General features: G+C 36.8%; 1 protein-coding gene and 1 pseudogene across 1 annotated transcript; one reads left to right on the forward strand and one right to left on the reverse strand.

The window, feature by feature from the left end:
- Positions 1 to 19,964: 19,964 nt before the first annotated feature.
- Positions 19,965 to 31,062, reverse strand: LOC149254807 (thiol protease aleurain-like). Its single transcript, XM_089460228.1, has 8 exons — positions 30,779 to 31,062; positions 30,425 to 30,546; positions 22,272 to 22,384; positions 21,690 to 21,763; positions 21,296 to 21,560; positions 21,013 to 21,144; positions 20,516 to 20,654; positions 19,965 to 20,379 (listed from the first exon to the last, which is right to left on the reverse strand). Exons 1-8 carry the CDS (start codon positions 30,967 to 30,969, stop codon positions 20,342 to 20,344), a joined length of 1,074 nt encoding a protein of 357 aa, XP_089316354.1. The 5' UTR covers positions 30,970 to 31,062; the 3' UTR covers positions 19,965 to 20,341.
- Positions 31,063 to 36,420: 5,358 nt separating this feature from the next.
- Positions 36,421 to 39,650, forward strand: LOC149254808 (putative E3 ubiquitin-protein ligase BAH1-like 1; annotated as a pseudogene).
- The last annotated feature ends 32,439 nt before the right edge of the window (positions 39,651 to 72,089 follow it).

The following is a 72,089-nucleotide window of genomic DNA, read 5'->3' on the forward strand; positions in this document are numbered from 1 at the left end:
CGTCCGATGGACAGCCCCCGAGATCAACGATGGGCGGTTATTCCTGCGCCCCGATCTGTCGGAGGTTAACGTCCCGGGGATGGGCGGTTTCCCCGTCGTACCCCTGCCACGTGTCAGCCTCCTGGTGTGTTCGGAAGCCCCTCCCCCAATACCGCTTGTGCAGAAAGGTGGTGCGGGGAGAACCGGATACCGCCTTTCGCCCTCCTACGTCAGCACCACATCATCATGACGTCATCATCCTGCGTCAGCCTCCTGCCACCGTGTCCTTGCCACATCATTGCTACGTCGTTGCCACCGTACTGCCACGTCATCACCCCTACCGTACCACCACATCACCCAGTCGTACTGCTGACGTCACCCTGCCTCGTCACCGCCGTACTGGGACCCACCACTGACGTCATCGTCAAAAAGGGCGAAGCGCGAAATCTGCACAACGGATGCCCAGAATGAAAAACCGTGGCAGTTTTTGATACATCGCTAAGGGAAATAGGCCAAAATGGAATCCCTCTCATGGCGCGGATATTAGTGGGCCCGAAATTCGCAAATTCACAGGAATTTCTTCACATAGGTTCGGAAAAGGGGCAAAGAGAGTTCTAAAGGCAACAGAGGGCCGAACAGCAGCCATAAAATGTCGATGGGACAGTTTAAAGCATTCAGAAGACATTAAAGATCCCAGGTTCAGTGAAAGTGTATCAGAGGAAGCGGCGAATACTATCAGTTAGTGTTTTTGGTGGAAATCTGTATTTCCAAAGCAAGAGAACATTGAAGGCCCCAAGCAAAGTCAAAGAAAGCGGTGAAGCTATTTCAAAACTCTCAAATCACAGTTAATGCACCTCATAACCACTCAAGAGCAGGGGATCAAAACCCAAAGCACAGTTATGGCTAAGTGATCAACACAGAGCCATAAAGACAACACATTAACTCTTTTTTTTACAGCTGCCCCCAGCGCAACTCGAAGATATTTTCTTGCATTTATTTCAGGCATATGTTAGGTTAAAGACACTTATTATATCAGATCTATCTCAAATCTGATTCTTGTAGATATTTTACTTATAAAACCACCATAATTTACTGTTTAGGGGGTTGGTTGGTTAATGCACTCCAAGAGAGACTCGCTCTGTATATCTAATATGTTTTCTTTAATCAAAGACTGCTAAAAGCTGGGAGGACGGACTGTCTACTGTGTTATTAATATTTTGAAGAATGAATATGGCATCCTTGTGCTGCAACATGACTCAATAAGTGTTTCTTATCTCTGTTTTAAATTCATATATGTTTACATCATACATATATCACCGTCTAAATAGCAGAAAGAAAGATTAGCTTAGAACTTGCTTGGCTGCACTCTATGCTCAATTTCTGTTGTTTCTTTATGTTTTCATCTGAATTGGTAATGAATATGAATTCCCTTTGGCTCATATTCCCCCTAATTCACTCATGTTTGACAGTTATCTAGGGATTCTTGATTGCTCCTAGATAGAGCTCATTCACCTTCCCTCTGTTAAGCTGAATGAGAAATTCTTAATTGCTTCTCATTCCTTAGCCCTCATTCCATCCTTTTAGCTTGAATCATTGTTTCATGTGCAGCTAGCTTGCTCCATATTCTTCTTGTGACCAAGAAAACGCACCAGCAGTCCTAATCCTTGACTCCATGCCCAATGGTTTGAAACTCTCACACTATACTTACCTCTCTACTTGGAAGCCTCATCCATCCCACCAAACTCAAACAAAACCCCTTGAACTCAATAACTAGCCTAAAATCATCATCAACAAAGTTAAATCATAAAGAGAGAGCCCTCTCTGATTGCAGGTGGGCTAGAACCTGCAGTCCAAAGATTGGTTTGTGGTTACCTCGGCCGTATTCCCTTGGGAGTCAAAGGGAACAACCTGAGTGATAACACTCTCTAAAATTTGATGATGTAATATAATCTTATTTTACTATTTCCACTATTATTTTATAATTTCCCTAGGAGGCTCATTTTAGACCTAAAAATACCCCTAATGTTGTAGTATACACAAATGCTCGCAAGAAGGGACTTGGTGGAGTCCTTATGCAGGATGGACAAGCGGTATGTTATGAGTCATGGAAACTGAATGAGCATGAGCAAAACTACCCCACACATGATCTTGAGTTGGTAGTGATTATATATGCATTGAAGATGTGGAGACACTATCTTCTGGGTAGGAGGTTCACATTGATGAGTGATCAAAGTGGTTTGCGATATCTATTTGACCAACCGAATCTGAATGGTAGGCAGGCTTGGTGGTTGGCTACGATCAGTGAGTTTGATTTTGAGATCAAGTATATCAAAGGTAAAGAGAAACAAAGTGGCAGATGCTCTTAATAGGTAGATACAGGTAAATCACTTAGCAGTTATGATCTCCTATGGAATAGATCTACAAGATAGGATATTGCAAGTAGGTCAGCAAGATGTCAGATATATGGATATTGTGCACAGGTTACAACAGAGTACTAGTACAGGTGCAGGTGATGGTACAGGTGATGGTACATGTGCAGGTATATGTAGTGGTACAAGTACATGTATAGGTAGTGGTACAAGTGTAGGTTCACATGATGTGGACTATTTCCTTACAGCATATGGATTGGTTAGATTCAGAGATAGGATATATGTGTCACACAGCAATGAGCTTAAGAAGGTGATATTGAAAGAGTTTCATGTGAAACCATATTCATGTCACCCAAGTTATCAAAAGACACTGACAGCAATGAAGAGATTTTACTATTGACCGAATTTGAATAGGGATGCAGCAATGTTCGTGGCTAGATGTTTTGATTTTCAACGTGTGAAGGCAGAATGTAAGCATCCAGGTGGACTTTTACAGCTAATTGTGATTCCAAAGTGGAAATGGAAAGTCATTTCCATGGACTTCATCCCAAGGTTGTCAAGGATAGTGAAACAACATGATTCCATCATGGTTATTGTGAATAGGTTGACAAAGGTTGCACACTTCATTCTAGTGAAGTTTGCATTCTCAGCTAGCGATGTAGCACAAGTATTCATCAGAGATGTGGTCAAATTGCATGGAGTTCCAAAGAAGATTTTGTCAAGCAAGGATGTGAAATTGACTTCCAAGTTTTGGAAGGAGTTGTTTGCAGGTTTGGGCACAGAGTTGGCCTTCAGTTCAGCCTATCGTCCACTGACAAATGGACAGACAAAGAGGGTCAACAGGATATTGGAAGACATGTTGAGGATGTATGTGATGCATTAGTAGCAGAAGTGGGAAGAGTATCTCCCCTTGGTAGAGTTCACATACAACAATGGTTATCAGGAGTCATTGAGGATGAGTCCTTTTGAGGCATTGTATGGGCGGAGTTGCAATACTCCTATCAATTGGCATGATCCGGTTAACAAGGTATTGATTGGACCAGACATGTTGACAGACATGGAACAAGAAATGAAAGTTATAAAGAAAAATCTAAAGGCAACACAGGATAGGCAAAAAAGCTATGTAGATCAGAACATGTTGTTCAAGGAGTTCCAGGTTGGGGAACAAGTGTACTTGCGCATCAAACTGAATAAAAGCTCCTTGTGGATTGGATCATGTGCCAAGATGGCACCACGGTTTTGTAGACCTTTCAACACTGTTGAGAGGATTGGGCCAGTAGCCTATTGACTTGCACTTTATCTGATAGTGAAATTCCTTGATGTTTTACATGTGTCATTACTTAAGAAGTATGTTAGAGATGTTGATCATGTGATTAACTGGTCTGTATTGCAGGTGGAACTAGATGGAGAATTTCAATCGGAGCTTCAATGTATATTGCAGAAAAAGGTGCTCATGCTCCAGAAACGAGCAATTGAGCAAGTGTGCAGTGGAAGCACTTTGGGCCCGATGAAGCTACATTGGAGATGGAGGATTAGATGTGGACTATGTATCCTTCCTTGTTTGTCGATTGAGGCAAAACAATTTTGGTATGGTGTTTTGGTATATGTCTTGGTATATGTTTTGGAGATGTTTCTATATGTACATATGTATATGGATATAAATACTGCCATGAGCTATGTTATAAAGCTCCAATAAGTGGTATGGGTGTCATATCATGATGATGTTGTGTTGTTATGTTTCATGTTGGTTTGCTTCTCAATAGGTTGATAATTGTAAATACTGCATCAAGCTAAGTTATAAAGCTCCATTAACAGTATATTTTTCTTACAATAGTTTTGTGGTTATACGTGTTATTGAACACCGAGGATGGTGTTCCCCCAATGGGGAGGGTTTTGTAACAACCCTGGTGAAAATTCCATGTAATAAAAGTAAATAAAAGCAAAATAATAACCATAGACAATGGGACATTTATTCCAGGTTGAATGTTGGGAAAAATCCTAGTGATGGGGATCACTTGTGATTGGTTATGGCTAAGGAAATTGGCAAAGGCAATGGATAAGGCTTTGGAAAGGCAAAATGGCATTTTTGGCACAATTATTTATGAAAATAATGGAAATTAAAATAAAAATGAGGTGAAAGGTCACAGGTTGCATGTGAGGAGGAAAATGAAGGAAAATAATGGAAAATAAAGAAAATAGAGGCCTCATTCATAAAAAGGCTTCTGAAGATCAGTTGGTAACCTTTTTGTCAATTCAGTTTTGGAGCTCTCTCATTATTCTCTCTCCCTCTCTCTCATACTTTTGGAGACTTAGAGTTTTCTTAGGGCACTCTTGATGGGTGTGGCATACTTGGATTCTTGGAGAAAGAAGGAAAAGAAAGAGCAGGGAAGCACAAGAGGGCATCGGGATCAACAACTACATCAGATTTGCTTGCAGCTATCGAGTTGTATAGATGATTTCTTCACTAGTTTTAGCATGCATGGCATATGCATGTGGATTCTTAGTCATGGTCTGTCATTGGCATGGAGGATTGTCTGGATTGATAGTGGATTGTCTAGCCTTGCCATTTCCTGGATAGCCATGGTGATTGTGGGTTTACTTTCATTATTTGTTTTTGGCTGGTTCTCATGTTTCCTTAGTTTGGGTTGAGTTATTAGTTCCTGGAAGCCCTGGTTGGACAAACACTCTGGAAGCCCTGTAACATCTTGGGTTGAGTTACTAGTCCTGGAAGCCTTGGTTAGACAAATGCTCTAGAATCCCAACGACATTTGTGGGTTGAGTTACTAGTCCTGGAAGCCTTGGTTGGAACAAACACTCTGGAAGCCCTGGAAGGCTTGGATGGAGAGCACCCTGATGATGGTTTTGTGATGTCTGACTGTGAGGTGGAATCATTGTTTGATGGGTTGAGGTGGATGGCCTTTGGAAGCCCTGGATGAGTTTTGATTGATGTGTTCTATGAGATCCCACATTCATGCTTCGAATATGGCACGGGGGTGAATGGCTGAAGAGAGATTTGACTCAGCCATTCTACGATCGAGTGGAATGTAGAAGTCCTATCCCGGGTTTGGATTTTGCATCATTAATGAAAGGTTAATTCTCCTTGTATTTCTATGAGTATTTTGATGGATTATATGTGATCTATATGGTTGTACTTTCATGAGTATTTCTATTGCTATTATGTTGGTTATGTATGTGTTTTATGACAGCAATCATGTATGGCTTTCATCATGTTTTTACTTGTAATTGAATGATCAATGTATTTATGACCTAATGGATGGAATGGCAGTTAATGTATTGAGGCATCAATGATTCTTAGCAATTCTTAGCAAAGTATGAGACCCCTATGCTCAGCACTATTATTTACACCTGTAGTTTTACAAATTCGTGATATGTTTGACGAAATGTCTGTCATGGCTAGTAAGGGTCCAGTCAAGGTCTTAAACAAGTATTTGCTTTAGCACTGTCATTTCCAAGTTATTTAATTGTTTTTAAGAGATGGTTCAATTCTGGGCATTGACCTGGGCGTTGGGCCTGAAAAAGTTGGCTCAAATCCCGGGGACACTGGCATAACACTGACTAAATGATGTTGGAAATACTGAGAGGGGGCTGAATCAATATTTCTTCATTTTTTTTTTTATTCTAGTGATTGTCAAAGCATATATAGATATGTATATGTATACACAGAACACAGAAACCAGCAGCTGGAATAAATGCTTTTATTAAAATTCAAGACAGTATAATGAAATAAATAGAATGTAAGTATATATCTGACTGTGAATAGTTGCCAAGCTCCAACTTGGACTTCAGTGAGGCTCCAACCTCCAAAGCACCAACTCTGTTTAGCAGTGGTTCTGCACTTAGGAGCACCTACCCCTAATGACTTTAGTCCTGTTCAGTTCTGAGGCTCCAACCTCTTGGGCTCCAACCCAATCTTAGTATCAACTATTTTGCTGCAGTTTTCTGCACCCAACCCTGTTGAGCTTTTGCCTTTCTCCAGTTCTCCTGTTTCTCTGGTCTCTCCTGCCTCTTGCCTGTTCTTCGGCTTCCTCTCTTACATATTATGCATGCCTTCACGTTACTTCACCTTGTGTTTCTGTTTTTATGTGTTTCAAGCACCTCTCACTGATCGTTTCCACTTTCCACCGCCTTTTTGGTTTCCTCCTTGGTCGTTGTAGATTCCTCTGCCTTGCTTGATCCTTCAGTTTCCCTCCACAGTCATTGTGGCTTCCTCTTAGCTATTCGAGTTCACTGATACTCCATGGATACGTAAATTCATAAGAGAAGTCCAAAGGGAAAAAACTCAGAGAAATCATTGTTACACGTTACACCGTAACAGCGTTCATTTTTCCAATCATTATTCACAAACTTATTACTTCACGGAAACCATATAAACGAGGCTATAGCCATATAGAGGTCCCACATGCCACGTCAGATCAGTCAAAAAAAACGTGAAGTTAAACCTGTCGTCTGATCATTCATCAGGCGATCCGACGATGTTAAACTACTCTGCCATTCTCCTGTCACATCAAACGGAAACCCGTGAGATTGAACCTGCACCGTTCGATCATCGCATCGCAATTCGACGGTCTCTGTTGCTTTCTTCACACACGTTAAACGTCGTTCTCTTTCCCACTGTTGATCGCGTCCATCACGAAATCTAACGGTAGTTGCAAGCCCTGATCGCGTGACTTGTGCGTGCGTTAACCCGCGGGGGTGGTGGTTTTTTTCCGCCACGTGCCGCGAAACAACTGGATCGCGTAGTCATATACGGATACCGTCGTTGCTCTGTAGGCGGTGCGGGGAATACCGCCCGCCCGCAAAACTACCTATCCCTCAGTCATTAACCTCCGCACGACTTTCGCTCCTGATCACCGTTGGATCCACCACGCCCTGATCCGACGGCCCGCATCCCTCTCGTTAACCTGCGTGCATCTTTATCGTCTGGTAGTCGTCGGATCTTTTCACTGGAAATCTGACGGCTCATGTTTGTTTGTTGTTAAACGCGTCCACTGCTCCTCCGATAGCTCCTGATAACTCTGTCTGCTTCCTCCATGGCTCTGATGGCTCTGTGTGCTCCTCTTCTTTGGCTCTATGTGGTGCTAATTCTTTCCCTTTTTATTATCTACCCAACCAGCATTCTGTGCCCCGTGGAGTCATTGTTGGGAAACCTATGGATCCCGCTATTTATATGCAACAGCCACGGTCTCCTGTGGCCTATATGCACAATATGTTGCAGCGTGGATACATGCACACAGGCGAATCAAAATCACCCAACTCTGGATAGCTAAGGCATGATGACCTGATCATGATTTGGTTGAGGGCTGCATCTTCATTTTTATCTTCCTTTTGGGCTTTCTCTTCTCTGTCTGCTCCTCTCGTCTCCATCTGCTCCTCTGGTGGCTCTGTCTACTCCTTGAATATTGCCATATTGACATCAATGACAATGCGTGTCCAACAATCTCCCCCTTTGTTATTGATGGCAATATTCTTCTGCTCTCTCCCCCTTTGACATCAATGGAAAAGGAATGCATACGGACTCCCCCTGTCAAACTGCTCCCCCTGTCCTGCTGCATCTTTATGAATGAACTTGAGTGATGATAAAGAAATAACCCCCATCTTTTGACGCACATGTTTGAATGCTTCTCGAGGAAGAGGTTTTGTGAAAATATCAGCTATCTGCTCATTTGTACTGATATATTCCAGGACGATGTTTTGTTCAGCTACTTGCTCATGGAGGAAATGATACTTGATTGGTATGTGTTTGGTTCTTGATTGCATCACTGGATTTTCACTGATAGCACTTATGTTGTCACAATAAACGGTAATTGGTTGATCTATGCATATGTCGAGATCTTTTAGAGCTTCCTTCATCCATAGTATCTGAGTACAACAGTCTGCTGCAACAATATACTCGGCTTCGGCTGTGGATAATGATATGGATGATTGTTTTTTGCTGAGCCAGGATACCAAACAGTCTCCTAGGAAGAATGCATTTCCACTAGTACTTTTCCGATCATCTATACTTCCAGCCCAATCAGCGTCGGTGTATGCAGTTACAGTCAGTGTTGAGTTCTTTGGGTACCAAAGACCGAAATCAGAAGTTCCCTTCAGATATCTGAGAATTCTTTTTACAGCTAATAAATGGGATTGTTTGGGAACATATTGAAATCTTCCCACCATTCCTATTGCTTGCATTATGTCTGGTCGTGTAGCTGTTAAGTATAGAAGGGCTCCAATCATTGACCTGTAATGAGTTGCATCTACTAGAGGGGAGTCATCATCTTTGCTCAGTTTGCAGTTTGTGGTCATAGGTGTGCTCATGGGTGCACAATCCTCCATTCCATATTTTTGAGCATGTATTTTAGATATTTGGTTTGAGATATACACAATCCTGCTCTACTTTGAGATATTTGAAGTCCAAGGAAGTGGGACAGCTCTCCTATCATTGACATCTCAAACTCTTTTGACATGTTTTGAGAAAATTCATGGCTCATTTCATCATTATTACTAGCAAAAATTAGATCATCGACATAAACAAGAGCAACTAGTAACTTACCTTGATCTGTCTTTATGTATAGATTACTTCCAGCCACTCCCTTTTTGAAGCCTTGTTGTAAATAGTGATCCAATCTTGCATACCAAGCTCTAGGAGCTTGTTTCAACCCATATAAGGCCTTTTTCAACTTACAAACTAAGTCCTTCCCTGCTGTTAGATCAAAACCTTCTGGCTGCTCCATGTAGACTTCCTCCTTGAGTTCCCCATTTAGAAATGTTGATTTCACGTCCATTTGATAGATTTTGAATCCTCTTGAGCAAGCAAATGCCAAGAACATCCTAATAGCTTCCATACGGGCCACTGGTGCAAATGTCTCTTCAAAGTCAACTCCTTCAATTTGTGAATAGCCTTTGCAGACAAGTCTTGCCTTGTTTCTGATAACCTGTCCTTCCTCATTCATTTTATTTTTGAACACCCATTTGGTTCCTATTATGTTTTTGTCCTTTGGACGAGGTACCAGCTCCCATGTCTTGTTCTTCTCAATTTGGGACATTTCTTCTTCCATGGCTTTTACCCAATGAGGATCCTTACTTGCTTCTGCAAATGTTTTTGGTTCTATCATAGATAGGAGGGCAATGACTTTTCTCTTGGGTGTGATTGATATCCTTCTTCGGGTCTGCACACCTTCATCTCTATCGCCAATGATCTGCTCTTCTGGATGATGTCTTTGGACATACTTCATCTTTGAAGGGGTATTAGGTGGTTCTCTTTCCTCCTCTTATTCTTCTTCTTCTTCTTCTTCATCTATTACTTCTTCTTTAGGTTCTTCTTCTTCAATGAGAGAGTCATCTTCATGTTCTTCAATTTCCCTTTCTGGAAGATCTTCATCAACCTTTACATCAATGCTTTCCATTATTTTCTTCAGTCGATAATTGTAGCACTTGTAAGCCTTGCTCCGTGTAGAGTATCCAAGAAATATTCCTTCATCAACCTGAGAATCAAACTTTCCAGGTGAGCCATCATTTATTTTTATGAAGCACTTGCTTCCAAATATCTTGAAGTGCTTCACCGAAGCAAGTCTTCCTTTCCATAGCTCATAAGGAGTTTTTTCACACTTTGGTCTTAATTGAGTTCAATTCAATGTATAGACAGTTGTCCCTACTGCTTCTCTCCAGAATCTAGGCTGTAAGTCTGCTACTAATAGCATAGTTCTTGCCATTTCTTGGACTGTTCGGTTTCTTCTTTCAACTACCCCATTTTGCCAAGGTGTTCTAGCAGCCGAGAATTCCCTTTTGATTCCATGAACATTACAAATCTCACTAAACTCGTTTGATGTGAATTCTCCTCCTTTCTCTGTTTTGAGGCACTTAATTTTTGAATCTTTTTCATTTTCTACAAGGGCTTTTAGATTCTTGAAACACTCAAAAGTTTCAGATTTATACTTTATGAAATATATCCACATCATTCTAGTATAATCATCAACAAATAACACAAAGTACCTTTCTCCTTGGAGTGCTTGATTTCTAGTTGGCCCACATAAATCAGCATGGATGATCTCTAAGGGCTTTGATGTAGAGTGTTCCTTTGTCTTGTGGCTGATTCTGGTCGGCTTTCCATGTTGTCATGGACCATATACTGCTTGATTTGGTTTGAACAGTCATGGGATGTCTCGTACAGCTTTGATCTTGCTGATATTGATCAGATTTTCGAAGCTTGTATGTCTAAGTCGCTTGTGCCACAGCGAACTCTCATCTGTCTGACTCAGGTAGCATTTATTTTCTTGAATCTTGTTCAGAATGTAAATGTTGTCTGGTGTCCTCACCCCTTTTGCCACAGGTTTCCCTGAGGCAGAGTTCCTTATTTCACAGTCTTTGGTGCTAAAAACAACCTTATGTCCTTGATCATAGATTTGGCTGACACTCAAGAGGTTGTGTTTGAGTCCATCAACCAGCAGAGCATCTTGAGCTTTTCTTTTTCCATTGATCAAAGTAACTGTTCATTTTCCTGCAATTCTGCCAGATCCGCTTCCAAAGGACACATTCCCTTCCTTTTTGCTCAGTGAGACAAACTTCCTTCTGTCTCCTGTCATGTGTCTGGAGCACCCACTATCTATAAACCATTGGTTTCCATTATTTTGAGCATATAGAGCCAGGCCGCATTTTTCCATGCTGGAGTTCTTGCTACTTGTCTTTCTTCCTTTGAGTGGGCAGTCTTGTTCATAGTGTCCATTATTGTAGCAGAAAGAGCAAATCAGATCAAATTTGGTCAAGGGATCAAATGAATTAAAGGTTTTGATTTGTCCCTGCCTTTTGGGGGCATATGAGTTGATTATTCTATCCTTTAGCTTTGTCTTTTCACTTCTACGAGCCATACAATGTCTGGCTTGATGACTGAAGTTTTTACAGTGAAAGCAGTGTCCAAGAAAGATGGTTTTGTACTCGTTGAAGCAACCACGATTTGAGTCGATTTCCATCCTGGGAATTACTCCTCCCTTGTTCTTCGGATTTGCGATGGGCCTTTGGTGGAGTACAAGTTTGTACTTGCTGTAGTGTCCATGATTCAACTCCACATTCTTCTTTGGAGCAACTCTCTTTTCATTCTTGGGATCTGGGATGCACTTTTGATAACATACTTTTTCATCTTTTGGATTGCAAGAAAGTGCATCATCATAGCTTTTTGCATTATTATTAGTGCTTGAGGATTCTCCTTTGAAACCTATTCCAGACTTGTCATGTTGAGGTTTTTGATTTTTCAGAATAGTCTCAAGTATTTGAGAGCTTTTACAGCCCTTTTTAATTTGCTCCAACTCCTTTCTCAGAGACACTATTTCGGTCTCGCGTTCTTCACAAGTCTCTTCCTTTTCTTTAAGCTTTGCTTCCAAGAGATCTTCTCTCCTTCTTATTTCCTCGTTTTCCACTTTGAGAGAAATGATTTTGTTCCGTAGTTTCTCATTTTCTTCAATGGCACTTATTAACAGTTCATCTACATTTCCTTCCAGCCCTGAGTCATCATCATCTACGAGTGCCATGAATAATGCTTCTTGGCTTCCATCATGATTGCTTTCCTCATCTGATTTCCTTTTGATGACCATAAACTCATCCTCATTAGACTCATCTTGCTTGGAGAAGAAGTTTTTCTTATTGAACCCTTTCTTTTTATGTGCCATTCTTTTAAAATTTCCTTCATCATCACTGTCATGTTTATGAGGACATTTTGTTGCATAATGACCTATTTTACCACATTTAAAACAGATAAGAGGATACTTGCCTTTAAGCTTAGATCCTCTCTTCAGCTTTCGTACAAATTGAGCCAATTCGGATTCCACATCTGACTCATCACTACAGTCATTCCTTTCTTTCCCCTTCTTTGACTTTGAGGCCTTGAATGCTGCATCTTTGGAGCTTGGGCCACCTTTCCTCATTTCATAGGCAGTGAGAATTCCATGGAGTTCATCCATTTTGAGGGTATCTAGATCCTTTGCTTCTTCTATAGCGCTTATTTTGGAGTCAAACTTGTCTGGAAGAGACCTTAATACCTTTTGAACAATGGTACTTTCTTCAACTTTTTCGTCTAATCCTTTCAGGGAATTTACCACTTCAGCTACTCGGAGGAGGTACGTTGCAATATCTTCTTCATCTTCCTTCCTCAAACTTTCAAATTGTCTTCTGTGGGTTTGAAGCTTTGCCTTTTTTACTTTTGAGTCTCCATCGTACAGGCCAACTAGCTTTTCCCACATTTCTTTGGCAGAGGTACAGTGCATGATTTTTGTAAACTCGGAATCAGTGATTCCACTAGTGATGGAGTTCATGGGCTTTGCATTTGCGATGTAAGCTTTCCTCTCGTCTTGGTCTGTTGGAAGAGTGGAAGTAGTTTTGTATTCATTTTGAACAAAATGCCAGACTTTAGGTCCAAGGGACATTAAGTAGTAGGTCATTCTTTTCTTCCAGAAACCAAAGTTAGTGCCATCGAACAAAGGAGGTCTTCCTTATGCTTCATGATTTCTCATCATGGTTGTGGATCCTTCTTCAAGCTGTTAGGCTAGTATGAAGAAGCCAGCTCTGATACCAATTGTTGGAAATACTAAGAGGGAGGTGAATCAGTATTTCTTATTTTTTTTTATTCTAGTGATTGTCAAAGCATATATAGATATGTATATGTATACACAGAACACAAAAACCAGCAGCTGAAATAAATTCTTTTATTAAAACTCAAGACAGTATAATGAAATAAATACAATATAAGTATATATCTGATTGTGAATAGTTGTCAAGCTCCAACTTGGACTTCAGTGAGGCTCCAACCTCCAGAGCACCAACTCTATTTAGCAGTGGTTCTGCACTTAGGAGCACCTACCCCTAATGACTTTAGTCCTGTTCAATTCTGAGGCTCCAACCTCTTGGGCTCCAACCCAATCTTAGTATCAACTGTTTTGCTGCAGTTTTTTGCACCCAACCCTGCTGAGCTTCTGCCTTTCTCCGGTTCTCCTGCTTCTCTGGTCTCTCCTGCCTCTTGCCTATTCTTCGGCTTCCTCTCTTACAGATTATGCATACCTTCACGTTACTTCACCTTGTGTTTCTGTTTTTATGTGTTTCAGGCACCTCTGACTGATCGTTTCCACTTTCCACCGCCTTTTTGGTTTCCTCCTTGGTCGCTGTAGATTCCTCTGCCTCGCTTGATCCTTCGGTTTCCCTCCACAGTCGTTGTGGCTTCCTCTGAGCTGTTTGAGTTCACTGATACTCCATGGATACGTAAATTCATAAGAGAAGTCCAAAGGGAAAAAACTCAGAGAAATCATTGTTACACGTTACACCGTAACAGCGTTCATTTTTCCAATCATTATTCACAGACTTATTACTTCACGGAAACCATATAAATGAGGCTATAGCCATATAGAGGTCCCACATGCCACGTCAGATCAGTGAAAAAAAACGTGAAGTTAAACCTGTTGTCCGATCATTCATTAGGCGATCTGACAACGTTAAACTACTCCACCGTTCTCCTGTCACATCAAACGGAAACCCGTGCGATTGAACCCGCACCGTTCGATCATCGCATCGCGATCCGACGGTCTCTATTGCTTTCTTCACGCGCATTAAACGTCGTTCTCTTTCCCACCGTTGATCGCGTCCATCGCGAAATCTAACGGTAGTCGCAAGCCCTGATCGCGTGACTTGCGCGCGCGTTAACCCGCGGGGGCGGTGGTTTTTGTCCGCCATGTGTCGCGAAACAACTGGATCGCGCAGTCATATACGAATACCGCCGTTGCTCCGTAGGCGGTGCAGGGAATACCGCCCGCCCACGAAACCGCCTGTCCCCCGGCCGTTAACCTCTGCGCGACTTCCGCTCCCGATCACCGTTGTATCCACCGCGCCTTGATCCGACGGCCCGCATCCCTCTCGTTAACCTGCGTGCATCTTTATCGTCCGGTAGCCGTCGAATCTTTTCGCTGGAAATCTGACAGCTCATGTTTGTTTTCTGTTAAACGCGTCCACTGCTCCTCCGATAGCTCCTGATAACTCTGTCTGCTTCCTCCATGGCTCCGATGGCTCTGTGTGCTCCTCTTCTTTGGCTCTGTGTGGTGCTAATTCTTTCCCTTTTTATTATCTACCCAACCAGCATTCTGCGCCCCGTGGAGTCATTGTTGGGAAACCTATGGATCCACTATTTATATGCAACAACCACGATCTCCTGTGGCCTATATACACAACATGTTGCAGCGTGGATACATGCACACAGGCGAATCAAAATCACCCAACTCTGGATAGCTAAGGCATGATGACCTGATCATGATTTGGTTGAGGGTTGCATCTTCATTTTTATCTTCCTTTTGTGCTTTCTCTTCTCTGTCTGCTCCTCTCGTCTCCATCTGCTCCTCTGGTGGCTCTGTCTACTCCTTGAATATTGCCATATTGACATCAATGACAATGCGTGTCCAACAAATGAGTCTCTGGACACTAGCAGGCAACCTTGTGAGAGAAACTTTGGCTTTCTGAACTTTGTCATGCCTATAGCATGAGAGCCACTGATGCTTAAGTTGTCCAAAAGTTCAGTGGGACCCATGGGCAAGTTGTCTAAAGTGTTGGGTTGGTTCTTGAAAGTCCTAAAGCTGATGTTGAATGTTTGTATGGTGTGTTTCCATCAGTTCCGCTTCCTTAACATGACTTAGGAGGTCAAATAATATCATAGTGGTCTCTCGTCGCATGTTTACCCTGGCAGGCCGGTTACTTGGGTAGATGTGGGAGGAAGGTGTTACATCTGGGAGAATGATCAGGATTTCGGAAGCTTCCTCTTCTAGGAGTTTCCAGAAGTTGTTTCAACTACTTACCTTGGATAAAACATTCGGATCATGTCCTTCTCTACTTTGGAGTTTTCACCACTTATCCTTTGATCTTATCCCTCCATCAAAGGTGGATCTCTTACCTTAGATTGGTAATTGGATAAGAACACCCAACTTACCCTACTTCTCTAAATATTCCCAACCTTCTATGTGGTTGGGGGTTGGCTTCTAGAGAGTAATTTTGCCCTTATGCTGTTGTAGTGAGTGGTCATCATCTCATGCATTTAAGGTGATTGGAGGTGCATATTGTGACAAGGAAATGACGAGTCAACAACTTGGAGGAGCTCTTCTACAAGATCAGCTGCTACTTATGGTTGTAATCTCATTCCATTTATATTAATGTAAAGAATTCATTGTTTTCCTATATGTGATATTGTTATTTCACTTATTTCAATACCGTGTTGATCTATTGAATAAGTACTTAGATGATATTGCATAGATCTCATAGTTTCTTCGCTTGTGTTATCTAACTGTGAAAGTTCTAATTTTGGCATTCAGAGTTGGAATTGGAGCTTCCAAGCTAAAGGAGTGAAGTGTGCGAAAGATTCTAAGTAGGCCTCACTCCGTCATCTATTTACTTTAAGGAAAAGCATTGTGTTCCTTGTCTCTCTATTGTTCTAGGTTAGCCACCGACCTAGGGGAGATACTTTTGTCTGCAATCGTAAATCCCATAACAAGCACTATAGGTACCCTCCCAAGCTAGTCAGCCTCCTCTTGATTGAGGTTGCACCAAGAGGTCACCTAGCTTAGGAGGGGTCCAATGATAGATCGTTCAATCAAACAAGGTTTCCCTCTATACCTAGCAAACCATGTCATAGAAGCAAAAGCCTTAGGTTGTCTCTTATAGTGAAAAGCTAGAAGGAGGCCATCTACAAAATTCTTGAACCTAGACAAAAAGATTTGCAATTGATTAATGGGATTTCATTGATGACTTCTTCACTATTAAAGAAGATGAAGTCTCATATGTGAATACCATTGAATGCTTCTAGATACTTTCTAGCCTGCCTTCAGTTCCACGTTTTAGCTAAAAGAAACACCACCAATAAATTGTGACCTACTCACTAGATAGTGAGGGAACATTACTTGAGTTTGGATCTAGCGGGGTAAGACCTTCACGTTTTGAGATATTCCTTCTGCTTTTGAAGCCTCTCTTAAAGAACTATAGTAGTTTGTAGTGCAAAGAGTAGAACAACATGTGGCTAAATGGATTACCAAAACTCTCTGCATACCAACCTATTACCATATATACCCCAAGGTACTAGCAATCACCCAAGTTTATTATTCCACCTATTTAGCATTGTACATTAAAATCAAAGAAAGATAAATCCTTGATTTGAGTGAACTTTGAGGGGAAAATCAGTTTCATTGTGAAAAACGAAACCTTTGTCATCAACCAAATAACCAAGGAGGTTTGAGAATCATTAAGGTGCATATGCAATCCTTAGCACTTTGTATGAAATGGATTTACTTGATCATCACATACACCATATGTGACCCCATTTTAAAATTGAAGGTTCACAATGTATGTGGAAACCTTGGGAAGCCAATAAGCCTTTCATTCGTTGGCAAGGAGATTTTTTCATGAATGACCATTCACTTTGGCGGTCTCAAGTCCTCCTTCACAAGTGAACCGTTGTTGGATCCCTCCCAAGGTAGGTGACTTTCTCTTATGAGAGGATGCACCAAGAGGTGACCTATCTTGGACCGTAGTACTTTGAACAAGGAGGAGCACCTTGGACAAGTCAACCAACCTTTTATTGTATCAATATGGAAATTTCTACAGTAAATAGTCAATAGCCACTAACGTTCTATTGTATTGGTAAAACAAATATGATATGTAGCATAGGTCGCTTCATCTATCTGCTATATATTCTCAAGAAAGAATAGATATGTGAAGACAACCAGAATAGGCTTGAACGATTTGTACTTGATGCTTACCTGGAAATTACTTTGGAATTAAGATCTCTGCAACCTTAATGGTGAGATTCATTATGCATAGAAAGGGAGCTATCCTCATAAATGTGCAAAAATTGAAACATTAATTCAAACGTGTAGAATAAGGCCAAGACTACTTAAGTTTTTGTAAAACAAAAGAAAACGGTATATTGCAAGAACTAGCTTATCTTGAAAAAGAACGTTACATGCCTACAACAATAAGGTGGTCAAGCACTTTTACACAATTCAAATGAAAGTGTTCAGGAGAAATTCACGTTTGTCTATTTTTATTTTGAGTCGTGAAGCAAATGTCTCAAACATAACTTTATGTTAATACAGGCATTTTCACCACGGCTAGGGAAGTTTCTGCTGGTCAGATACAAATTTTGGACTGTTCCAGTTAGCTCACTCCCGATTTCATTTATCGTAGTGCCAATGGCCCAGGCTACTGTCCAAATCACCTCTCCTGTGAAATGATGAGAATGGTAAAAGCCATTTAAATCATCTCTATGTGCCCTAAAAGAAGCCAGGCCTTACCTCTATGGTCCTCACTTATTAAGTGTCCAAAATCCTTAGGGCTATTAAGAAAACCATTGAGGAAACACATGGAAATGTATTGGGAAGTTTCAACAAACTTCAAATAAATTATTGCAAATATTAAAATAGTGCAACTCCATTGGAATTCCCTTGAAATTTATGTGAATAAATATATCAATAGCCAAGTTCCTACCGGACAGATCCATAAGGGATCTGCAACAAGCATTTCCATTAAGATATTGAAGCTAAATTGTATATCAAGATAATCCCAACCTTGAATTATTGCAAGAATATATTCTAGAGGAAATGAATTCTCTTGCACATACCTAAGCACAAGTTCCCTAATCCCTAATTCAAGAAGTGGGAAACTTCAATCAAATTCTCTTAATTGTGAACATAGTGCAATTCCACTAGATTTCCCATGAATTTTTTTAATAATATATCACCAGCCTAGTTCCTACTGGACAGATCCATATGGAACCTGAAACGAGCCTTCCCATTGAGGAATTGAAGTTAAATTGTATAGCAAGATAATCGAAAACTCGAGATGGTTGCAAGGATATATTCTAGAGGAAATGAAATCTCTTTCACACCAATTCATGAATTGTCCATCAAGGTCAGGCAGTGTAGGGTAGGTTTTATGAAAGTGGGATACATGCCAATATGTGTCTGCTATGGGACAATTGATAGATTGAAATGTCTTTTGTAGATTGCCCTTCTACAAGGAATTTGGGATGTATATATACGCATACATTTCAAACGGTTTTAATAACAAAGTCAAGATCTAAAGCAATAGTTCTTTGGTTCCAAAGCAGCATACTGGAAAGAAACCTACGGGATCTGAAACAAGCCTTCCCATTGAGGAATTGAAGCAAATTATGGCAAGATAACCCAACTCTAGAGATGGTTGCAAGGATATACTGTACAGATTTCAATCAATTCATGAATTGTCCATCAAGGTCAGGCAGTGAAAGGTAGGCTTTATGAAAGTGGGATACTTGCCAATGTGTGCCTGCTGTGGGACTGTCGATAGATTGAAATTTGAAACATCTTTTGTAGATTGCCCTGCCACAAGGAATCTGGGATGTATATACTATATATAAGCATATATTTAAAATGGTTTTAATAACAAAGTTGATATCTGAAGCAATAGTTCCTTGGTTCTAAAGGAGAATACACCATTCAAGTAATAATATTGTGACATATGCAGAGGACAACTTATAGATATTCGGCAGACAAAGTTGCATGAAACATCTGAGCTTGAGCAATATTGGTACCTTCTTCTAAAACTGATTTTCAATTTATTGTTTGGGATATGTTGTTCATTTAATCAAAATGATGATTATTTTGTGAAAGCAGGGCGCTGTTCATGCTCCACCAGGGGTCAAGACTTCCCAACAACATGTTTCTCTTTATGCTTGTGCTTGCGAGTGTTTTCCTATGGAAATAAATTAGTATTTAAAAAGTACAACGATTGTTTAAACATTAGGCTTAAACAACAACCCAACATGGAAGGCTCATAATCGTGGACACTCAACATGCACACAATTAAACATAAGACTTGTCATTTTTAGTGTAACTATTTCAGATGTGCATGCTTGTCCATATGTATACATTATGAAGATTATTTTCATGAAGAAACTGTTACTATACTCAGGTATGTTTTGAAAATATTACTCTGCTGTTCTTAAGACAAAAGGATTAACAATGTAATTATCAAATTTTCTAACTAATATATTTAGTAATTTTAAATAAAAGATTGAATCTTTTCACAGCCAATAAAGATCCTCATAAATTAAAATGCTTTAAACCTCAGGTGATCATTATTTTTTACAATTAAAGCTCAGAATCTATAGCTTTCCTTCCAATTTAGTTTTATAATAACAAATCTATCAATCAATAAAAGAATCCAATATACAGATGTTCTAAAGAATGGAATACAAATATAAATATTCAAACTGTGACAAGCTAATAGAAAAATAACTTAACACCTATTTTTTCTGCCATATATCATAAAATGTTTCAGTAACACCAAATTTTTCTGCCATGAAGCATAAAATGTTTCATGCACCTGTGGTATCATGTCTATAGAAACAGAATAAATGGCTATGTGAAGACCCCATGTTAACCTTAAAACCCTCTTATTAATATTGTTATGTAGGCTAGAACTTTTTATTGTACTCATTCATTACAATTACACACTTTGTCTCCTACACAGACACCAAGGAGACCTACTATTGGAATCATCATGTCTAGTATTGTATTGTATTCATTGTAAAAGAAGGTCCACCCTCGAATTGGATTGTATTCCTTGACTTCTTATCATTTCTAAAGTGCATGGTTCATAACAGACTGATTGACAGCTAGTCCTCCATCACTTAGAATATCTTAAATTTAATTAAAATACAGTGTTCCAATCCAATACATGTACTCTTTGTATTGTCATCAACATACACAAATACACAAGGCAACATCCAATAGTATCAAACTTAATCATATGATTACTAGCAACTAAACAGTCTTGGTATAAAAATTACAAAAGCACTCATGGCTCTAAACGACTGAAACTTCCATACATTACTTATATAATGCACCTGTTCTGCATTACATCGTGTCCATCTTGTTTTTGTACATCCTAATTGACGAAGCTCTCAAACCTTGAATAGTACATATTTACTACGTGAGGCTCTAAGAAACAATAGGGTACGAAGCACAAGTTGCAACACCTGCAGAAACACAATCCAAAATATTGTTATCACATTTCCTTTTCGTGTGCAAAGCCTCGCATGAAAAGCCTCTAAGATGCAGATTCATGAGCAAAAGAATACAATATATAAACAAAAAGAACATAAAATAACTCACCACACATATTCTTCCCTAACTCCATCTTGAAGTATCCATCAACACCCCAGCTCTTTCCCCAGGAATTCTTGATGATCCAGTGTGGAGTCCCCTCCTCACTAACACCATACCCAACGGCCAAAACAGCATGGTTGACATCCTGCAAATAATGTTCACACCCACTTTAATTCTTTCACAGACAGTGGCCTCACAAACATTTCCTGAAAGCCTCACGAGGCATAAAGTTGGGATGTTTTAGACAGGAGACAGTCCACAATGGGACATCCTTTATTTAGATCGAGGATTTCGCAACGATGATTATAAATATAACTAGCCTGGTAAAACTGACCATCCTTTGCCTAGTTTGCTATACTTTGGATGTTTCAGTAAAAATAAAGCAATGGACAATCAGCGAATTCAGATTTCTCTAGATTTGAATCTAGAACTATATTTTTGTATAGAATGTTCTTTTGAATAAAAAAAATATTTTTAATCATTAGTGATGAATTTCCCCGTACCATTGGGCCTTGACCACAAGTTGTGCTTGTAAAGACTCCTTCCTTGTAAAATCGAAATTCCTGATTAACTTGGAATGCCACACTGACAGGGCGAACTAGACCCACAGCAGCTTTGAGCTCATCTTCTGCCCCCTGTACATCATTTGTCCAGCATAAAATTCATTTACTTCACCATTGTATTAATTGAAATAGTTGCATATATCAACAAATAGTCGAACAAAATATAAAGCAAAGCTACATTCTCAGCAATGAAGGCAAATCTGATGAGGGTGACAGAAGTTACCAAACTGATGTTGACACTATCAGCAACCTTTACACCGACATTGTTTACATCATATTTACAAACACCATCTTTAGCCAGGTAAGGATAGGCTTCCTCAGTGTCAAGCCCTCCGTTGTACTTGATATACTCAAATGCTTGGGATGGCAGTCCACCACTGCAACCAAAGTTGTTAAATGCTCCAGCACAGTCAACCAGCTGCTGTTCAGACAGGATAACAGTCTTTCCTGTAGCCTGAGTATAGGCAGCCTCTAGTGCTCCAGTAGTGCTGCAATATTCAATCAAGTTGTCATCTTGATTTTGGTCTACCAGAATTCTCAGTGGATCATAAAATTTAGCTGTTTCTGAATCATTAACTTCATTTATAAAAAGGATTAAAATAGAGTTGAGCATCTACCTGAATGTCCAGCAGGAACCACAATGGGCTTGGTTTTTTACAGGACTCACAATGCCTTCTTGTCTCCAGTCTTTCTGTTAGCGCAGCAGTCCAATCAAGCAACAACATATTTTAAAATATTAAAAAAACACTTGAACATTCTTACGATTCCTCACATTACAATCGCCAAAGAAGGAAGAGAGAAGATTAATCCAATCATCTAATACACAGTTGAAAGGGTTTATCTTGGCACGACCTTCTGGTGCAAAAAAATATGATATTTTATATTTACAATGTCTTTAACATTCCCTTGTGTACCTATATGATTGCCCCATAGAGTGAAATATTTCCTAAAGAGATAGGTTGCCCATATGGTGAAATTATCTCTGAAAGAAATAGGTTGCCTAAAAATAGGCACGAAATTCATGGAAGACGAGACCACTCTATAGATTATATCCACTATAAAAGTCTCCAAACAGAATGTATACTTTTATATGTCTAGACAAAGTCAGTAAGACTGAGATATACACATAAAAAGGCTTTGAAAACTTTCATTACTTGCAATGAGTTTATTCAGTATCATCAAGAGGATCATTGTATTACCTCCGCAGGAAGCTGGGCATACGTCAACTTATGGTTACTGTTGGTAGCCGAACAGTTCTGTGAAGCACCCAAATATTGTCCATGGAATTCCTCCCATGTTATGTCAGCAAACTCTGCACAAGATTGTTCAATATACTTTATCAGTTCCAACTTCATTTCAGTTTTAGTATGATCAAGCCTTCAAGGTATACCCTGATGAACCCAAGAAACAAACATCATGACACGAGTGCATTGTAAAATCATATGTTGTTCCATAATATCTTTTTATGAGGTTCCCTGATTTCTGTAGTGTCTTTTCTAATGACCTACTCAGTATTCTTGCTTTGTCAAATCATATGTTGTTCCACAATATGTTTTTATGAGGTTCCCTGATTTTTGTAGTGTCTTTTCTAATGACCTACTCAGTATTCTTGCTTTGGTTGTCTTTTGTTACTTCTATCAAGCGTGTTCAACTCATTTCATTCCATCTTTGGCTGAAATAGGTTCACAGATTTTAGTACTTCCCCCACTTACATCTACTAAATGTTGGGGCCAGCTTGGAAATAATATCATGGTATCCTAGCACTCGAGTGGACTGATATTCTACTTATATATATCCTAGCACTCTTTGTATATATTTCCTGGTCTGCTGGCCATGGTGTATGGGTTTTTCCATTTCTGACCAGATTGTGGAATGTGGTTAGCAGGAATATCTGATATGGGTAGTTTTACGATAGAATTCCACTATCGATGAAACAAAACACATGGCACTATTATTGATCTGTATTGGGATCTAAAAATAAATAATGAATTAGTTATTAAAAGAAAAGATGAAACCACGTGAACGTAACTGTCGAGCCCTTGAGTCGTCATTCTCAATGTATTAACCTGTCATTTTCTCCAGCAGCGAAAGGGGAGCAAAGAGGGACAGAAATAGGGAAAAGGAAGCAAAGGCTGCTGTGACAACATGACGCAGTCCAGAACATAATATGAAATCCTTGCTTCCAACACTAGGGTGCAACTTTGCAATACGACTGTATTTCTCTGTACCTAAAAACTATGTAAATTGTTCTCCAGATGAATAAAGCACTTTCTGTTTTCTAAAATATAGTTTCCTTGTGATGGATCGGTGTTTATGGAAAGAGTCTGCCCTGTTTTCTACTGTTCAACACAAAAAAATGCTCCGTTCTTTAGAATCTTTTTAACTCTCTGTTGAGTAGGGCAGTTCCGTGCTTTGTTGCAAACACTCTACTAGTGTACCTTCCTATTTGAAAATTCCATTGGCAGGTGTGGTTAGCAGTATGAATTCCATGGTACAGTCACTGTATTGAAAGGTGTCAAGAAACGGATCAGTTTGGGGATCGGAGCATTTGCGTCCTAGAAGTGTAAGCCCGAATCAGAGACCCATATCCCACAGAAAGTACCAGATTAAGCATGTGGATAGTATTGACAATAAGTTAGCACTAAGCCAGTGGAGAGGAGGTGTATATGGGTATAGAATGAAGCCGGTCGAGGAGAATGGACTATGACTTTGAAGAAAGATCCTCCAACATGAAGACAAACATTGAGTCCCTACAGGAAACAATGTCCCATGGTGGACCTTTCAGAAGAAAGGTATGGCTGCAGGGAAAGAGCCAAAGCATGAAGAAGGAGAACCCTTTACTGAAGAAGAGAATGTACGTAATCCCCTTTCTAGTTATTTTAAGGTAGAAGCTAAGATTGATATCTTACCCTTTGACCGTGCTATTGATGCCGAGAGATTGGATGACTGATTAAGGCAGATAGAAGTATATTTCACTTGCCGAGGCCTTCAAACAATCAGAAAATCCATTTTCCTGACTACAGATAAATGATCGAGGCTTGCTCTGGTGAGAAAAATTTTGTGAGCACCAACTAAGGCAAGACAAAGGTCAGTAGTAGATTGAGAAGATTTCAAAACAGTGTTAAGCAAAATGTTCTACCCAGTGTGTATTGAAGGCAACTTCAAGTTAATTGGCAGCACCTATGACGGAAATTAGGGCAGGAAGTGAATGAAGACACTATCGAGTTTCACAAATATTCTACCTTGCTAGAAGTTTTCGAGGAAGTTTCCCGTCGTGCTTAAGTATTTAGAAGGATAGCATCTCTCTACATTGAACAAGAACTTGAGTTATTTCATGTTCGGTGCCTAGATGAAGTTTGCACGAAGCCCTGCGTGTGGAGATGAAAGGGAAGAATATGCAGACATCCAAGGAGTAGAAAAAGTCCCTTCATATGCCACAGGGAAAGCATGATGCAGATGAAGAAAAGACTTTTAAACATTGCAATAATTGTAACAAGAATCACCACACTGACTAAGAATGTTGGGCATTGCATCTGAAGCTCCTTGCAAAGAACTGTGCAAATAGAAAACTTATGATGGCACAACCTGCACCATACAAGGAAAAGCAGAAAGAGCAACTGAAGTTGACGGCTCGGAAGACGTGAATGAAGAACTAGAGAAATTGCTAGCAGACGTCTAACATTCCCTTAAAAAAAAATCAGAACAGTTCAAGACAGAACTAGTAAAGCACAATCTCATAGTCAGTGACACCTATGGAAGTGTTGATGGAGACCATCTATAACTAAAATGGAGGTCGGATCAGTAATAAGTTAATAAATATATGCTTCCACCGTCCATAATCATATAGGGTGGTGTATTTCTGGATATTGTTAATACTGTGAGTTGGTGAAGATATTTGTCCAGCGTTTCAGTTTCAGCTAGACACTTCCACTCAAAAATACCACCAACATATAAAAACTAAAACAAAGATTCGTATTAAAAGAAAGATGAAACCACGTGGGTGTAACGTGTAACATGTAACAGTCCAGCAGTTACAAACCCGTGAAGGATGCTGTCACAACAAGACACAGTCAACAACTGAATATGACATCCTTGCTACCAGCTCCCTGTGCAAGACGACTGTTTATGTCTGTAACCAAAATTCTGTATATTGTTCTCTAGTTGAATTAACTTTAAAGCAACGTTCTTTTTGTTTTCTGAAATATGCCTTTCCTTGCGATGAATCTTCTTGCTAAACTTCTGATTTACACAGTTTTACTGGTTTCTCTGGCATAATCTGTGTTTGCAGAAAGGTCTGTCCTGTTTGCTGGTAATCAATCCTGTTCAACACATAAAATGCTCTATTTTTTGGGGAAATTTTAAGCTCTGTTCAGTACGGCAGTTCAGTTCTGTGCTGCAAAGAATGTATTAGCAGTGTGACTTCTTACTGCAAATACCTTTGACGGGTGTTGTTAGCAGTTTCAATTTCATGGTACTGTCAGTGTGTTGAAAACGTATGAGTCATTTTCTTCTAAGTTGCTTCGTGCACTAAATTCAAAATTCATCCAGAGAGGTGTCAGTGTGTTGAAAACGTATGAGTCATTTTCTTCTAAGTTGCTTCGTGCACTAAATTCAAAATTCATCCAGAGAGGTTTCAAAGAGGACCCAGGAAAGGTTCGACGCATTAGATAGCAAGGAAAGCTTCATAATATGGATATATCATAAGACCAAGGTGTAGAAAACCCAAAGACCAGAAATTCAAACGGCTGGTGAGGTGAATTCCTTGAGGTTTGATTTTTCATTTATTCCTTGTAAGATGGCTAAGAGTGTAAGACATCGATTAATAAATTGAAATACAACCGTTATGTGAAATTATGTTTTTATAAATGCTTTTTATCTGGTCTTGATGATGAATTAAAATTTGTTGGTTCAAAAAGATAGGCTAAAAATTTCTCATATGTGATTTTTACCGAAATACTTTACTTAATTCATTATGGATCACAAAAACATGAATACAAGAATTACTACCCTATATAAAAAAAACCATTGCTATTAAAATTCAGCCTAAAACCTATAATAACAATAATGATTTTCCTTCCATTATTTCTTTATTTAAAAAAAAAAATGCTAATAAACTCATCCTCAATAAGTTATATAAATAATAAAATTATATATTTAAAAATTATATATTTTTATTTAAAAATAAATTTATTTTAAAATTGTGATTTAATTAAATATTAGATTAATATATAAAATCCCAAGTTCAAAAGATAAAGTATTTCTTATTTTCAAAAAAATTAATTTAAGCAAAAAAATAAAAGCTTACCGATGCCGATGAAGCTATAAGGAAAATAATATTATTTTATTTCTCTGTCTTATTTATTTTTGGAATTATTAAATTTAAAAAAATATTATTTTAGAATTTTTTTAAATGTGTTTTTTTGGATTTTCTGGTATTGGAATCTGGCAGAGAATTTTGAAGTGAAATCTTGATTTGTGTTATTTAAACTGGTCTTTTGACTGTATGTATGGATTCAGCAACCTATAAAACCTTTAAGGTACTTCGATTGTGCAGGGGTTAAGGTACTTCGATTGTGCAGGGGTTACTCATCAAGCTTGTGATTTCAATAAATTCCTACAATATTTTAAACCAAAAAACCAGTCAAAAACACTTTCAAAAAATCTCAATAAAAACAATTAATATTATTTTATTTCACTATGTTATTTATTTATTGTATTATCAAATTTCTTCGAAATTCAAAAATTTGTTTGTTTTAAAATGTCCTTTATGGGTGTAGATTGGAAAAACTTTACTTATCCAATATTTATTGGTTTTACTTATCCAATATTTATTGGTTTTTAAGAAAGATTTGTTTAAATTTATAAAATAAAATTAATTTATTTTAAATATTTTTAAAAAAATTATAATATGAAAGTTTTAAAAATATAATATTTTTAAGAAATATAATTAACTATTTTAGAATTAAACTAAAATTTAATAATATTTAATATTAAGTATAGATTTTTAAATTTCTTTAATTATAATTGTATGGTAAAAACAATCTCATATTAAATTTAATTTTCATAAAAATATAAATAAACAATTAAAACCCAATACAACATACAGATTTTATATTATTTTGATTAAAAATATATAGCTTATCACAATAATTTAATGGCAGAGTCTAATTTATAGAAAAAATAGATTTTTTCACAGGTAAAATAAGTTCAAAAAATAATGTGATTTTTTGTTTTTTAAAATGTATTTTTTAATGCATAAATGGATTCAGCATCTTGAAAAACTCCCAGGCACTCGAATTCTACAGATTAAACAACTTAAATTCAAACTTTTAAAAATCCCTACAAAATTTTGGTTAAAATTAACCAGAAAAAATGTGAAAAAAAGAAGTCATTTTCTCTATTAGTAAGACTACGCCTAATTATATATAATCCCCTTAACCATATGGAATGTCTTTAACAACAAATACAACACCCATAATTCAAGGATACATATTAAAGAAAAAGAAACTTGGACCCTAGTCTAAATAGGTGAGGATGTCGCTTGGAAAAGAGAGTGATTTTTTCAGCAAGAGCTTTAAGGAAATATTTAGAAATCTAGGTTACAGCTCTTAAGTTTTAAAATTTTAGGTGTTCTAGCGGTTGAGGCTGCTGAATCTATTTTCACCATTAAAAAAAAAACAATTCAAACACTCTCAATTTCAATTTTTTTTTTAAATCACTAAATTCCAATAAAAAAATTATCATCCAAATGAAATCTTCACCTCTTAAACAAATCCTAATTAATATACCCTCAATAATTAACACCTACCACATTTAAAATCCTGAATCATTAGCACCCAACCACGTTTATAGTTCAAATGAAATCATCACCGACTTAAACAAATCCTAATTAATATACCCTCAATAATTAACACCTAAGACATTTAAAATCCTGAATCATTAGCACCCAACCACGTTTATAATTCATGGAGCCATGAATGGCTGACAATGTTACTAAATTTTTTTACAGACTTCTCGTCTTTAAAAAAGACTTTAAAAAAACAAAAATTAGAATTTAATTAAAAAGCCAATTGTATATTAAAAAATAAAAAATTCTAAATTTATTTAAAAATACAAAATTTAGAATCTAATTAAAAAGCCAATTGTATCTTAAAATTTATTACAATAAAAAAATAATAAATTTCTAAATTTATTAAAAATAACAAATATTTTTTTTGGGTTGATAACACCACACAACCAAGTTGATGATCTCATAAACAGTGAAAATTTTGAAAATAGGTTAAAAGTAAACAGTTAAATATGTGTAACAAGTGTTAGAGACTGCAAGTCAATTACAGGAAATGATGCCGGATTCGAAAATACCTAAATTAGAGTTGCTGAGACTAGATTTGTACAGTGAATCTGCCCTCCATTCAAGGCAGGCAAAGGCAGTCTATAAAACTTTTACCACTCATCCCGTCTCTTTCAAAAGAAAATCCTAAATGATAGTTGCTAAAACTAGGCTGCTAGAGTCGATCTGTCCTCTATTCAGGGTAGGCAGAGTTAGCATATAAACCTCTTGTTAACCATTCCTTTCTTATTATCTTTTCTGGGTCAATTTTGCTGGATTTGGAAGTTAATTCTATATTGTTGGATTTTCTAAATTATATTAAAAATAGATTTAGTTTAATTATTTTATGTTTTGGTTTATTTGGTTGAGTCTGTGATTTTGAAAATTCAACATTATATTGAAAATAAATTTAGTTTAGCTGTTTTATTTTTTATTAGAATTTAGTGATATAATTTTTTATTGTATTTATAGTTTTTTTAATGTATAAATAGATTTAGGTTTTCTAAAAACTTCTTAATCATTTGGATTATGCATATTTTACAATTCAAATTTGTCATTTCAACAAATTTCTATAAAATTTTAGAAAAAATTCATAAAAAAATATCCCAAAAACCTAAAATATGAAAGAATTAGACTAACCCATAAAACTTTGAATAGATGACGAATAGATGCACTATTAAAAGGCATAGTCAAAGTTGAAATAGCTTTTTTCACCAGAATTCATCAAAATCTGACCATACAATTTCAAGATTTTTTGTTGTTTAAAATACATTTTTGAATGCATAAATGGATTCAGCACCTTAAAAAACCCCAAGGCACTTGGACACTCGAATTATGCAGATTAAACAATTTAAACTCAAGTTTTTAAAAATCTGTCAAATTTTGATTAAAATTAATCAGAAAAATGATCATGAAAAAGACCATTTCTTCTATAAATTAAACTACGCCCTACTAAAATACTCCATAATATGCCGTAAGAACAAAAAACAAATTAGGACTTCAAAAATATTGAATAAACAAAAATAAATATAAAAAAATTAGACTACAGCATTAAAAAAAAATTGAATGTTTAATAATCTCAATTTATTTGATGTTTTAAAAAGCCAAAAAGCCTGGCAGCTTTCCCCATGAGGATAGATGCTTGTTCAATCACCTTCTAACTAGATCCTTGCAAGCTTACATATCTATTCCCCGTATGATTATTAAATGAAACTTAAGTGGTTAACAAAAGATCCAAGTTATGTTTAGAGTTGGCAGCCTCCCCCATGAGGATAGATGCTTGTTCAATTACCTTCTAACTAGATCCTTGCAAGCTCACATATCTATTCCCCGTATGATTATTAAATGAAACTTAAGTGCCTAACAAAAGATCCAAGTTAGGTTTAGAGTACACAGCTAAGGTTGAATCTCTTTGGGGGTTCTGGTGCATATACCCTTGCAAGCTCACACCCAAGTTTAGTTCGATTCGTAGGGCCTCGGGCGTGTCTCCGCCTTGCAATCTCAATTCTACAGGCAGGATGCATGCTTATTAATCGCCTCACCCCAAACCCCGGTTCAGGCATGCAGATCAAAAAAATTCCCCCCTTTCTGCCCTAGTTTTCTGGCCGGCACAGATTGTCTCTCGCGTGAAAAAGGAAGGGCTGAGCTGAGTTTTAGGAAAGCAGGAATTAACCATTCATTTAGATACAACCAAAATTAGTTATCCAAGTGTCAGCTGGTCCATATAGGCAGCTGTGAGAATATACAGGCCCCTCTTCCCTGTCCAGTGGAAGAGAGAAATGCCCAAAAATATTCTTTTCTACTACTCCTGACGCTTCAATTGATTAAGCGCCACGTAAAGCCCCTACTCTCCTAACGACCGGGGCTTTAAAAACCCCCATAGTCATTCTGCGTTTTTCTATGAATAATATCCTACTGCGACGGGATTCAGCAACGCCTATGTGATTAAGTGTCGCCAATTTTAAGACTATTATCCAGATTTTCAGTACAGATGCAAACAATTGTAAAAGAGGGCGAAATTACCATTTATTGCCAAAGTATAAGGAAGCTTCATTCTGTTTCTTGACTCGATCAGCTCCACGTTCTTCACAAAAACATTGAATCTCTGCACAAGCTGATGGACAGAATCGTACCTCTTGCCATATCTGCACAAGTTTGAAAGAAAAGCATTACAAACTTTCACTGAATGCAATTTTTAACCGACCTCTTCAATACCCCCATACATAACTATCTATTCCCATTCATATTGCAACAGTACATGCTACAAGGCGGCCATGAATGCGATTCTAACACCAAACAAGAAAACCCAATCAGACACAGATAAGATAAGATGAGATCTCAGCTATCAGAACCATTTGAATAAATCACATCACAGACCTGGCAGCGAACTCCGCAAACTGTAGAGACTTGGGATTGGTTCCCAAGATTTTAACGAAATTGGACTCCAGGTTCTGGATCTTGTCAGTGACCATATCAATATACCCCGTTTCTTCAAACGACCTGGCAGCAGATACAGATACGGCCAGCAAAAACAAAGTGCTCAGAACAATGGCGAGGACGCGAGCCATGGCGGGCAAGACTGTTGAAACCTCTGAACAGAGCAAAGGCGAGATCGGTGGTGAAGAAAGAATGAGGTGGGTTGGTTGGAGAGCTGGTAGATCCCTCGTATCTGTTAATATAGCGAAGGGTTCATAAGGAATCTGTAGGTATAACGATCACCAAGTCGGGAAGTCTTTTCAAGTGGGCCATCCGATCATCCACGCTAGTGCTTTTGTTTTTCTGGTAATATTGGCTGTATTTTCCCTTTAATATGGGATCCTCTCATTTTTAAACTAATCAGTGTTAGGTAATTTCGTAGAAAATTTGCAGCGGGTGTTATAAAGTCTTTCCAGGTGGGGCCCTGTTTTTAAAATAATCACTCTGTGAGAGCATTACGGAGAAAAATCAGTGTGTCATTTGTTATTTTATTGTTGCACCAAAAGAGGAGATTTCCAACAGATTTTTAATATTAAAAAAAAAAAGTAAAAGAGAATATATAATTATCATTGGTTTAATTATTCATATTATCTATATAAATATAAATATTATTCGCATAGGCTTATAGTGGTTACATGAAAATGACAAAAGATTTACCTATTATGATTGATGTGATTTTCAAGAAGCAAATACATATTAGTAATCATAAAATTTATTTAGATATTCTTATTAGAGTTATTTTATTTGAGAATTTGTTTATTATTTTAGAAATTCTCAATTTTTTATTTAAAAACTTTATATATTTGGGAAAAAATATTATACATTAAAAAAACCTTTCATACATAAATTAAAAAAATTAAATTATGGATTTTTTATGTCATGTTGTGGTTTAAAATAAATATTTATTTGTTTTAATAATTTTATGTTAATGGTAAAATATAATAAGATGTTTTAAATATTAGAAATATTGGACATCATTCAAAATATTATAAAAAATAAAAGGAGTTCATGATATTTGGTGTGTATTTATATAGTCTATATAATTCATAGTTATGGAGTGCATTCACATATGGAATATGTAATTATGGAAAAGATATATGGAACAAGTTTATTGATCTCAAAAGAGGTCAACTGTGTTTTAATAATTTTATGCTAGTGACATAAAATATAATAAAATATAATAACATGTTTTAAATATATTAGGAAATGAATTATAAAGGGACATCATTAGAAGCATTATAAAAACCAAAAGGAGTCCATAACATTTGGTGTGTATTTATATGTTCTACATAGTACATAGTCATGGAGTGCATTCATATATGGAATATGTAATTATGGAAAAGATACATTGAAGAAGTTTATTGATTTCAGCAGAGGTCAACTGTGTTAATTTCACAAAGTATCGAAATGTGATTTTTTTTTCCTTTCTTAATGCTTTGCATTCATTGGTTTCATGTTTGCTAAATGCTCGGGTGATATCTACAATCCTAGGTCAAATGTGTTAATTTCACAAAATATCTAAATGTGATTTTTTTTTCTTTCTTAATGCTTTGCGTTCATTGGTTTTCATGTTTGCTAAATGTTCGGGTGATATCTACAATCCTACTTAATATTCGGTGAATAATATTGTTGTGAAGGGTAAAGTTTGTCATTCAACCTTTCCAATGTCTATGGTTGCATTCGATAGGGACAAGCCTCGAGATTTATGCATAGTCAAGAAACATGCCATCTTGAGCAGAATTTGTTTCTTGTTTCCAGGCTTTATTGATGGGAATGGTGTATATGGTTGCATTCGATAGGGACAAGCCTCGAGATTTATGCATAGTCAAGAAACATGCCATCTTGAGCAGAATTTGTTTCTTGTTTCCATGCTTTATTGGTGGGATTGGTTGTTTGATTTGGTTCAATGGTAGATTAATGGCAATAACATAGGGCTAAATCCCCGTGAGTGGGCAATTTAGGTGACCTTCCATAGTGCTTTGTTAGCGAATACTTTTTGGATCCAAAATTGCATGTCAACATAACTTATTGGCCAATACATAAAATTATGTTTTGGTCTAATCAGTTTTTAACATCTTCCTTAGAGGCGCCAAAACTAAGATATTCTATGATGTTGCGTGCTCTACTTATTCAGCGTTTGAAGCACTTACTTACCATATTGCAAGACCATAATATTTGTTCCAAAATGGTGTATGTATCCATGAAAGCGTTTACATTCTTTTGTAGAGATTGATGTATTTGTCCACAATTTAAGGATCTCGTAAACTTGTTGCATTAGAGTTGCATTCATATTGTTTATCAGTAGGTGGTGGAATCAAAGATGGGTTGCACCTCTTAGCGGGATACAATTTACAAGGTTACAACAATGGTGAAGGAAGTCCACAAATACCTGCTACATAATTGTTTCATGCTATTACATATATCTCCAAACGCTCTAACTAGTCAACCTCCTTATGAGGCATTCTCTTGGCAATGTCAACCATCATTGCCACAAGCATAAGGTACATATAAACTTCACTTCAATTGAAATAACAATTGCCATTTTTATTAATGATGATCAAATTTGGCATGTCAAGTTCCTGAGCTAAATCTAAGTATCCTACCACCATGACTAATTGAAATCCCTTTATATTTAAGGATGAAGAGGCCTTTCTACAATGGTAATGCTTTTACTTTATTATTTGACGAAGTTCCAAATTCCCTAAGTAAATTTTGATTCTACATTTCCCTCCAAATTTAGGATGACCCATTGCACCTACGACCCCTTTTGGATAAATAGTTTATATGGCTTGAAGTAATAGACAATTTATACACTAGGGTATGATCATTATTGCAAAGGTGATATGACAACCCATGTATGAGCATTATAACATTAACGCATCATTGCCACTAACATAAATGTGTCACATTATCATTATATCCAATTCTACATTTCCCTCCAAATTTAGGATGACCCATTGCACCTATGACCCCTTTTGGATAAATAGTTTATATGGTTTGAAGTAATAGACAATTTATACACTAGGGTATGATCATTATTGCAAAGGTGATATGACAACCCATGTATGAGCATTATAACATTAATGCATCATTGTCACTAACATAAATGTGTCACATTATCATTATATCCAACAAAGTATGTGGCATTATGCACCCACTAAATATAGTAAGTATGTCATAGTTATTTCCTTATTAAAATATTATATATATATTTTTTCCAAGGTGGTAGAACCTAGCATAACTCAATTATCAATGGGCAATGAGTACAACCATCATTGCGTGCTATCTAGATGGTTCATTACCATTATTCAAGGGAAACCATGGCACTTGAAATAACATGATGGCTCATTACCATTATTCAAGAAAAACCATGTCACTTGAAATAACACATTGGTGGTCAATAAAAAGATAGATTTTCACTCCTACCATATGCTTTTGGATATGTGTCATTACCCTATTTCTTTACATTTGAGTATAACAAATTCTTAGTAAATCAAAAACGATTTTACTTCTTAACTCAACCCCAGAAAATAATTCAACTAAAATAAATGAAAAAAAATATTTTTGTGATTTAAGTTTGACTAGTAATGTACGATCTATGTTTCTTTTTGTTTAGTATTTGACAATACTTTCTAAATGTGCTCGAATTATGATTAAAACATCTAAACCAATGGGCCGATTCGCATGTGTCGTCCTCAAGGTCAAGCGTGCTTTTGCAGTCGGGATGATGAGTGGCCCAAAACTTAAAGCTTACCGTTATAAACCACAGCAAAACGCAGAGATTTATACGGATCATAATTGGTGGATGATGTGTTATTCACTAATAACCAAAAAGTAAATTGACGGACAGCTGGATGTCACGCTGATGATGTGTCAGTAAAAATTTATTTATTAATTTTATTTAAAGGAAAAAAATTATTAATAATATTTAGTTATAATTTTATTTTTAAAAAGTATGGGATATAATTAGTATAAATATATAAATTAAATAGATGATAAACATATTATTAATCTTAATAAACATCAAAACACTAATTAAATTTTATATCTCAAATTACTAAAATTAAAAAAATTATAAGAATTAAATAAATTATAATTTTATTTAAAATAATATGACAGTGATTAATGATAAAAATAATTAATATATATAGATTGAAAAAAAAACATGTAACAAGATTATTAATTATTGAGATTCATCTCAATTTTATCGTGGAGATTTTTAATTATAAATATGCTTTGTTACAATATTATGGTCAAATACTCAATACCACATCTTTGAAACCATAACTCATTTCATATAATATTTTTTTAATTAATGAATTTAAATAAAAGAGTAAAAATGGCATAACTATTTTGAAAATAAATCTTAGTGTTTGATTTATGTAAACTACTAATAATATTCTAGAATATTCTATTGAGGTTAAATCCCTACTATCTATCTAATAATTATTAATAATTAAATTAAAATTATGGAAGTCGAATTCCAAAATAAACATATATCAATATAATTATGTCATAAACGTGTTTATTTTAGAATTAGATTTCTGAAATTTTATTTATTTATGTGAAAAAAATAGGTTAATCATAGAGATTTAAACTCTAAAAAATATTCATAATTGTATGCACACATGAAAGTTTCATATTGATTTCAGGATGCGTATAGTATCCAGTTTTGTCTTTCTTTAGTTTCTGAGAGGCTTCAGTTTTAATAAGCTTTTGATGTAATACTGTCTTCGTTATATTGCCTCAATATAATACTATTATGCTTTTTCGATCTGAAAAAAAAAAATGATAAAAAAAAATTCATATTGATTTCAGAACCAGCTATGAGCTTCTTGAAAAAATATTTTGAAAATTTTAATTAAAATAAATTAGTTGAGGTTCAATGAACATAATTAGGCCGATAGGCCTTCCTTTGGAACAGACTTTCGTCGTTCCTTTTGCTCTTGGGCTGACAGGTGGCATCGAATTCTGAATGGTTTTTTTGTTCCACACAATGACACGTGGCATCGGATTATGTTTTTCAGTCTCGGGCAGGAGCGGAACAGTTCTGCGAGGGAGTGGTTCTGCGAGGGAATGGCGGGTCGTGTTAACTTCCTGGAGTTATCTTCCACCTTATGCATTAACTGTTCTGCGGTTAGAGTAGGGTAGTAATGGCGCATTCTCCAAACCTCTCGCCAACAGAGCCTTTGCTGCCCTTTCTCATTCGCAATTCCACCAGGTACACAATGCAGGGCCGAATAAAGCACTCGTTCATCGAGCTGCAAACGCAGGACATATCGCTGGACAACGAGGCAGAGATCAAGAAGTCTGTCAATGGGGTTACCTCAAAGGCATTGCTTTCGGAAGACAGTGATGCTTTACCCCTATTGTCAACAGAAAAATCAGGGATAGCAGAACTGGCGTCTGGATCTGGTATCCCTAGTGCAGTTTTCAATCTGGCGACGACTGTAATTGGTGCAGGAATTATGGCACTGCCTGCAACAATGAAAGTTTTGGGTCTGCCATTATGCTTTGCAGTGATAATCCTGATGGGTATTCTCTCTGAACACAGCATCCTCCTTATTTCTTTATATTTAACACGGAAGAAAATGTATCAGTTTCGTATGTTGTAAGACCACCTTCATTTCCAGTTAAATGACAGGGTTTTTATACAATTTCCGCTGATGGATCGTGTTTCACTCTTGTTTTAAAGGTTTTGACCATGAAGTTTGGGGAGAGATTTGCCGAGTATCTACACGGAGAGGATGAGCATTTTCTGGACAAATGTTCACACCTCGAATACAAACGGCTGAAGAAGGTACTGAAAAAGTGTCGCGATGGATACTTGCATGACGGCATGGGATCGGACTTTGAAGCAGGGCTTTACAGTTCACAAACGACGGAAAACGAAGACGTAATCTGCGGGGAAACAGCCAAAGGCATTTCCAACTCATGTGATTCATTCAGCACATGTTCATCGGAAACTTGTGCAGGTGTTTAAATCTAATTAATGCCGTCCATTTTTTGTTTATTATGGATACGGAATAGCATTTTGTGTTCTCGGATTCAAATATTTGAAGTTCATTTTCAGTACGGAGGAGGTTTGAAGTCAATATACATCTTTATCTTGTGGAAGGCATTGTGCAAACCTTCTGTAATTTCAGAAGATTACAAGCGTTTTGTCAAAATACTAATCAAAATGGCCAGCTGTTTCGGGCTGAACGTTTCTAACTTTTCTTTTTCGTATGTGTCCTCTTGCAGTCTGTGATAGAATTTTCTTCTACGAGCTTACAAAAGAAGTATCTGCTATAGTGGGTTGCTTCAGTTCCCGTGCCAGACGTTTGTTGCATCTGCATCTTGCGTCTGGTTTTCAAAGGTACCTGTGGCGAGTTAAACACTTCTTTGCTGATGATCATGAAGCAATGATTCGAGAAGGCCGGCATTTAGTCAGCTATGTGGCGATGAATGCCATTGCGATCCGAAAGATTCTGAAAAAGTATGACAAAGTAAGTTCAGAAACGACGTCGTTTATGTTACAATTGTTTGTTTTCTTGGATTGGAAAAAATTGCTATGTTTCACCACACCCACATTCATAGTCAAGGTCCACTACTTTTTCTAGCAGTATCAACCGCGCGGTCGCATTTAGCCCGTTGGGGCAGGTGGTCCCATGGAAGGCATAGGAGAACTCGGGAAATTGAGAGGAATAAAACCCAGACGCTCAGCGTCTAAAATACCATTTAACTGCTTTTTACCCCAGAACTTAGTTCAACCCGATTGCTGATTTTTAACCTTTAAAAACATTCGGCTATGAAATTTGTGGAGACACCTATCGTCTATTCGCTCCCACAAATTTCTAATTTCATTTCGAGTTCCTGATTGCCAAAATCTCACTCCTCTGTGCTTACTTTCAACCGTCAGAAGGGATCCTTCCAAGGAAAATATGACCTTGGAAGGGATCTCCTTTACATCTGAATGTATTACTCAACTATTTTCGGTTTGAGAATGTTAATAATGTGGTATTGTCATTTTTGAATGCAGGTTCATAGCTCAGTCAATGGCCGGAATTTCAAGACAAAGTTACAGGCTAAACATATAGAGTTATTGAAGTCACCTTGGTTAATTGAATTGATTGCGTTTCAGATCAACACAAGAGATTCGGAGCATGGACATATTAGTGATATTTTTCCTGAATGCTCATGCGACTTTACTGCCAGTGATCCTGTTCTTACATGCACATTGCCTGATTCTATGAAATTGGAGTTTAGCCTCACATGCCCTATCTGTTTGGTAAGTTCAAACTCTGTTGGCATTTTTAGTTGTTGTTCTTCTCCAGTAACAAGTACCTAGAGTACCGAGGCTCTGAGCCCCGTGCAAATATAATATTTTTTTTTTTCTTCTGTTACTGGATTAGCGTTAGGGACATACATGGTGTTTTGTGTAATTTCATATTCCATGCATTGAGGTGTCAGCTACCATGGTTTTATGTATCCATTCCATTAGAGATCTGCACAGTTATTGGGGAGAGATTGTGTCCTAGTGCAGCATGTTTAGAAGTCAGGTTTGCCACTATGAAGATATGAGACTATCGGCAAAAAACAAAAATACAAGGTAGGAATGTTTGATACTAAAGTCAATTTGATTGTATGGATTTCTCACCATGGCCTGTATGGAGTTCCCAAATTAATGTTAATGCCTTTGCCCAATAAAAGTTATGTTTGAGCCCTAAGACTCTTTAGCTCAAAACCTGTAAAACTCTAATTCTTAAATTGATTTATCGTTCTGCGGTTTGACCTATGGAGCATCTTGGGTTTTCCCTGCATGTGTAAAAATGTGGGTGTGCATACTGAGCATTGAGCAACCTAGCAACCATGTTTATCTGTTACATGCTAGAAAGGAGAGCTTCAACATAAAAAACAGTATTAGTTGACTTCGCTATTTAATGCGTAGAGACGTTTCTTCCCTTGTTAGTAAGTGTTCACGATGTTCCGAATTTTATTATCTTGCAGGATATAGTGTTTTTCCCCTATGACGTGTCTCACAGATTTGCTCTAAGTTTTAATTATGTCTTTACTCCGTATGCTGTGTGGTCAGCTTTTCATCAAAGATTGGCTCATTTTATATTTTTATTTGGTTGGTAAATATTAACTCTTCACCTTTGCTCATCAAGTCCCTTCGGATGGACACTACGTTTTCAAGTTTGTCACTTTCAGGTGTATTTGCATAGTATTGATATGCCTTGTGTGGAATTTTAGCTGTCTGGTTGCTTTGACCGCTTAACCATGAACTGCTGTCCCTTTATTTTGACCATTTTCTATACCAACCAGAGGCACTGAATTTTTGGTGACAAATGAGTAACTGGATATTGTTTGGCCTGATGGTATGTCTAATTTCAGGCAAGTAAACTTGTTTGCCTTAATGAGTCTACTGCTTTATGTTTGCAGAAGTTAAAATGATGACACAAAGATTTTCAAAGTTGTTGCTGGGTGAAGACATGTCAGGTGGTGGTAAAGGAGTATGTACAGCCCTGGCAATATCTAATGCTTTTACAAACCTCTCAGGTATAACATTTTTAATTCTGTTCTGGAATCACACAGGATTTTATGCAAGTCTTAAGCAAAATATTTTACTTAATCTTAAGACATAAATTTTCACTTAATTTCAAGATACTAACTCCTAACATGTGGATCTCTTGTGGCAGCTACTGTTTTTGGACAGCTTTGGAGATTGGAACCTCTGGTGCAGGAGAAGAAATCAATGTGGCGAAGAGATGGAGTGGCTACTATCCGTTAGTGATTACATTGTTGAACTCATCCCAGCTTTCCAGAACTTTCCAGATGGTAGTAGCTTAGAGGTAGGAGCTTGATAACTCTACTATTTAAATATTTTTTACTTGCACATAAATGGTGTCATGGTATTCAAACTTTAAAATTTAACCTACGCAATTCTCTACAGAGAATGCACTTGTTTCTTACGAACAAGTAGAAATTGTTTTTGTTCTTGTTTCAGGTTATGGTAAGCAATTCTCTACAGATAATGTACTCGTTTCTTACAAACAAGTAGATATTGGTCTTGTTTCACGGTTAGTAAAGGGTTATTGTTGCATTTCTTTTCCTTTAAAGGTGGTTGTGTCCCTTAATATGCATATCTATTCTTGTGTCAAACTTGATTACGAATAACATCTTTGTTTTGAATTCTTTTCATTTCTTGCTAGCCAAATAGCTTAAGTCACTATACAAGGACAGTCTGATGCCCACATGTAGACAGGTATTGCTGGAGCTGTTTGCCTTTAGATTTTAAAAGAGTGCACTCCCGATGACTGCTGAGTTTGGTTTATCATTTTAAACAATACTTGATCCATCTCTTGGAAGTTGAATTATGGACATACAAAATAGAGAAAAGCCATTGAATTCTGTAAGTGTGAATGCAGATGGGGGTTTATGCTGATTCTGTTCATTTGCCCGAGTTAGGCTTGTTGGTGAAGAAAAGGTGTGAATACTTGTCCTGTTCTAATGGTTGTTATTTGTTTTGACATTGGAACATTGTCCTGTTCTAATGGTTGTTATTTGTTTTGACATTGGAACATTGTCCTGTTCTAATGGTTGTTATTTGTTTTGACATTGGAACATTGTATGACTTCAAATAATGAAATAGTTTACATATGACTCATATATCCTTTTGTGATGGTTTAAACCAGCAGATGCAGGGGCTATTGGAAGGAAAGATTGCATACAGAACGGGCAGAGAGAATAAAACAAGCAAAGGAACATTGGGATCTACAAACACGATTTGTATTAGGCTATTTATGACTTGTGCCACAGGTTTTTGCATGGTCTTCAAGGGATCGAAGCCCCTCTCTGAGAGCAACAGGAGGTTTGTCATCTTGACTATCACTGTTTTGGTTTTTCTTTACATGGGATCTACTTTGATTCCCAATATTTGGGTAGCTTTTCAGTTCACAGGAGCAACCACAGGTCTATCTTTAGGTTTCATATTTCCTGCTTTGATAGCCCTGAGGTCTCACCCCAACCAACGAGAGGAAAGCTTAGGATTAAGGAAGAAGATTCCCATGTTTTTAGGATTCTTCATAGTGTTCCTTGTCAGATGGTTATGACTTTTGCACTAAATATATACTGTTTTTTTTTTTAAATCTTTTGGAGATTAAATAAATCATTTCTTTAGACCCCTCTTATTTTAGGCCAGTAATTTCATGCTTCAAGAGTTGCAAACTTTATTAAACTAGGAAATTAGTAACAGAGGTCTCAGGTGAAAGAGGTAGTACAAAGAAACTAATGAAATTGATATTTCAGTTTCACAGACCTTCTCCACTAAATACTCGTAGAATTCGTTTATACAAACATTAGAGTCCAGTTCCTTGACTATATGAAATACTAGGCATGAAGTGAAACATGGCCTTGGTGGAGGACTTATTTTCCAGTTGATGACTGTCGTCAAACTGGGTTGTGCAAGATTATAAATAAGACACTATATCATGTCCATTCTGACAGGCATATCAAAACATTCTTTTACCCTTCTGATTACAGCAAAGAACCTTTAGATGTGATTCTTCAAATGTTTTGGATCAAATCATGTTGCTAGAACACACTCATTGAGTTCTCTATTGTTTCTGATTTCTGCCAGAGCTTTACTGGCATATCTGACTGAAAAGTTTGAACTTTATGAAATGAGTAGTGAGTTTTATTCTGAAATGAACTCTATTGTGTATTTGTTGAGTACTTGTTTTGAAGGATAAACCTGTAAAACGAGTACTTATGTGAAAAATAGAACAGAAGATCTTGACTGCATTTGTGACATATTTGCTGGAGTTCTTTAGTGTTGTCTCATAAATAAAGATCACACTGTAATGATTACCCACAACTTGCAAGAAGAGCCCTGGATTTTAGTTGTTGAAGATTATCGTTTGGGTGTGATGCTTAAATTCTATAAGTTGATCAGAAGAAATGCCAAAATCACAATGCAGATCTAATTTCAAAGAGTGTTTGGTAATAAATTTTCTGGTCTCCAGCTTCTGCATTAAGAATTGTTTGAGTTTACTGCTCCAGGATTATCTGTGTGTAGAATTTCCATACTTGATGTTTTGAATCACACTTGATTTCGTTTTCAGGAAGGAATAAATCATGGGAATGATAACAGAATGACAGTTAATTAGTATTGATAGTGAAGGAAATAGAAGCTTACTTGGGTCTTAAGTAAAGCTGCTCTAGAGGGTTGTATCAGTTGGTTGAAAGCTATGTTGCACTGGTTTTGGGGATGGAGGAACGACAGGGACGAGTCCCCGAAATGGCTAGAGTGCACCCCCAAATTTTCACGGGACGGCGGGTTGGGCACGACAATTATATATATAAAACATTTGTTGTTGTTTCAAGCTTGTAAGCATAACAAGCTATACTTTATAGTATTATCTCAAAAAATTTAAAAAAAGGTTGAATGACGTTCCATTATTGGCCACTAGACATAAGCTTTAGCTAGAGGAAACTTAAATGTGACTACTTTAAATTTGTAATAAGGTCCATGAACAATCTATCAAATAGAATTGTCTTTACAACAGTTTTTTTCCTCAAATTTCTTGTTAATGATGACTATGTTAAACATAAAAGACATTCCCTTTTCAATAGGTTTTGCAAACTTTTACATACTGGTATCAAAGACACATTTATTTATTTTCCTGGTTTGCAAAATTATATATAGATATTTATTGATGACTCAAGTAATTAATTTTACTATTATTTGCTTATAAAATCCTGAAAAGGAAAGTGTTTGTCTGGCTCTTTGAGTAAAGAAGTTTCAACTCTAATATTTTGATTTTAAATTTGAATCATATATTTAATTTTATTGTAAATTACAATTTCTTTATCTAAATTAAGATATTTTTTATTTTGATATAAAAAAAATGTATGTCATTTTTTTTTCAACATTAAAAAATATTTTTAATTTCAATATACATTATATAATTTAAAATCATATATATATATGTATATTTTTTTTATTTCATTCTACACTATATAATTTCTATTTCACTTTAAATTATAAATATAGATATTAAATTTTATATCAGCCTACTGCCATCTTTCATCATATATTGGGGGCATACACAATTGATATCGATCACATATAATGAAAAGTCAATGCTGTAGAATCCACGACTCAACCAGCCCTTATTAGGCTGATAAAATAACAAGAAAAGAACAATACAAATATATAAGTTGGGTTGCTTTTACTAAAAGAAGAGCTGGGTAGCCAGAGGCAGTGCCCATTGGTCTCAGTGAGAACTTTAAATGAATCACCTATCCATAAGTGGAGTATACACAATTGATATCAATCAGCCCAACCTATCCAGGTCTCGCATGCATTTTTGCAAGCTTATTAACAACTAACTAGTGACATTGTTTATAGGGCTTTTCACAACTAACCTTCTGTGATAAAAACTTTCATCTTTATGTTTATGGGGTTTTTCACAACTAACAAAAACTTTCAGTGTAATGGTATAGTTTGAAAGTGACAACACCATTGTGAATATTTATTAATAATCACGGATGGTAATGCTTATGGGGCTTTTTCGCAACTCATTTTTTAGCTTAAAATTGATAATACCATTGTGATAATTTATTAATAATTAGTAACAGTCATCGTTATGTTTATAGGGTTTTCACAACTTACTTTTTAATTTAAGATTGACAACACCATTGTGACAACTTATTAATAACTAGTGACGGTCATGTTTATGTTTATAGGGTCTTTCACAACTTAACTTTTTAGCTTAAAATTGACAACATCATTGTGACAACTTATTAATAACTAGTGACAGTCATGTTTATGTTTATAGGGTCTTTTACAACTTAACTTTTAGCTTAAAATTGACAACGCCATTGTGACAATTTGTGACAACTTATTAATAACCTGTAATAGGCATGTTTATGTTTATAGGGTCTTTCACGATTTAAAAACAAATATCGTTAATTAATTCCTCTAATACTACAATTGCAATTTTTGTAATTATTGGTTTCAATAGGGTTAGATGTTACCTTAGTTGGCATTTCTATGTTTGGAATAAACCAGTTTTGGCTGCCATGGACTACAACTAGAGTTGGAATAAGGAAGGATCTTGAAGAGCCTTTTGTGTCATTTCTGTGAACTAGCTCAATGAAGTTGTGCTACTCCCAATCGAGTATATATCCCTCCACCCATTGCAACATGGATTCAACATTCCATAAACAAGTGAACATTGAGAGAACATACTTGCTTTTACCCTTTGATTCTCCCTTGTGCACCTTGAGTGCCAATTTAGAACATTGTCGATTACCCTATTTAGAACAACTCTCCTATTCCCAATCTCCATCATAAAATCCATCATTTCACCCTTGTGAACAAGTATACGTAAGCTCTAATCTATTTTGGTTTGCAATCTTAATTGTCGTGTGTGGAGAGGTGCTTTGAATCTCTTAATGGGAGATATTTGTAGTGAAGCATTAGATCAAAAAAATAATTAAAACAAATCCATAATGCCAGACAAATTTAAAAAGAAAAAATTAATAATAAAAAGTAAAATGTGAAGTGCATAGGGCATAGAATAGATGATGACATGGTGCTCTTTTAAGGCACTCTGTGGTGAAAAGTTCCAGTTTAAAACTCTATGGGCAAACATCTAATCATGCTAAGGGTTGGTGTGTGGTCGACTTTGATGCCCTTGCATTGTGGCTACTCAAGCCACAGGTTAAAAATGTCAGTTATCCCATAACTCACATTACCTAACAAACAAACAAAAACAATTAAAAATTAATAAATAATATTGTATTAAAAAAATACAAAACAATTAAAAAATAATAAATAATATTATATTAAAAAAATATTAAAATTAACTGAATTAAAAATAATAAGAATTAATAATTAAAAAGAAAAGTACCTCAACCACACACTCCATTACACATTATAATGACACTCCATTACACATTATAATGGAACTCCCTTAATTCCAAAGTTAAATTAAACGTATCTCAAAGTTAAATTGACCAACTCTCTTAATTCCAAAGTTAAATTAATTGTATCTCAAAGTTAAATTGACCAATTTCAGTTTAGGCATGAATTGTTAAATAATATGTTATCATTAGAAATGACTATATATCAAATGTAGGTATGAAATATTAAATAATATGTTATCATTAGAAATGACTATGATTATATATGAAATGTATGTATGAAATAATGCGAAAAAGGTTAAATTTAACATGAAAATAGAAGGAAATAATTCCATTAAAATGTTAGTACATGATTTTTATACTAAATGGAAGTCAAGGAAAAAAAACCAACCATTTTGTTTAGTTGATAAAAACATATTATTTTAAATCTAATAATCGTAATGAGAAGTAAATTGTGAAATTCACAAATGTTAACCATTAAATAATTAATTGTTAATAATTTTTTCAAAACAATAAGATTTAATTTTTAATTATTATATTTTAAAAATTATAATATATATTATTCATTTTTGTTATGGGGTCCTTCATTTTTATGAGCTGAATACATATCTATAAATGCATTTTTTTATCATTTTTCCAATTTCCATACTATTTTTCTAATTTAAAAAATCTATCGGCCTCTTTTTGCACTTTTTAGGGCAATTGCTAGTATATTATTAATTTTATAATGGTGAACACCGATGAGCTTTAAGCCGACGCAAATCAATATCGAGATGGACTCTAAAAAATATTCATAATTGTATGCACACATGAAAGTTTCATATTGATTTCAGGATGCGTATAGTATCCAGTTTTGTCTTTCTTTAGTTTCTGAGAGGCTTCAGTTTTAATAAGCTTTTGATGTAATACTGTCTTCGTTATATTGCCTCAATATAATACTATTATGCTTTTTCGATCTGAAAAAAAAAAAATGATAAAAAAAAATTCATATTGATTTCAGAACCAGCTATGAGCTTCTTGAAAAAATATTTTGAAAATTTTAATTAAAATAAATTAGTTGAGGTTCAATGAACATAATAAGTATTGCACCTTCCATGAATAACTAATCAGCGGGAAAAATTCATAACTAATCAGCGAGAAAAGATCATGAGCAAGGCTAGTGAAAAAAGCAAGAGATTTTTCTTGTTTTCATTGGATACCGCCGATTGTATCAAAGCCAGAAAGTATCATCTAAAATAGTCAAGGTCTATAACCGTTCATGTATATCTTCACAAACAAAATTTACTGTAACTATTTAAAGTACTCTACAATCACCAAAATTACAGAGTGTGATCTTCTTGTAATTGATCTTTTTGCTCCTTGTAAAGGGGAGATTGATCTTCTTGTAATTGATCTTTTTGTGTTGGATCCCTGAGACATGCAACTCAAAGCAATGGAACCTTTCGTAAATTAAATTCCATTCGAAAGACCATTAATTTATATTCTATTAATTGAGATTTTGGAGAGGGAGCAGATAATCATTTTAATGATTTTTTATTTATTTATTTTATTTATTTTATTTTTTTGCGTCAATGAGATATTTTAAATATTATTATTTTTTGTTGTGTTTTTGTGTGTTTATGAATTTTGTATTTATAAAATTATTGTTTAGTTGATTTTTATGATTTTTTTTTTAATTTAGTTAATGTGAAATGTAAGTGTTTTGATGTTTATTATTGATTGATTTTTTTCAGAAGAAAAAGCATAATATATTCATATAAGAAGATTACATAGAGCAAATGCAGAAACGTGGACCGAACCACTTGCAAATCTGCACAAATCTGTTAAAACAAATCCCAAATAAAGCCCTGAAGGGCTAATATTGCCCCCCAGACAAGGCAACCCATCTATAAGGTGCAGAAGAGGCACCAAAAAACCAAGCAGACAAGCATCTGAAGAAAGAGCAACAAGATCTGTCCGCCCAATATGGAAGGAGAGGCACGAAATGAGGAAGAGAGCAGCAAGAGAAGCCACTCCTTCTCCGCCCCCTCAAACTCTCCACCCGAATTGGACGAGAAACAGAGGAAGAACGCTGCCACAAACATCTGCATCTGCCTGCAGAAAAGACCAACGGAGACTTTCATAGAAGCGGCACGAAACATGGCAGAAGCACTGTTGTTCCCTCAACGCTCCAAAGGATATGTCGTGGCCAGAAATAACCTAACTGCCGCCGAGAAGGAGAAGACCCACCGAAGCAGAGGCGTCACCGGGGGCAGAGGCGGCAAGGGGAGCCATCTCGCCCCCGCTAAGAGAAAACTAAAAGACCAGAAGATGAAGTCAGAAAAAAACTAACTACGCTCCTCCCCTGCTCGCCGCTGTTGTTCGCCCTCCTGCGCTCAAAACCCTGCTCGTGCTCTTGCTCCGCGCCTTCCGCTTCTACACTCCTCCCCTCTTAGCCGTTGCTCGCCGCTCCTCCCCTGCTCACCGTTGCTTGCCGCTGCTCGCCGCGAGGGTTCTCTCCACGCTGCTCGCCGCTCCTCCCCTGCTCGTCGCTGCTTGTCGCGAGGGTTCACTCCACGCTGCTCGCCACTCCTCCCCTGCTCGTCGCTACTACCCTGCTCGTCGCTGCTTGCCGTGCCTCAATCACCCATCTCCCCTGCTTGCCGTTGCTCGTCGATCCCTTGCCGCTGCTCGCCGCGAGGGTTCTCTCCATGCTGCTCGCCGCTCCTCCCCTGCTCGCCGCTGCTTGCCGCGAGGGTTCACTCCATGCTGCTCGCCGCTCCTCCCTTGCTCGCCACTACTACCCTGCTCGCTGCTGCTTGCCGTGCCTCAATCACCCATCTCCCTTGCTTGCTGCTGCTCGCCGATCCCTTCCCGGGTCTCAAATGCTATGGGCCGCTGCTAATAAGATTCACCAGCCCCGCACGGTAGTAGAACTTATCAACAATTTAATTTATATGATTGCGCTAGTTATAAAGTAAATGAGAAAAAATTGCTAAATAGCTTAATCATAAAACTTAATTGATGATGATGATGATTAACACCATCTAATATCCATATGGTCTATTGGATCTTAAGAACGTAATATATTACTAGGAATTATTTAACATTTTATTTTATGTTGAAAAATATTAAAAACAAAAGCATTTCAATATCACCATAGTTTCACTGACTTAAAATGTCAAGAAGATTGGTGGTGTGACCAATATTTTGAAAAATAGATCAAATGTCAGAATAAGAAGGACAATTTAAGAGAAAGTGTTGTTCATCTTCAATCCCCTTAATCTAGCAAAGTGACAGAACCTTGCATTCCATGTTTTGTTTTTTATGAAACTCATGAGAGTTTATTCTTATTTTAGATATAAAAACTTAAATGTAAATATCTTTAAAATAAATAAATATTCTTATCAAGGTGTTTTCCTTGACTATGTGAACTTTGGTGGTAGGAATGATTTGTAGGTAAGAAGCAATACTTCCATGTTGTGTTTAAAGAAATAATAGAGGTAACCACACACCCACTTTTGAGATCAGGATCTAGTCTTCTTAATGCTCAGAGAGGGCTCTCTCTTAATGATTTAACTTTGTTGGATTAATTGATTTTAGCCTAGTTATTTAAGTTTGGTTGGTTTTTGATTTGATTTGGTGGTGGAATCACTGATTTAAATGGATAGATGAATGTCTCTTTACCATTGGGCCATGGAGTCCAAATATCAAGAAAACATGACTAAATCAAGTTCTAAAGATAGTGTTTACAGGGCAAGGTAGCTGAGTAAATTCAGATCTTTTAGGCTGGATGGTGAAGTGGTTTTTCAATCGGGGTCAAGAAGCAGTTAAGGATTCCTGAAACCGGATAATGAGGGAAATGAAAGAGGTCAATCGAAATTAGAGAGCAATGAAGAATTCCCTCTCTCGATATCAGAAGAAAACATCAAAATGAATAACTGTTCAAGACAGAGTGTACTTAAATTCTGTAGTAACATTCCAGTTATTTCATTCAAATTGGAAAACATGTAAGTATGTGAAATACTTAAGAAAATAGCAATTTAACAAATGAAAGATACTTCACTGAAGTGGCCCAACACATGAATCATGTAATGCAATGCCTTTATTACTCAGTTCAGTCCGTTGACTTGAAAGTGTTATAATAAACGCTCAGGTTTTAGATCAATAGAAACATAGAAATGTTCAACAATCAACTCCTAATACTTCAAATTATGAAGTATTTATACAAAAAAAAAATATTACAAAATATCCTAAACTGTTTTAGGCATTATTCAAGGAAAAATAAATATCTTCATGCAAGAAGATAGAGACAGATATGTAACTAATGCAAGTTGTCCCTCTTTTATTGTTTGTTGTTGGCTTTTCTTTGATATTATGCTGCTTTTTCTCTCTTGTTGTTTGCTTTCTCGCTGACTATCTCTTATACTGCCTTTTACTGATACTCTTTCATCTTTAAACTCTGTTACTCTTTATTGTTTTACCTTGAATGCTCTTGACTACTCTGTTTTACCTTTCATCTTCATAGTAAATCATTCAACTTTTCCCAAGACTCTGCATCTGGTAATTTAATATTTACCATTCTTCTGTAGATTTCATCAGTTTCTGTGTATTTTGCAAAAGTAGGCTTGTTTATAAAGAGATGTTTTACCTCATGCTAGAGGTAAAAGAGGTTCTCAAAATTCTGATAAAGCACTTTTCCTGTAGGAATCCCCTTCATGGAGGAATTGTTGGCTTGTTCCTTTGCCACTTCTCTGATTTTCTTATCATAGTCTTCATGTGCCATCAACTTGTCATTAATCACCAATGGATTAGGCAGACCTTTCTGCCTCAAAGCATCAAATTTCACCATAAACTTGGCTATTGCTAGCTCCATTGTTTGGCATTTCTCCTCAAGTTGTGTCATCAGGTTCCTCTTGGTGATTACCTTCTTTACTTCTAGTATGGTCTTAGTTCTGTCAGCTATTCCAAGCTCCTGCAATTCATACTTGTTCTTTGAGTTAAGGAACTGGATTATTCTTGAGGCTTCTTCTCGCTTATTCCCAAGTTCGGCTCTTACCCTTTGAATTGCCTCACTAGCTTCTTTGACCAAATCATTTTTCTCAAATATCACTTGTATAGAAGGCTAAATATCATTAACAGAGTTATTGATATTGGCCCATAATTGTTGCTTTTCTTGGGCAAGTGGTTCTTTCAATGTCTATTCTTTCTCTAACTTCTATATTCTCTCAGTCAATCTATTTGACTTCTATGTTTTATTTTTATGCATGATTTGTGCCAACTTCTTTTCATCCTATAGACCTTTTATTTGTTCCTTAAGTCTATTTATTTCATTGGTTTGGATGGACATATCCTACATAGATTTGATTAATATACTTGCTTCATCGCTAGGATGAGGTGTTGTAGCCACTGAAGCTGCCAAAGTAGAAGGCATTATTGTAGTAATTGTAGGAATAGTAGTGATAGTATCTGCTTCCATGTTGTCCTGTTTCTCCTGCACTAACTTATCCATCTCATTTTCCATTTCTTTTAATTGAGCATTTAGTTGAATAATGAGGTTCATCATCTCATCTTTTTGGCTTTGATTCTCTAGAACTTCCTTGGTCTATGGATGTTCAGAAGGGGGAAATTTTAGTTGCTTCTTCAATGCTGCAATGTCTTCATTCTTCTTTTTTATGAGCTTTTCTAATGCCTTGATGTCATTTGGATTATAGTCAATATCAATAACCAAGTCTTCTAGTGATTTAATTATGTTATCCTTTGCTTGTGAGGTGTTTTCTCTAGTTTAAATTGTGTTGTAATATTCTCTAGAGAATTTTGAAGTTTTTGTACACTCATAGCTTTGTTGGTCATAGTTGAGTATATCATTTCTCCTGCTTGCTTATGAAACTCAATTTGATCTATAGGATGAACATTCTTAGCCAAACTTCAAATTTTGTCTTTTTGTAATCTGTTGATGACTTAGGATGTTGTATTGTGGGCTGCAAAAAGTCATTTGCATTTTCCCTGGTTTGAGGTCAAAAGCTGAAAGTAACCTATTTTGATCACTAGGAGTCTGTTTGAAATATTGGGCATAGGTTTCATCTTTCAATGCCTCATGTCTTAACTTGATTTCTTTATATTACTCATTTATGTCTTTTTCTTTATCCACTGGTTTTTCTTTATCCACTGGTTTGTCTCAATTGTATCTTCTTGCTCATTTACAGGATTTAGCTTGGGCTTCTTCCTGTACATAATTTCAAATTTGTCATCTTTTGTATCTTTGTTTGAGCAAGAAGCTTCTTCCCTAGTCCTTTTTGCATTTTTGTCCTGTAGGTCTGGAGTATGTAGAATGGAACTAGTATCCATTTGTTTCTCCATATCCATTAAGGTGTTTTCCAACCACTCTAACTGGTTGGCATATTTTTCAATCTCTGGCTTGGACTCATGCATAAAAGGGCTCAATTTAAATTTGAGTCTTAGTTTGTTTATGACACCCAAAGGATCATACTGCCATTTAAAACTATCACTGAACTTCATCTCTTGTAAACATCTCTCTGCTTCCTCTCCAACCTCCCTATTATTGCAAATAAAAGGACCAAGTTGGTTTTTATTTTAAACTGTGTTTTCTTCCTCACTGATAGAAAATTCACATCATCTGAATTTATGATCTATCTTATATACTCTAATGCAAATATCCTCATGGGGAGATATTTGGGCAGCGTATAGGGAGTGAATTGGCTTCCATATACCCTAATTTCAGTGTGGTTATGGTATAAATACCAGTCCCCTATTCTACTGTGTTTGGACTGTTATCACCCCAAGAAACTCACCTAGGTTGCATATCAGTGATGCTCGGGAACATTACAAGTTCAACCAAATATAGTTGGATAAATGGTGGATGAATGGAACAAATGTTGCATATTCAAGCCAGATAACCACTTCTACTATGATTGACCCTAGACATGGGTGAACACCCCTAGAATACAAGGCTTTTAACCACCTATTACTCACAGTTTGAGGATAAGGTGACAATGGAGAAGACTGACCACACCAGCAGATGCACAAGACCCTATGATGGCCGGCTGCAACCAGTTAAGAGGTCTGTAAATCTAGTTTCTAATGCACAGACAGGATGACAGCTCTCTATGCATTAAACAATAGAAACCTGCACACATGTTCTATGATACATGCTAAATCCTAACACAGAGGTGGGATGATAGCCCCTCTGATGCTAAACATTCACAACAATAGAACAAATGCAAACAGGCACAGCCTGGAACAAGAAAGAGAAGTGGAAAGTGCGCAATAAACAACAAAAGAAGCTTGTATTAGCTGGAAATGAAGACCAGACGCTGCAAGTTACAAAGTAGTTACAATCTCCAGAAGTTGAACCTTACAACAGGGTTCTCTTCATCTAACACTCATCAATCGATTACATCTCTGTTCTGGGTATATATGGTGTTACATTACAAAATATCTCTGCTACCCATGCGTGGAGGAGCCCATAAATGGTCACCAACCGCATTTATATTTAGAAATGGGCCTCTGATACAAATCTGGCTGTGTTTAAATGGATTTGACCCTCTCTGGTGCTCTGCGGTCCTGCTTGGGCAGGTGGCGTGAAATACAAATGAAACCATAACCATTGAATGCTCTGAACTGATCGGCGGTGTCCTGTTTCCTTCTCGGCCATACTGTGAATTGAAGGCAGCGGTTGAAGAATAACTGCGTGGAAATGCACAGGGCAGGCACTGGACGCGGAGACTACGAGGTGGATGGATGGCAAGAAAGGGGAACAATTCTCAGCCGTTGGATCACGTGGATAGACGGCGGATGAAGGAAAACATTGTCAGGAAACGCAGAAGGCAGAAAGACTGAGTTTAAAGGCAAATACACTATCGGAGGCGGACTTGTGGACTTGAAAGTTTATAAACAGGAGCAGTGAATGATATCGGGTCCTATCGCATCGCAAGGCATCAAGGCTCCCTTTGGTTTCACCGATGCGATACAGCGATGCGATGTGGGTCGTCGATCCGCGCGCACGATCGACGGTCCACATTGCATCACTATATCGTTATCGCAATGCATACTTTCTGTGTCGATGTTAAATTGTGATGCAGCAATGCGATGCGATCGCAATCAAATATCGCAAAATGTTCACCCCGATCTGCGATAATGCGATATCGCGATAAGCGATTAGGCCGCGGACCCGATAAAAGAATTAGCCACCATTTAAAGTCATATCGCGTCCGAAGGGGAAATCAGTGATCGAAAATCAGCGATTGTTAAGACATGGCTTATGAAAGACCTGCGGCAAGCTACGATGAGGGAAAAAAGGGCTTAGGAAAAGTGCGTGGTCACGGTCTCATGGATCGAAACTTTGCGCCCGGGGACCTGAGGGAAAGCGGGTTTGACCAGGATTTAGAGGAAAACAGAGATAGCGAGGACTAAGAGAGTATGAGGAAAATGCGGGGGAAGAAGGAAACAGACTGCCGCGAGCCCCTTTTGTGCAAAAACACACGGCCGAGCTGATATTTGGTCCTCCAAACGCTGAAATATGTAGCAGAGCTAACACTGGCTCCTTCTGGGGATGAGATCCTCCCTGTGAGGTCTCAAGAACTGCAGACCAATGCCTTCATACAAAACAAGCTTAAAAAACATTTGCCTAGTGTCCATTGGGCATGGAGTCAACTAAGCATACAACCTAAAACTGTAAAAGAACTTAATTACAAACATTAAAGCCTAAAATGTAAAATTCCAAAATTTTCCCACCAAAATTGTTTCTCCTGCTCTCAGCCCAGTTCATCATAGATCAGCAGGACATGATTTATTTGATCCCCCACCTCAAACAGTTTAGGACATTTGAGCTTGATAGGTAGATAGGGATCAAATTTAATTCCCTTTCTGAGTATTTTCCTCCTTGGGTGTTCTTCGTGGGAGCGTCTGTATACCAGCTGAATACTCGTTTTTGGTGTATACTTGTCTGTGTTATCTTTGGTCTGCACAACTAATATGAATGGTGAACCACAGTGTTCTTGTGCAGGGGACACAAAGACATCATCTGCTCCAACATCTTTCATAGAACAATCCTCATCCAAGGAGGAATCCCAAAACTGTGCATCCTCCTCCTCTGTCATCTGATAAGCTGCTGCTTCATGCTGTGTAGAGTCCAACTGAGCAGGTTTCATACTATCAAGACTGAATTGATCAGTTTCAGCCTTGAGCCTTGAATCTTGTTCTGCTTCAGTGTTCAGGGAGCAGCTTAGAGGTCTTTTCACTAGAACAGACGAAGGGACAAAAGATGATGGGGAGCTTTCTTCTCCCTTCTTGATTACTGGGCCGGGGATGATAGCAGGCTGGCTAATTTGCAGATCTGCATAGCCATGTGAAGACGAGCTGGCTTTGAGCTCAGATTCTTGGAGGAAGGGACCTGCTACTGACTGCTTCTGCTGATAAGCTTGTTGTTCTGCAGGTACAACAAACTGACAGGCAGTGCCTCTGGATAGTGCTTCTTCATAAGCAGCTCTGGTTAGGAAAGGAGCACCTCCCAAACCATGGACCTCCTCCTCTTCTTCAAACAGATCTTCTTTCATGACTATATCCTGACAAAGGGTCTTCACCCTTTGATCCTCGTTTGCATCTCTGTTTCTCTGCAAAATCTGCAATTGCTCCTGTGCTCCTTTATATAGATTTGGAGCTGGAAGAGAAATGGAACAAGGAGCTCCTGCTTCCTTAGAACATTGCTCAGCCTTTAATTTGGAAACTTCAGAGGTCAAAAGCTCGATCATCCTAGCTAATTTATCAATCTCAGGCTCTGAGGATGATGAGGATTCACCCCCCTGACTTCTGCACTCGGCATCATCTTCAAGTCTCTCTGCAGCTAGAATGTTCGATTCAACTTCAAAAGCTACATCTTGCATATCAGCTAGAGAAGCACATCTCCTTTCTCTTAACAACAGGCAAAACTGAGAATCGAAGGCATTGGCATATGTGAGCATGGCAGAAGTAGGGGTAGGTTTTATTTCAGCTGGTATTCTGCTATACATATGATTGAATCTGATATTGAAATCAGACAGCAGCTCAACATCTTCTCTCTGCAAGTTTCCAAATTCAGTATGATAATAGAGCAGATCTTTATTACTTCCCCAGTGTTTTAAAAATACATCATCTAGGGCCCCAATATTTGCAATAGACCTAGGGGGTAATTCTCTAAACCATTTTCTAGCCTCCCCATCTAGGCTTTGGACAAAAACCGTCATCCAGACATCCTCTTCATTGATGTCTAAGTTATCAGCATAACAATAAAAAGATTCGAGGTGCTCTTCAGCTGATACTCCTTCTGCACCAGTAAACTTAGGCATATATTCCATATAATCTCCTACAGGCATGGCATTCAAAGGGGTAGGCAAAACTAAAGGCCCATACCTAGCAGCAACAATTCGTTCTATCTTTGTGAGAGCTTGCTGGCCTGCCATGGCTGAGGTAAGGTACAAGGATACTGGTAGACTGAGTGAAATGAATCAATGAAAAGAATGACAGAAACAGAGGAATATGATGGACAATATGGGATACTTTTTCTACTGAGGTCCGAAAAGGAAATGAATAATCGGGAGCGGTATGAATCTCTGAAGGTGAACTTCACTAACAGAGACACATAAAAATTGTTTAAGGCTTACCTGATCCTGATGCTCCCTTCCGCAAAGTTTTTTCTGCTTATCGATCCTCTCAAGATCAGGCACTGGCCAGCTAGTGATTTCTGAAGATTTCTCCAAGCATGCTTCACGAACTAGACCAGAACTTCAATGTGGAGTCGACAAAGGATGGCCTTCCTCCAGTGGAGGCGCCAGACAGATGATTACAACCAACGTCTGTGTTCAAACCTTGTCAGTCATCAAAGCTTGAAGCTGTGTCGTCTCCCAGGGAAGCTGAGCTTCAATTCTCCTCTCCCTAGCAACGACGCCATACTATGTTATCACCCCAAGAAACTCACCTAGGTTGCATATCGGTGATGCTCGGTAACATTACAAATTCAACCAAATATAGTTGGATAAATGGTGGATGAATGGAACAAATGCTGCATATTCAAGCCAGATAACCACTTCTACTATGATTGACCCCAGACATGGGTGAACACCCCCAGACTACAAGGCTTTTAACCACCTATTACTCACAGTTTGAGGATAAGGTGACAATGGAGAATACAGACCACACCAGCAGATGCACATGACCCTGTGATGGCCGGCTGCAACCAGTTAAGAGGTCTGTAAATCTAGTTTCTAATGCACAGACAGGATGACAGCTCTCTATGCATTAAACAACAGAAACCTGCACACATGTTCTATGAAACATGTTAAATCCTAACACAGAGGTGGGATGACAGCCCCTCTGATGCTAAACATTCACAGCAATAGAACAAATGCAAACAGGCATAGCCTAGAACAAGAAAGAGAAGTGGAAAGTGAGCTAAACAACAAAAGAAGCTTGTATTAGCTAGAAATGAAGACCAGACGCTGCAGGTTACAAAGTAGTTACAATCTTCGGAAGTTGAACCTTACAACAGGGTTCTCTTCATCTAACACTCATCAATCGATTACATCTTTGTTCTGGGTATATATGGTGTTACATTACAAAATATCTCTGCTACCCATGCGTGGAGGAGCCCATAAATGGTCACCAACCGCATTTATATTTAGAGATGGGCCTCTGATACAAATCTAGCTGTGTTTAAATGGATTTGACCCTCTCTGGTGCTCTGCGGTCCTGCTTGGGTAGGTGGCATGAAATACAAATGAAACCATAACCATTGAATGCTCTGAATTGATCGGCAGTGTCCTGTTTCCTTCTCGGCCATACTGTGAATTGAAGGCAGCGGTTGAAGAATAACTGCGTGGAAATGCACAGGGCAGGCACTGGACGCGGAGACTGCGAGGCAGATGGATGGCAAGAAAGGGGAACAATTCTCAGCCGTTGGATCGCGTGGATAGACGGCGGATGAAGGAAAACACTGTCGGGAAATGCAGAAGGCAGAAAGACTGAGTTAAAAGGCAAATACACTATCGGAGGCGGACTTGTGGACTTGAAAGTTTATAAACAGGAGCAGTGAATGATATCGGGTCCGGGTCTTATCGCATCGCAAGGCATCAAGGCTCCCTTTGGTTTCACCGATGCGATACAGCGATGCGATGTGGGCCGTCGATCCGCGCGCGCGATCGACGGTCCACATTGCATCGCTATATCACTATCGCAATGCATACTGTCTGCGCCGATGTTAAATTGCGATGCAGCGATGCGATGTGATCGCAATCACATATCGCAAAATGTTCACCCCGATCTGCGATAATGCGATATTGCGATAAGCGATTAGGCCGCGGACCCGATAAAAGAATTAGCCACCATTTAAAGTCATATCGCGTCCGAAGGGGAAATCGGTGATCGGAAATCAGCGATTGTTAAGACATGGCTTATGAAAGACCTGCGGCAAGCTGCGATGAGGGAAAAAAGGGCTTAGGAAAAGTGCGTGGTCACGGTCTCATGGATCGAAACTTTGCGCCCGGGGACCTGAGGGAAAGCGGGTTTGACCAGGCTTTAGAGGAAAACAGAGATAGCGAGGACTAAGAGAGTATGAGGAAAATGCGGGGGAAGAAGGAAACAGACTGCCGCGAGCCCCTTTTGTGAAAAAACACATGGCCGAGCTGATATTTGGTCCTCCAAACGCTGAAATATGTAGCAGAGCTAACATGGACAACTGTAAAACTCTCTTTAGGGAGGGAATAATTATCCTTCAAAGATACTTTGTTCAAGTTTCTGAAATCAACATAGAGTCTGATTTCTCCTGATTTCTCCTGTTTTCTTTCTAGTGGTGATTTGTGCCTCTACATCCTTTTTACTTCTTTTTCAATCAATGGCATAAGAATTGGATTAATTCTCCTAAGCTTTTGTTTGAAGGGTTTCTGATCTTCTTTGATGGGTATTTTATGCTGAATGATGTTGGTGCCATAAGACTTGAGGTCTTCATAACTCTAGGCAAATACATCTTGAAATTATTTAAACAGACTTATATATTTCAGATTTTCAGCGAGAGGTAATGCTTTGGATAATTTAATAAGCTTAGGTTTTTCTTCTGTTCCTATGTTACATTCTTCTATGTCTGATCTTTAAGGCTCCATTTTTTGTTTTCTAGCTACATCATTTGAATCAAACAAATCTTCTAATGGGACTAATCCCTTAGGCAAAAAGTTATTTTTAAGATTTAAAATCTCATAATCATCATTAACTATTTCTTCTATTTCAACTTTTTCTAAGTTATCTATTTCTACTTTAGTGAAGTTAGTGGGTTCATTTACATCTACAATATTTATACCTATCTCACTATCTATGATGTCATCTATTGTACAATCAATATCTATGTTACCGCTTTGGAATTCTCCCTCAGCATTCATAAAATTATAGATTTGAGAATCTTGTGAAAAAATATGCCAGTATTTCAGATTATCAGGTATAACAGGCCTATGTCTTGCCTCTGCAATGTATTGGTGATTGGGCTGAAAAGGTAATCTGCAAGTGCTAGCAAAAGTAGCCAAACTGTGAGCTTGCATGTTCTGTTTCCTAGGAATAACAACAAAATCAATTTCAAGAAGTTCTTTAATCAGATCTAGAACAATTTCTCTGTATTGGCTAAGTCTATGATTATTCATAGAATACTCTCCTTTAATTTGTTTTATGATTAATTCTGAGTCTCCCATGATAGAAACTCTCTTGGCTCCAAGGTTTCTTACAATTTGCAATCCTAAGATCAAAGCTTCATACTCTGCCATGTTATTTGTGCATTTAAAGTTTAATCTAAAGGCATGACCTTCATAATGATTATTTTCCATGTTATGAATCCAAAACCCTGCACCTGCACCTAATCTGTTCATTGAACCATCAAAATCTAGGTGCCACCTAGAGTCATGAAATATATTATCACTGTCAGGTCATTTATGTTCTTGTTTTACAACCGTGTTATTGTCTTTTCCAGTGTCTGAATTACATAAAATGAAAGAATCCATATCAAAATGTATAGAATAAATAGGATAGTTATGTGGTTTATCTGTACTACTGACCATGTATTTCATTTAAGTTTATCTATAAAGCTTTTTGGGCTAACCAAATACTAAAATTGTGGCATAAGACATGTTTAAACCAAAAGAGAAAAGATCTTTGTATGGTCTAGTTATATCTAAATCCAATGTTTCCATGATTGCTTTAGGCATTAAATTGTGAAATGCTTCTGAATCTAACATAGCGTTGTGTAAGATTTGATCATGAATAGTCAAGCTAATGTAGAATGGAGGAACACCTCTTTGTTCATGTTTGCCATTTACCTCATGACCAAATATTAACTCTAGTTGGTCATTGTTTATATTAACAGAGTCTTCTCCTTCAACTATATTCAATGTTTCAGTGATCTGGGCTTTGTAGGAATCATTTCTTATCAATTCTGTTAAAGGAACTGATATTTTCAATTTGGCAATTTCAGTTTGAATATTAAATGGAGTCTGTGTTTTGCCTAACTGAATGATTTCTTCCTTGGAAATTAGAGTTTGTTTAGTCTTTTCTTTCTTATCTTCAGTTGGTAATGCAGTTTCTATTTGGGTGTCCACTATTTTACTATTTTCACTTTTTTGATTTGGAATAGTTTGGGAAGCAGTTGAAATCTGAATAGCATTTGAAGCTTGAGTATCAGTTGATTTTTGGACATCTTTTGAAGTTTTAAGAGCAACTAATTTTTGAATATCAGCTGAAATTTTAATAGTAGTATCTATAATGTCTACAATTTTTGGACTCGCTACAATATTTGGAGTGAAAGTTCTTTGTATTCCCTAGAGAGAATTTGCAGCACTTTGGTTGCAAGAGCTCCTACTATTTTCTTGGTCTGAGTTTGGACAGTTTTATTAGTAGGGGCTTCGTGTTTTTCTTACTCCTAAGGTTATATTGCTTATGAACTTCATTAATGGAAAATTCATAACCTTGTTTATAATCAAAGGACTCTCCAGATTGTAACTGTAATTGTTGTAACATGCATAATTCTTGTTCTTCTTGGGTAAGAAAAATAGTATTACCATCATTTATTCCCATTAAGTTAATCTGAGTGTCTTCATCTTCTTCATTTTGGTGAGAAATTTCAACATAGTTTTCTTGGAAAGGTGGTCTAATCTGTTGATCAGGTGGCCCTTCTCTAGATTTACCAGTATTGGGATTCTTCCTAAAGTTTGGATTTCTTATTTGAGGACCTTGTTGTTGATTATCCCATTGTGGTTTTCTTTCCATAATTTCTAATCTATCCACTAAATTTTCTAAACTTTTAGCCAAAGTATCTATCTTAACATCTGAAGTGGATGGTTCTTCCTTAATGGTAACTCTCCTCTCATTTCTCATTCTAGCTCTTTTAGCCAACAAGTTAGCTTCTACACTAACTGCATCACTCTACATCTGTTCTAAAGTTGGAGGGTTTCTTTCTCTCAATTGGTAAGACATATCAGTGTCAAAACCATCAGGAAATTTGATTAGTGCTAAGTTTGGTGGAGGTTTGATATTTGCAGGGATTGCATTATAAATATTGTTAAATCTAGTACAATAGTTCTGAACATATTCATTAGGAGCTCTTCTAATGTTTTCATATTCAGACAATATTTGTAAATGATTTTTCTTTCTTTCCCATCTATTGATAAACAATCTATGGAAAACAATTAAATCAGCAATCTGACTAGCAGGTAAAGATTTAAACCATTTCTTGACATCTCCTGCTAGTGTCCGTGTAAATAATCTCATATGTACATATTCTTCATCAATTTCATGTAATTCAAAGTAATCATTCATTTATTTACAAGTTGTTGTGCAATATATTGACCAATACCATCAAACTGAAAGATTTTACTCTGGTAGTCTTTGGGCATGTCATGTATTTGAGCTGGTAAGGTCAAAGGAGCATATCTGGCAGCCATGGCTAAGATTCTATCTTGGCTAGGAGGTAAAGTGGTAGTGCTTGAAGACGATCTTGAAGGGCTTACAGATGAGCTTGAAGTGTTAGAAAATGTAGTAGAAGTGTTAGAAAATGAACTTGAAGTATTTGGAGATGGAAATAAAACTCTGGGTTGAAGATGAAGCTTGGGAATGAATGATTCTGTGGAATGAAGTGTAGTGGAAATAATAGATGAGGTGGTACTAAATAAAGACGAATTTACAAACTCTGATGGAATGGTAGAAGGCTTAGGAGTAGCAGCAATTAGGGCAACTAATTCAACTGACTATTGAAAATAGGCTTTGTCTATGTGTTTTATCAAATTTGAGGTTAAAGCATCAAGTTTGTCAAAAGTGTCTAGAACATGTTGATCTAAATCAAGATGTATAGTATTCTTCTTTGATTCAATAAATTGAAAAAAAGTAGGGTCTATTACATTATCATGAACTGAAGTTTCAGATTTTGTACGAAACAATGAATGCTCAAATGATAAATCAAATTGAAGATCCTCTAAGTTTGATAACATTTTAGGAAGTGAATTTTCTTTGATTAGCTGACTAATGCTTTCTTGACTTTCTACTTTATTGTTTTTTCTTAATATTTTGTCTGGATTATCAACAATTATAGCACGGTTTGGATCTCAATGTGCCCTGGTATAGTATGTTCTTTTGGAAGCCAAAATTTTAATTTTTTAATGAAACTTTTTAACAACCCTAAAATGGCCTTAAGGTGAGAAGATGAGATTTAAGATTTCCTTTAAGGTTTATTAAACTGAGGACTGATTCCCCAGTATGGTTGCTGCTATGTTATCACTCTAAAATTTCCCTAGGGTTGTCATGTTGTGTTTAAAGAAATAATAGAGGTAACCACAAACCTACTTTTGCGATTAGGATCTAGCCTTCCTGATGCTCAGAGAGGGATCTCTCTTGATTATTTAAGTTTGTTGGATTAATTGATTTTCGGCTAGTTATTTAAGCTTGGTTGGGTTTTGATTTGATTTGGTGGTGGAATCATTGATTTAGATGGATAGATAAATGTCTCTTTACCATTGGGCCATGGAGTCCAAATGTCAAGAAAATAGGACTGAATCAAGTTCTAAATATAGTGTTCACAGGGAAAGGTAGCTGAGTAAATTTAGATATTTTAGGTTAGACGGTGAATTGGTTTTTAAATCGGGTTCAAGGAGTAGTTAAGGATTCTTCAAACCAGATAATGAGGGAAATGAAAGAGGTCAATCGAAACTAGGGAGAAATGAAGAATTCCCTACTCCGGATATCAGAAGAAACCATCAAAATGAATAACTGTTCAAGGCAGAGTGTACTTAAACAAATTCTATAGTAACATTCCAGTTATTTCATTCGAATTGGAAAACATGTAAGTATGTGAAATACTTAAGAAAATAACAATTTAACAAATGAAAGATACTTCACTGAAGTGGCCCAACACATGAATCCTTTAAAGCAATGCCTTTATTAATCAGTCCAGTCTACTATCTTGAAAATGTTACAATAAACCCTCAGGTCTTAGATCAATATAACTATAGAAATGTTCAGCAATCCATCCCTAATACTTCAAATTATGAAGTATTTATACAAAAAACTATTACAAAATATCCTAAACTATTTTAGGCATTATTCAAGGAAAAAGAAATATCTTCATGCAAGAAGATAGAGACAGATATGTAACTGATGCAAGCTGTGCCTCTTTTATTGTTTGTTGTTGGCTTTTCTTTGATATTATGCTGCTTTTTCTCTCTTGTTGTTTGCTTTCTCACTAACTGTCTCTTATACTGCCTTTTACTGATACTCTTTCATCTTTAAACTCTGTTACTCTTTACTGTTTTACCTTGAATGCTATTGACTGCTTTGTTTTACCTTTCATCTTCATAGTAAATCATTCAACTTTTCCCAAGGCTCTGCATTTGGTAATTTAATATTTACCATTCTTTTGTAGATTTCATCAGTTTCTGTGTATTTTGCAAAAGTAGGCTTGTTTATAAAGAGATGTTTTACCTCATGTTGGAGGTAAAAGAGGTTCTCAAAAGTCTGATAAAGAACTTTTCCTGTAGGAATCCCCTTCATGGAGGAATTGTTGGCTTGTTCTTTTGCCACTTCTCTGATTTTCTTATCATAGTCTTCATGTGCCATCAACCTGTCATTAATCACCAATGGATTAGGTAGACCTTTCTGCCTCAAAGCATCAAATTTCACCATAAACCTGGCTATTGCTAGCTCCATTGTTTGGCATTTCTCCTCAAGCTGTGTCATAAGGTTCCTCTTGGTGATTACCTTCTCTACTTCTAGTATGGTCTTAGTTCTATCAACTATTCCAAGCTCCTACAATTCATAATTGTTCTTTGAGTTAAGGAATTGGATTATTCTTGAAGCTTCTTCTGGCTTATTCCCAAGTTCGACTCTTACCCTTTGAATTGCCTCATTGGCTTCTTTGACCAAATCATTTTGCTCAAATATCACTTGTATAGAAGGCCAAATATCATTAACAGAGTTAATGATATTGACCCATAGCTGCTGCTTTGCTTGGGCAAGTGGTTCTTTCAATGTCAACTCTTTTTATAACTTCTATATTCTCTCAGTCAATCTGTTTGACTTATGTGTTTCATTTTTATGCATGATTTGTGCCAACTTCTTTTCATCCTCTAGGTCTTTTATTTGTTCCTTAAGTCTATTTATTTCATTCGCTTGGATGGACATATTCTACATAGCTTTGATTAATTTACCTGCTTCATCATTAGGATGAGTTGTTATTGTTGTTGAACCTATTGTTGATGTAGCTACTGATGCAGTGGGAAGTGTTGTAGCTACTGGAGCTGTTGTGGCCACTGAAGCTGCCAAAGTAGAAGGAATTGTTGTAGTAACTATAGGAATAGTAGTGACAGTAACTGCTTCCATGCTCGCCTGTTTCTCCTGCACTAACTTATCCATCTCATTTTCCATTTCTTTTAATTGAGCATTTAGCTGAAGAATGAGGTCCATCATCTCATCTTTTTGGCTTTGATTCTCTAGAACTTCCTTGTTCTATGGATGTTTAGAAGGAGGCAATTTTAGTTGCTTCTTCAATGCAGCAATGTCTTCTTTCTTTTTTTTATGAGCTTTTCTGCTACCTTGATGTCATTTGGATTATAGCCAAACTCAATAACCAAGTCTTCTAGTGATTTAATTATGTTATCCTTTGCTTGTGAGGATGCCTTCTCCAGTTTAAATTGCGTTGTGATATTCTCTAGAGAATTTTAAAATTTTTGTACTCTCATAGCTTTGTTGGTCATAGTTGAGTATATCATTTCTCTTGCTTGCTTCTGAAACTCAATTTGATTTATAGGATGAACACTCTTGGCCAAAACTTCAAATTCTGTCTTTTTGTAATCCGTTGATGACTTAGGATGCTGTACTGTGGGCTGCAAAAAGGTCATTTGCATTTTCCCTGTTTTAAGGTCAAAAGCTGAAAGTAACCTATTTTGATCACTAGGAATCTGTTTGAAATATTGGGCATAGGTTTCAACTTTCAATGCCTCATTTCTTAACTTGATTTCTTTATATTTCTCATTTATGTCTTTTTCTTTATCCACTGGTTTTCTTGATGAAGAGACTTCAATACTATGCTGCTTTTGAATAATCTGAGTATTAGAGGTTGAAGGCTATTGAGTTTCCTCTGAAACTGTTGGAGCTGTATTCTCTTTAACCATTGTGTCAGTATCAATGATTTCAATTGTCTCAGCTGTCCTTTCTTGCTCATTTACAGGATTTAGCTTGGGTTTCTTCTTGTACATAATTTCACATTTGGCATATGTTGTATCTTTGTTTTAGCAAGAAGCTTCTTCCCTAGTCCTTTTTGCATTTCTATCCTGTAGGGCTGGAGTATGTAGAATGGAACTATTATCCATCTGTTTCTCCATATCCATTAAGGTGTTTTCCAACCACTCTGATTGGTTGGAATATTTTTCAATCTCTGGCTTGGACTCATGCATAAAAGGGCTGAAATTAAATTTGAGTCTTAGTTTGTTTATGACACCCAAAAGATCATACTGCCATTTAAAACTATCACTAAACTTCATCTCTTGTAAACATCTCTCTGCTTCCACTCCAACCTCCCTATTATTGCAGATAAAAGGACCAAGCCGGTTTTTTATTTTAAACTGTGTTTTCTTCCTCGTTGATAGAAAGTTCACATCATCTGAATTTATGATCTGCCTGATATACTCTAATGCAAATATCCTCATGGGGAGATATTTGGGCAGCTTTTAGGGAGTGAGATGACATCCATATGCCCTAATTTCAGTGTGGTTCTGGTATAAATACCGATCCCCTATTCTACTATGTTTGGACAACTGCAAAACTCTCTTTATCTCATCACTGACCCTGGGTTGATTGCTATTGTTTAGCATGTTAACCACTAGGTGAACAAATGAATCAATGAACTCCTTGTAGTTGAAAACTGTGGAATATTTTTGGATTAAGGATGTCCAAAAGATAACGGATCTAGGATGGCCCTTGGTGTCTAGCTTTTGGATGTTAATTGTAAACCTTTCTGACTAGAAGTATAGAAACATATGGAACAATACTGAAGAGTATTTGAATATTCTTTCAATTGGCAATCTAATCAATTGATCATGGATTCTGTCTGCTAAGAACTGGGCAAAATTGAAAACTGTAGCTGGAGGCTTGCCTGGGCAAAAAATAGAAAGGAAACCAAGTATAGGCTCATCTACATGTTCATCAGTGGTATATCCTAGAATACAAGACAACATGGTTACAATCTGTCTGGCCCTCTCAGAGAAAATGGTGGCAGAGTATGGAGGACTGTCTGTAGGAATATGAGCCTCTTCTAGGATGAAAGTCTGAAAATTTTGAGATCTCTTGGGAAGGTCCAACTTTAAGTACAGATCAAGTAGGTTTTCAATAGAAAATGGGGTTTCATTAGGCTTTGGCTAGATCTGCAACATTTCATTTATTGACTCTGCAGTGATTGTGAATAAAATTTGCTGGTTAGGAGAGACTATGGCTCTTTGACTTGGGATATAACAGAGTTGGCATAGGTGGATGATTTCAGGGAACTGGTATACCTGTGGGAACAAGTATTTGGGTAAATTAGACTCCCATAACTGAATATCATCATTCTGGTTGAGGAATTTGTCTTTACTCCAGCAGTGGAGTTTCAATAGATGGCTAGGGGAGGTTGTGTCTTTGATCTAGAAATCTCTGTCGGCCAATGGGAGGTGGTCAATATTCAGGTGAGGAGTTTGCAGGGGTTTTTCATTCAGAATGCTTTGGGAAGCCATAGATTTGTTTATTTTATTGAATTAATCACTATCTGGCTTAAGGAGTAGGCTTAGGACCTCTGGAAAGATGAATACAGTATGCAACAAAGGGTTTGGGATGCAACAATGGCTTGCTTTAGGTTGGCCAAGCTTTTAATTGGTTTAATTGATTAACTCATTAAAAATGTTGTGCAAAGCTTAAGTATAGGCCTTTTGGTACTTCTGGAAAATGAAGATTTGGTATGCAGACAGGTTCTCTAGGGGCAGCGGAGGCTTTCTAAGGCTTCAATGGTCTTTATGCTGCTTCAAATCGGAGTCTGCAGCGTCTTCTGGTCGTAAATGGGTTAAAACAATTGAGCAGAGTTTTTGGGCTTTAGAATTGGTCGGTAGAGGTTCTTTGCAACAGAATAACAGTGAAAAGGATAGAAAGGGCGGCTTTTTGGTTTTTAAACAATAATGGTAAACCTTTGGGCACGGGGTTAAGTTTAAATAGTAGGCGGTTTCATCTTACGTGAGGAAGCAGTATTATGGTTCATCACACTGCTTTTGAGTGGTATGGTGGTATTTTTTTAGAGGATGTGATATAATGTGGGGCTGCCACGTAGTAAAAAGGTGGGTGGGGAAAACTGTGAATCTCGCGTGCTTTTGAGATATTACCAGTCGGATATCGGAGTGCGCGATATGGGACACGGGCGCTGGATCTGGAGGTGGGTGATCGGAGGGTTATTGCATGGCGGAGTTGTGAGGGATGAGTCAGGATGTTGATTGGCGGGACCCGGGGATAAGTGATGCGATAGGTATTAAAATAGAAGTGGGGATCATGGGTTATACGATGGAGGATTATAACCCAGATGCATATAATATAGTGGGAGGGTGAAATATATAAAGCGGGAATAAATGTATAAAAACAATAGGTTAGAATAATATAAAGGGTTGGGGAATACGAGAGCGGGTGTTTAGAAAAACATTTGGGATGAGTTAAAAGGGTATCGGGGAGGGTTTTTCAATGGGGCCCGATACATTTTAACTTTTTAAACTTAGGATAAGGGGGTTTTAGTGGGTTTACAAGGGAAAATGAGATGAAATAAGGGAAAAGGTAAAATGAATGGGAAGGGATATTTTTACAAGGGGAAATGAAGAGGGAAGGGTCCTTTGGAATCAAGAAGGGGAAAAATATTAGGGAATGAAAAGTAATGAAGGGGTAATGAAGGGAAATTAATAATTTAGACATGTAAGGGGTTTAGTGAAATGAGAGGAAATTAGTGAATGAGCTTTAGTATTCAGGCCTAAAATTATATAGAACTTTTAGGGTAAATACCCAAAGTAATATACAACTTTTGTGAATGTCCTCTTTCTTTGATAATTCCTCCTGCACATGAAACACATGATTAAGCATGATGAAGGTGCATTTGAGCTAGAAACCTTATGCATTCCAAAACCTCTTTTACCTACCCTTTATTTACCCTAGCATTTTCTCTTCATTTATTGGGTGCATTTGAGCTTGTTGACCCTTTATTTCTTTTTCTTTGATAAGCAAACTATCTAATTCTAATCTTATAACTTCCAATGGCTCAGATTAAACTGATGAGCTCATTATTATTCTCTACCTAACTATTGATCTGCCAAGATTAAACAATTTGGCTAGATCTTTCTTCTCTATCTATCAGCATGAAATTTAAAGCATGAATGAATCAAGATTAAACTATTTGACCATCATGGATTGTGGCATTTTTGACAAGCTGCACACAATCTTATTTTGCAAGGCAAAGTAAAAAGTAGTGGCATTTGAATTTGCATCACTTTCAAAATCTATTTTTTATCTCTTTTTGGTGGGGTTCATATTTATTTTCTTTTTTTATCCTTTTCTTTTAGTCCTTTGATTTTTCTTTTAGGACTTACCCTCTTTACATTTTTTATTTTTAATATGGGAAAACATTTTGCAGAAAGCAAAAGTATGTACAATATTACAAGACTTAATCATAGTCAATTCAAAATTATGAATCTTATTATATAGGACCCTAACACTACCCATATCAACATAAGATTGGGGTATATTCGAACTTATATATTGTTGTGAATCACATCTCTCAACCAAGATGGAATTATTTTTTTGGTATAAAAGAAAATTTGTATCATAAAAACAATTTAGGGATGTGTAGATTTTAAACATATTGACTTAAGGCATTTTTTAATAAGAAAATTAAAAAGGGTACTAAGGAATATTGTTAGTAAATGCTTTTATTTTTTCAGGGGTGTTAGGTGCGTGGGTGGGTGGGCAAGTACCCTATGGCTATGATGGACAAATTGAAACTAGGCACTTATGAAGCCTAGGCATAATGAACAACATTCAAGCAAACTGTGCACTTTGATTCAGGGAATCAACGTGGTAAAGCAATTATCCATTCATTCCCTTGTAATTGTGGGTGATTCTAACAACATAATTGTTGAGTTCCAAAACTGTCTTTCCCTTAGCTACTTTTCTCATCCTTCCTTCTCTATTTTTCCATGAAAAATGCATCCTTATCATAAAAAACCATTACATATTGCCTCAAGGAGTATATTTCAATTATTTACAGGTTATACTTTTATGTTTGCTATTTGAATAAATTTTTTTCTTTTAGTTACGGAACGCAGCCACATTCTACAGCTAATCGGTTGTTCCACAACTACTTTCACGCTTTTGCAGGTTCCACGTGTCAATAGAGGAAAAGGACTACATGGGTAGCTTGGAAAACATCAGGGTATGGATCGTGTCCTATTCATCTGGTCTAGATCGATGAAGAAGACCCTGGTCAAAGGAAAGTAAAAAATAGAAACCTATGGCAAACAGGACTCTGTTTTGCACACGTTTCTTAGAGATAAGGATTCAAAGCGGTTTCTTGAGGCCACGGACTTCATCTGCCACCTGCACAAACATAATCCAGTAGACATTACCATAAGATTTATGTTTCCAAGCAACCGAGGAAAAGAAGTCCGCATACTTGCCTGTCTACGTGTTTTTTTGTAGCTTGTTTCTCTCTTTAAAACAGTTGTATAATTTCCTATAAATACCAGTGTGGAGAACGTAGAACAAGTTCAGTTTTTGCTTATGTATTGAGTTAAGATTTCCACTCTGTAGATTGAAGAACTCACTCTCTGTTTCAATTTAAAAACTCTGTTTCAATGGATACCCGAAGCATTGTTGAAGTGTTGATTAAGTGTTGAGAATCTGAGACCTTTGCAGAGGGCCCCTGCATTGGTCAAGGTTATATTTTATTTCTGTTTTGTCTTTCATGATTAACTGTAAATTCACTGTGTTCTTTTCATGATGTTCATAACCATTCTCTAACTCCGTTTATAACGCAGCTTGTGTCATCTTCTCATTAGCACAAAATATTTCTTTTGTTTCATTACTTTCTAGTTTCTTATCAGCAGCTTGAAGTTGATGTCAGTAGCATAGAGTAATTTAGATTTGCTGATCATTAGTCTAGTTTCTTTCATTTACTGTCATTAGTCTTTGGATTTTGAATTTGACTGATCAATGCCATTTTGTCGTTAGTTAGATAACTCATGTTGTAAATGAATATTTCCGGAAGCCCTTTCAGTTGATGGTACATCTTAAAACTAAGTAGTGAAATATTTCATTTATGAATGAGTCTTTCTTTGCATTTTTATGTTTACTTTTTCTTAGAACAATGAAGTATTGGATCCCTCCAAATGCTATCACAAGGAGGTAGTTCTCCCAAAATTGTATAGCAGAGTGATAAAACACTTCATTTAGCTGTTATAGTAGATTAGTTGCAATCTCACTTTTAGTCTTAGTCTTTTATTTAAATTTCATTTTCATTTTTAGAACAATGTAGTATTGAATCCCTCCAAATGCTATCACAAGGAGGTAGTTCTCCCAAAATTGTATAGCAGAGTGATGCAACACTTCATTTAGTTTTTATGCTAGATTAATTGCAATTTCATTTTCAATCATAGTTTTTCATTTAATTGTAATTCCATTTTCAGTTGTTCATTAAGTTTTAATTCTGCAATAGACTAGACAGTAGTTGTAATCTCCTTTCCATTATTTCATAGATAGCTGCAATCTTATTTTCAGTTTTAATATCTCATTTAAGTTTTGGTTTTGTAATTGATTGCTCTTAAGTCCTTTTCAGTCTATGTTTTGGAAACAATCATAATAGCAAGAAGAGAAACTCTATTTTCACTTTCTTAGTTAAAACTTTACTTCCAAATTTGGCTTAAAGCACTTTTAGCTCTCATTTTATTTTCTTAGCAGCAATAGATTTAAGATTTTGTTAGGAATTAAAAGATCAAAACCCCAAAAAAACTTAAAACTAAAAAACACTGAAGTAGGAAGGGCCATCTAGCACATATAGTGCACTGCACTTCATCATTTTACGATACCCAGATTGATAATTTATGTAGAGCAATTTAGGACACTAAATTGACCGAACAATAATCAAGCACGTAAACATTAGCATCTCTCCAATGGACTTTAGACCAAAATATTTGTACAAACAAACTATGAATACTTTTCCTTCTTTTACCATCTTCTATGCCAAGCATGTGTTAAGAGAACTCAACACCTTGTTTGACTCCTTGGCAATTTAGCAATCAACCTTAACCATAGAACAATGAGAGTGAATGGAACCTTAAGGGAGGTCTCGGTTCCATAACCATTATAATAATGTCAAGGATAAAAGGTGGTAGGTATAGGTCTCATACCACACGCAAAAGAGATAAGTCATGGGAGGACAAGGGAATTTTTAATAGTGCAATAAATCAAAGTCATACCCAATTTATGCATCATCCTTTAACCTGATGGAAGTATAACTATGAGGGAATGGCAAGAGATATTCTAAAGCTCGAAACAAGGAAACCCATGAGAAGATGATGGGACTCAATCATAATAGTGGTAGGTCATTGCTCCCTCATGTCATTCATCGTCAATTAGAGGTTAAGGCTTGGGAGTAGGGGGGCTCAAAGGGAAATACAAGTGCAATAAATATAATGATCAAGTCGATACTCCTCTCAATCAATCCAAGTATCAAAGGAGGAATAGCAGGGGAAAAACCCCTCCTTATTCTTTGGGAAATCAAAATGAGATCATGACTAAGTAAAGGGACATCTCTCTAGCTCTCGAGAATTGTAGAGCTTGGGAGGAATAACAAATTAATCTGTCTACTCTTGGGGAAATTTGGCAACAAATGTTGACTTTTCTCCTTCAAAAGCAATGGCAGATAAAGGAAACAATGATTGAAGTCCAAGGATAGATTTGGACAGGTTAGAAGTGTCAACTAAAGTCGAAATTGTTATCCTATGCATGTGGGTGGAAAGCCTCTCAATCCAATTGGACTCTCTGTTGTGCAACGTCACGATCGAGAGGAACAAAATATATGAGTTGGAATTAGAAATTGAAGGACTGAAGCAACAACTAGTAGAAATGTAGGCAAAGGAACAAGGAGGAGCTAAAAAATCTAAGGCAATGACATATTCTGAGGGAAAAAAAAATATGGAGCACCAATGAAACTTTTGGATCTGAATCGGGTAGATTTCACTGCAGATATCATAATCTTAGATGATTAGTTTAATTATTTTCTTTCAAATTTTATAAATGCTATCCAAAAGTTATCTAATAAGTATATGTTATAGACTATATATTTTTCAGTCTTTATGGATGTATGTAGCTGATCTCGACCAAAGGAGATAAGTAACTCTCAACTATGCCGTAAAAAATGTAGACTCACTTTGCTACTCATGAATGACTTGTTATTTTGCTATGCAGTTGCATACAATATGCTTATATATAAGTTTTTTGAAGAAAGAAACCAATCTCCCTCTTAGCCCGAAGGCTAGAATGAGGTTGTTGGTATTAGGCTAACCCACAAGTATACTCACTTAAAAGTTCACAGGGCTCAAAACCAATACAACAATATTCATAGACAGAAAGCCATTAAAATAATATTTATCAAGGCATTATAACTCATCATATCACTAGTGGAGATTTGAATTTAAATGAAAAAAATAACATCCATTCCACCCAACTACTCATAATAACCCAAATTATATATATATAT

The sequence above is a fragment of the Pinus tabuliformis genome, chromosome 7, assembly GCF_031772625.1.
Source record: "Pinus tabuliformis cultivar Carrire ecotype Pingquan chromosome 7, CPIR1, whole genome shotgun sequence".
NCBI lineage: Eukaryota > Viridiplantae > Streptophyta > Pinopsida > Pinales > Pinaceae > Pinus > Pinus tabuliformis.

Bases quoted from the DNA above. Each gene is read 5' to 3' on its own strand.
- LOC149254807 (XM_089460228.1), bottom strand. From the start codon at position 30,969: ATGGCTCGCGTCCTCGCCATTGTTCTGAGCACTTTGTTTTTGCTGGCC. The intron at 22,385-30,424 runs GTAATTTCGCCC...AATCTTGTGCAG, and splicing joins TTATACTTTGGCAATAAATG to AGTTTGCTGACATAACATGG. The intron at 21,561-21,689 runs GTAGATGCTCAA...TGAATATTGCAG, and splicing joins GGTTCCTGCTGGACATTCAG to CACTACTGGAGCACTAGAGG.